Here is a 72,089-nt window from a genome sequence, read left to right as displayed (position 1 = left end):
TGGGGAAAGGATAAAGACAAATGAGTTTATATGGCTAAGAGACTTCAAAGCGAGTCTCAGCAGGATCTCACTGACTGCCATAGTCAATGCTGCTGCAAGTAGCAGAGCTCCTGAGGGTTGTGGAGACATCCAGACAGGCAAGGCAGACAGCTCAGGAGTTTGGAGCCCTGCCAGTGGGCCCTACTTTGGAATTTAAGCTCCCCAATGTGACAGAGTTGGACTCAGTTGTGGTTTCCCTATGCATGGCTCTTCTGTCCTTTCTATTTGAACCTATAGTTAGTATTAGTGTTGATAGGTGTATGTCCAAGAGACTTAAATCTTTGGGTTGTCCATGTACCAATTGGGCCCTGAATCTCAACAGAGTTGCAATACCCACTGGAAAACTCTCCAGTTCATTGTATTTATATAGGACAATTAACAAGGAGATGATGATGTACAGCAACCATCTCAAGGAACAGAGAGAGTCTGTACCTGCAAGCAAAATACTCCCATCCATCTGCCCCATGGCATTAGTGCCCTCTCAACTGGAAGTGGAGTGGGTATCAACGTACCAGAATCTTCAGGACTGGGGAATGAATGATGGACTAGAGTAGACTTACTGTTATTCTACTATAGACTTATTGTTATTCTAGCAATGGAAGAATTTTTATCATTGATGTGGAGGCAGTGGCCACTGGAGGTCCTGAGGGGATGGAGAGAGAAAAATTGGTGTAATTTGGGGGCATTTTGGTACTTGGGAATTTTCCTGAATGACATTACAATGACAGATATAGGCCATTATATATCTTGTCATAACTTACAAAATTGTGTGGGAGAGTCTGTAAACTACAATGTAAACTATAATCCATGCTTAGTGGCAATGCTCCAAAGTATGTTAATCAATTGTAACAAATGTACCACACTAATGAAGGATGTTGTTAATGTGGGAAAATGTGGGAGGGGTAGGGAGTGGGGTATATGAGAATCCCCTATATTTTTTACATAACATTTATGTAATCTAAGTAACTTTAAAAAATTTTTTTAAATATACTTTTTAAAGGAGTGGAAGAATTTATAAATAAGTACACCTATGTTGTATTGGGGAAATTATATATATATATATATATTCCTGGATATGGCCCACTGAGGGGTTGTTAATTTCATATGGCTGTGTGGCTTGCCTGTGGTGTCCAGACATCCCTAGGGCCCTCCAGAGCATTTTTGTTTGAAGTTTTGTTTACTGTGGCAGTTTTTGAAATCTGGCTGAGATCTGTATAAGCATAAACTCTGGAATTACCTCCCAACTCACTTTGATATCTTTTAGCCATAGAAACTCTATTTTATTTACTATTTTCCCCTTTTGATCAAGTTATTTCTCCAAATGCATTGCCAATTAATGCATTCTTAGTGCCAGGCAGGCTCATCCATGGGAGTCATGTCCAACTTATGTGGGAAGGCAGTAAGTTTATTTGTAGAGTTTGGCTTAGAGAGAGGCCACAATGAATAATAAGGAGGTTTTCAAGAACCAATTCTTAAGCATGAATTATATTTAGGCTTAGTTTCAATAGGAATAAGGTTTGTAAATGCAATTCTTAAGATCCAGGGCATGGCTTATTGACCTGTACTCTGTTATTAGACAAGGCTTATATAATCTAGAGCTTTTTGCCATCTTATTTGCAAAAGTAGCAGGAGTTTCCTAGGAGGAAAGTTTAATATTGTGTTAGCTACTATGTTGAAATCTATTTATTTTAAGTTTTTAAATGTTGCTGATGGTCTCTCCATTTTCAGACCCCGCTAATGTTTAATTAGCTTGAGCATGTAGGCAACCAGGTCTTTCTGTGTCACCTCCCTTCTGCAAGGTTTCCCTTCTGCTGAAAAACTTGATTTGATATTAAAAGCTTAGGAACAGGGGAAAAAAGGAACTTAGGTACTGATGCTTAATCTTCTCTTTAACTAGCTGTGTGCCCTGAGATATACTGCATAATCTCTTTTAACATTAGCTTATTCCTCTATAAAATAATAGGGGTCTTTCTTAGTTTCCTAGGGCTGCCATAACAAAGTAAGACAAACTAGATGGTTTAAAACAACAGGAATTTATTTTCATAGTTCTGGGGGCTAGAAGTCCAATATTAAAGTGTCAGTAGGGCCTTTCTCCATGGGAAACCTGTAGGGAAGAGTCCTTCCTTCTCTCTTTTAGCTTTAGCAATCCTTGGCATTTCTTGGCTTGTAAATACAAGTCTGCTTCCTCCATCTTCACATGGTCTACTCCCCAGTATCTATTGTCTCTTCTCCCCTTCTTATAAGGACTCCAGTTATATTGGATTAAGGACCCAACTAACTCTGGTATGATCTCATTTCAATCTAATTGATTCCATCTGAAATAAACCAATTTCCAAGTAAGTTCACATTCTGAGGTAATGGGGGTTAGGGCTTCAACATATCTTTTAGGGAGCGCAATTCAACTCACATCAGGTTTACCAAATGCTTCTTTCTTATTCTAGAATCCCATGACCAAATGCTCTCCATAGAGTTTAAAAGAAACCTAAAGAAGAAGCTTTGCAGGGAAAGAAGGAATATGTATGGAACAGTTCAGTGACTACAAATTCACGTGAGGACAGTCAAAATAAGTACCCAAACTCTATAGGAATCCAGAGTAGGGTGGGATCTCCTGGTATCAGAACGTTTGGGGTAGACTTGATGGTTTAAGCCTAACCAAAAGCTAGGATAGTGATGGTAAAGTTTTGCTGTCAGAGATATTTTTTATTCTTGTTCTTATTTGGTGTTTTTTAATCCTCTCAAGGACAGTGTCAGTGCAAGATATCTGTCTACCACCTTTTGTAATGCCAACTAACTTCTACTTTGTTCTCAGAAACAGGTAAGATAGTGCAAATTATTTCCAAGCACACAGTTTTGATGCAGTTTATAATTTTGATTGGAATTAAATAACATTTAACACATAAGAACTCATGAAACTAGGCAAAGCAATTTAGAGATGGTCTTCTTGCCTCAGCAGCATTTATACTAAGCAATGTTTGAGGGCAGACAACTCAGATAATCACTGCTAAGTGCCTGCTTCTTAATGTTGAACCAATGCTGAGAGAAAAAGCAATGGATTAATAGATGGCATCAATCTAGCTTGTTTTTTTGAGGGATACAATGAAATGTGGTGGTTAGGAATAGAGGCTCTGGAGTTAGACCACCTGGCTTCAAATGTAGGATCCACCCTTCTTAGCTGGGTGAGGTTGGAAAAGTTACTTAACCTTTTTGTACCCAATTCCTTCATCTGTAAAATGGGCATAATAATAAAACTTACAGACATTTTATTAGGATAAAATATGTACCTTATGAAGAGCTTAGAATTGTAGCTGGAGCAAAATAAATGCCCAATAAATATCATTTACTATTATTCTTACTGGTCTTAAAAAATCTTTTTGCATTCTCCCATAAATGCATACAGACATTATTTATAGGAATTAAAGTATGGGAACAGGACATGAAATGGAAAGGAAATTCTGAGTATTTCTAAAGGCATAAATATAATAGGTGGGGTCAGTGCTACTATAAATTCTCCTTAGGAAATCACCCCTCTGACAGTCCTTTTATACCTCTTTACTCTTGCAATAAAAATTATTGAGAAGTTAAAAAAATAGAGTTTTGAGTGCTGTCTCTGGACCTTTGAAATCACCATGTTCCATCCACCGTTTTACATGTGAGTGAACAAAGTTTCAGTCCATTAAGGCACTGTCAGAGAGACACAGGAAGTCCGGCGAGGTGAAAGAGCTCAGAAATGGAGATTAGAATCCTGATTTTCAAGTTCTTTCTCTACCATTCACTAGTTGTGTGGTCTTGACAAGTTATATATCCAGAGTTGTGGCTTCCTCCTCTCTACAATGGGCCCAAAATCTTTCTACTGCAAAGGGCATTGAAGGATTAGGTGAAGGTATGAGTGAAAGCACCTGAGTGCTATACCATCATTAGTTTTTGTTGTTAGAACCCAAAGTATTTGTCTTCTTCTAACATGAACTTTGGACGATCCAGTTATAAACAAAAACGCTCTTCTAAAATTGGGCAGAAATTATGTTGAGGGTGAGGAAAGTACATTGGAAGGGGAGACAAAGACCGGTGGTCAAATGTCATCTGTTTCTAATCTGTGATTCTATCATTTATTTAAGATTAATTTATATAGAGTGCTGTGCTCAGAGCTGATGCTGCTGAAGGGTAGTTCCACCTTCATTGCTTTTCTTTTTCTGTACCATGTAGGATCATTGAGGCTAAATGTATATACAGACAAGTTTATTATGAGTATTGCTTGAAGCTTGATTCATTTTCTCATATGTAAAATGGGGACAACAAAGTACTACCACATGCTGTGAGGAATAGATTAAAACATATAAAGTCTTAGAATAGTACCGGGTACAGAATACTCAATAATTATGAGTTATTTAATGTTATTATTATCATTACAATGTTGTTTATTAAACATGAAGAGTGCAACAAATATCAAAATGCAAGCATTGTTTTGCCTAACCCATGGATTCACTTTAAGTAATAATTGTGTAAAGGATTTAATTACACAATGAAATAAAAATTTTATTGAAAATGGCTTAAATGAATAACTCAAAATAAATGCTGTCCTTTAGGGATTTGGGGCAGAAAAAAGTCATTACTAGCTGTTAAATGGGTATGATAGATATTCCTCTTTCAGGATTTCTGTGACTCTTCTATCTTATTCAAGTGTGGTAATCAATACCCAAAGAATGTGGTAATCAGTACCCAAAGAATGAGTGAGACATTAGATGTAGGAGTGAAAAAAGCATAAAAAAACTTAGGGGACATTGGGTGAGAAACTCATCAGCTGCAGCGGGGCATCAACTAGCTGATTTATATATAAAACACTTCATACATTCTTAATTCTGTAGAATTAAGATCTGTGTCTCCTAATATTTCTAATGCTCTCTCTCTGCCTCTGTCTCTTTCTCCCTCCCACCCTCTTTTTCTCCGTGTCCGTCTCCTTTTCTCTCCCTTTTGCCTTTCCCTCCCTCCCTTGTCATTTGTAATTTTCTTGGGGATATGATGCAATGCTGATGGGGAGCGTAATTAGAACTTAGTCCAATATTCATTTAAAATGTAAATCCCTTGAATGGTATGGAGTCCCTAGGCAGCAAAAGACTCAGTGTTTGATATGTTTAAAATGAATAAACAAGGCACCAGAAAATACCCTTCAAGCAAGAGTGCCGCTTTGTCAAGAAGATGGACTAGATGTCTCGATAGATTTTGCCGATCCTGACAGTCTATTTAGACGGCACAGGGCATTAGTTCATCATACTGTGTGTACAGAATATTGCTTGCTTATGCAAAACGGCTAGATTTGATCAATTAAAAATGTAGCCTATCAAATGAGCTCCTGCTGAACGCAGAGCTTAGTCATTTGGCAGGTAGGGGGTCACCTGGGAATCTACTGAAAAGTGGACAGACTCAACTTTCCTCAAAGAGTTGTATTAAACTGTAGGGAAGACATGCAGAATGACAAATGTCTTTGTCATTCATTTTCTACCTTCGCTGTTTCCTTTGCTCATAAAATACAACATCGCCCTTCCCCTTAAAGCCCATGTTTTTCCTACTTGAAAGAAAGGTCACAGTTGAAAAGACCCACTTGAAATGACCCTTATACACTCTCTGCCCACAAAAGGATTCAAGGTCACTGAGTATTGTGGAAAACGAATTTTTATACTCTTTTCATGTGTTTTCACTTGTAGCATCATTGTGCTGGAGTTCATTTTCACTTCCTGCCATACTACCCATCATCACCTTGACAGGGCGAATGTTTTTCTTTCCTGTGATCTTCTCTCTTAAAAATGAGTCGGAAAAGTAAAGACCACCTGTTGCCATTTAGGAGTACAGTTTTCCTCTAAATCCACTTAGCATTTCAAGGCTTCACATCTGTTACTTTGTGATAATAGTCTCCATTATTGGCCAGGTGGTTTCTAGAATGGTGCCTCATGGGTCAAAGAGATGGTTTTAAAATTCCTAAGCTTCAGGTTCTTTAGAGTTTCAGCCCCAACAGGGGAAGGGTGCTTGATTACACCGTACGCGTGGATAAAAAGTAATGAAATAGTTCTGATCAACGGAAGTGAGTACCTGAACTGATGGATTGAGATGGGCAGTTGATGAACTCAGTCAGTAGGAGTCCTGGCCAATTTTGGACATCTGCCACGCGTAAGGGATTCAGTAGCGTCCTGTACGGCCATTCCTTCTTTAGAGGCTTCTTCTAGAAGAAGCCTCTTGTCACAAACACACTTAAATTCCTGGCGTCTAGAGCAGGATGGCCACAGAAATGTGTCCACCACTTCTACCCAGCTCTTTACTCTTCTGTCTCCTCCACTCTTAGCCTGACAGATATTCAATCCCTGTGAGTTTTCCAAACAAAGAGGAACAATTACTGGCCTCAATTAAAGAGCCCAGGCAATGCTCATCAGGTGTGCTTATCAAGATAAACATTTATCTGCAACCATCCTCTCAGAGCCTGAGGGGGCGTCTTAATCACCAAACACATTCAGGTTGCTGCAGCGTTTGCTCTGGGTATATTTTCAGCGGTCAGGGTAATTCCAGTGCCTGCAAATAAAGATAAGAGGCTGGTTGCAGAACTGGGCAGCAGTTGCCTGCAGATAAGAGCATATTATTCCATGCCAGAGGTTAATGGGAATTGTCAGTGTGGTGGTGATTTTTCCAATCCTTTGTTCCCATTTTGACAGCAGATGGGGCCTGAGCCAAACACGGGATCCTATTTCCAAGAACACCTGTTGCTTCATGGATCATATGTAAGAGATCCTTCTTGGGAACTGCTTCTCTCCTAATAGCTCCCTGTCTGTCTGTCACATTCTGTCTACATTCCTGGCGTAAGTTTTCCTTCGGTTGCGCCTCTGTTTGCCAAATGTCTAATCTTTTCTTTGCTGCATGTTGTTTTCTTGCAAATCCTTAAAAATGTTTCTTTATTTTTAACTCTTTTGTTTCTGGGCAGGGAGTATAAATAACAAAAATAAACTTCAGTTATCACTTAAATTTCTCTGCCAGTTTTAGCAAAGAGTACTGGGAAATAGTCATCCATGAAGGTGTCAAAATTAAGGTTTACTTGTATTTGTACTTAGGATACAGTCAGTGAGACATGCACAAACCCCCCACTCCACACCCAGGGATCCTCTCTCCTTTTGAGCCCAAACCTGGGGAAATCCTGTGTGAATTGTTAATGATGGCACCTAGTAACCAAAAAACTAGCGTTAGTTTTCAACGGCTCATTTTGTTTTTGTTTTTAAATTCTGCTTGTCTGAATCAGTACAAATGGATTCTATCATTTTAAAAGTGAAAATATTTAGAGGACCAGTCTATTATCTGACAGGTACCATTTACCAGCCTAAAGAAAGCAATTTACAATAATCAGGTTATTTCACCTGGAAAAAAATGGACACATCTTGAGAAAACAAAAGGCTTGTTGGCTCTGTTTTGGAGGCTTTTGCCATTGGTTTTTTTTTTTTATTATTATTATACTTTATTATGTGGAAATTTGAAGTTATATTAGCAAGAGTAGTAAATGAAAACAGTCTATATTTTTTGTAGTTTTTGTTTTAAACCTTTAAATCATCTAAGATTTGGGGGAGGCAAAGAAAAGTTCACTAAGCTTTGCCATTTGCCTTTCCCTAGATTTCCATACCTAAGAAAAAGATCCCACTAAAAATGTATGCACAAAATGCACATGCAGGATAAAAGTTGACCCATATTTATATCTATTGAACTTTACCTTGATAATTGTGCTTATATATTTTAATACTAATATCCACATTTTTATATTGAGTCGATTCTGATGTGACAAGATTTAAAGGCTGATGAGATGTTGCCAGATTCGTCTTTCTCTTTTGATTCTGGGTGATGGTACTGACTGTTCTCTGAAACTCAATTTTTTGTTATCTACTGTATTAATACCACATACCACTTATTTTGTGCCTACCATGTACCAAGCATTCAGCTAGTTTACAGTGAAGGATCTCATTTAATCCTTGTGCAAACTTTCTGAGGTAGGAATATATGTCTATTTGGTGGATAAGGATACTGCTTAGAGTGGTGAACAACTTTGCCCCTGCTCACACAGTTAAGAAAATTTGAATTAGAATTTAAACTGAGATCTTGCTGCTTCCAATGTCCATGTTCTTTCCTGCTTCCAGATAAACCAACACTCTTAGGCTTCAAGCAAGTAGAGAGTAAGAAACTCTACCTACTTTCTTAATCAATCAGGTCTTCTTATTTTTCCATACTTGCTTGAGGGCTTAAACGTAAGTGTCCCTAAGGAAAATGAGCCCTTGCTGCCAAGGCCATACTCAAATCTCCTGGCTTCCAACTCAGAACTCTTCCTTTGTGTCACATGTTTGCTATCATATTATGAGATGATAGCAGGAGCTAATACATTAGCATACCATTGTCATAAGCCCTTCCTTCCCTTAACCTCTTCTCTTCTCCATCCAGTCCTTCTTTGCTGCTACACTCATCTTCATAGCCTGAATCGCTTTTTTAAGGCATTTTCATTGAGATATATTTATATACCATACAGTCTATCCAAAATGTATAATCAGTGGCTTTTAGTATAATCACAGTGTTGTATGTTCATCATCAAAAAATTTTAGACCAATTTCATTACTCCAAAAAAGAAAGGCTCCATACTCCTTACCAGTCATCTCTCAGTCCCTCTATCCTTACCCAGCCCTACATAACCACTAATCTAATTTCATCTTTATAAATTGATTTATATTTACATTTTATATAAATGAAATCATCAATATGTAGTGCTTTTTGTCTGGTTTCTTTCACTTAGCATAATGTGTGTTTTGTTTTTTTGGATTTTTTTTTTGCCTGATATTAACATCTTGTTACATTACATACATTTGTTCAGTTTCAAAGAGAAACAATTTTATGTATGAAATATTACCCATATTCATTTTTCGCATGAGGTTTCACTATGCTATACAGTCCCATGTTACATTTTTTAGCTTTCCTTCTAGTAATATACTCAACCTTAGACTTTCCCTTTCAAACGCTGTCCTACTCATATAACAGCACTGCTAGTTAACAAGCACTGTGCAGGCTTTCACCTTTTATATTCATTTACAAAGAGTAACAAACAACCTTTTTACCAGTTCTGCACAGATTAACCCTCAACTTTCCATTCTCTAACCTCATTCTATTTTCTGGTGACCTGTATTCCTCTTAATAATTCCATGAGTTTGCACAATATATATCGTTCATAACAGTATTTGTGAGATCATACAGTATTTGTCCTTTTGTATCTGGCTTGCTTCACTCAACATAATGTCCTCCAGGTTCATCCATATTGCCATATGCTTCACGACTTCATTTCTTCTTATTGCTGCATAATATTCCATCTTGTATATACAGCACAGTTTGTTTATCCATTCATCACTTGATGGACACCTGGATTGTTTCTGTTTTTTTGAAATTGTAAATATTGCTGCTATGAACATAGGTGTGCAGATGTCTGTTCGTGTCATTACTCTCAGGTCTTCTGGGTATATACCTGGTAATGGTATTGCTAGGTAACATGGCAAATCCATATTCAACTTCTTTAGGGACTGCCAAACAGTTCTCCACAGTGGCTGTACCATTCTACATTCCCAGCAATAGTAAATAATTTTTCCTGTCCCTCCACATCCTCTATAACATTTGCAGTTCTGATTAGTGTGAAATGTTATCTCATTGTAGCATTGATTTGCAATTTTCTAATTACTGGTGGTGATGAACATATTTTCATGTGTTTTTTACTCTATTTATATTTCTTCTTTGGACAAATGTCTATTCAAGTCTTTTGCCCATTTTTTAATTGGGTTGTTTGTCTTTTTATTCTTGCATTTTAGCATCTCTTTATATGTCATATATATTAAACCTTTATCAGATATGTGATTTCCAAATATTTTTTCTCATTGAGTCAACTGCCTTTTCACCCTTTTGATGAAGTCCTTTGAAGTTCAAAAGTGTTTACTTTTGAGGAGGTCCCATTTACCTATTTTTTGTTGTTCTCAATTTCATTTATTTCTGCTCTAATCTTTATTATTTCTTTCCTTCTGCTTGCTTTGGGAAGGGTTTGCTGTTCTTTATCTAGTTTCTCCAGTGTTCAGTTAGATCTTTGATTTTAGCTCTTTCTTTTTTTTTTTTTTTTGAAAGTGGAATTTAAGGCTATAAATTTCCTTCTCAGCACTGCCTTCACTGTAGTCCGTAAGTTTGGTAAGTTGTGTTCTTGTTTTCATTCTTCTCAATGTATTTACTAATTTCACTAACTCTTCTTTGACTCACTGATTGTTGAGGAGTGTGCTGTTTAGCCTCCACACATTTGTGAATTTCCTCCTTTCTCACCTATTATTGATTTCCAGCTTCATTCCATTATGATCAGGGAAGGTGCTTTATATAATAATGTAGCCCTTCCTTCACTTAACCCTCCCCTTCTTCTCCATCCAGTCCTCTTTTGCTGCTATACTCATCTTCATAGCCCAAATCACTTTTTATTACATTGATATCCTCTATCTTGCTTATGTTTCTTCATTCTAGAACGTCTGCCCTACCAGAGCAGAAACCTTGTTCCATTCACTGCTGTAGCCTCAGTGCCTAGAGAAGTGTCCAGTTACAGGAGGCCCTTGATAATTTTTTGCGGGATGAATGAGTGCAGACACAGACCTTCACATGGTTTAGTTGGATGAGCAAATACCACTCCCTTCAGCTCACTGGTCTTTGAAATTGAGCACCTTTCTTTCACACAGTGATTCCAAGCAAAAGCAAGTACTTTACTCCTGATGGACCTTTAAAGCTAATTTCTGAGACATGGGGATTTCAAAGAGAGAGTTTATTTGGTTTCGCAAAGGAACACAGAGGCCTAATGGCCCCAAACTGCCCCCAAATCTGCAGAAAGTCTATTATTTTATAACATCCAAGTGCTAATGAATAATTGAGGTGGAGCTGGACACAGATTCCTTCATTAATAAACATTAAGGGACTGAACAGAATAAGGGTGGGCACCAAACCAGGGTTAGTCACAAAGTTACAATCATTATCAGAGATCAAGGTTCTAAAATAAGAAAATACAGACTAGAGTCAGTCCCAAGGTTGTCCATATGGATATTAAACAGGAGTAGAGTGGTTGCCATCACAATAGTAAGCATACACAAGGATGAGCCCAAGTCTAGAGTAACCACAGACAGCAGTGAGACCTGTTTAGAATGACCATCACAATAGCAGGTCCAGGTTAAATCCAGTCAGTTTCAGCAATTTCAGATATTAACGTTTTGTTATTTTATAATGTAAAGACATCTATATAATGATTTTGTAATCATAATTATTTAATTCTTAACCCTCAGATATAATAGCATATAGGGAGAGCTGTGGATACTTTATGTACTCTAGAAGCAGTGGATTTTTTGTTTTATAAAAATGATTTATTACATCATTAGTAATGTTTCATATTCAGGACACATCTATCTCTAAGCTTTGTCCTTTGAAACCTCAAGCCAATTTGTAATTAAATACACTTCAGAAATATTGCTCTAATGTATCACGCAACATCATAGCACTTGAAAACATTTGACATGGTTTTTCTCCATCTCCCTCTCAATATACAAGGGGAAAAATCCGTTTTACTACATATTTGGCTTTTTATAACACCTTCAAATGTTTATTAAATTTAGGCAATGTGTACATGCTACCTCAAATTAATAGGTCCAGATTTCCCAACTCCAAGAGGTACAGTAGGAAACTTAAGCTCCAGTGAGGCTTCCATGCCTTTGGCTGGGAGAGAGGAGAAAAGATTTCCAAGGTTTCCATTGTAGGGTGTATAAAGAGTGGGATTCAGGTTACATTTCAGGCTCTGCTAGGAAGCAGTGTTACAGAGGTGTGAGTGTGGAAGGGTTTAGAAAGAGGATGGGTTTAGTGCTGGGAAGCTAGGAAGAAAATATTTTTATGCTTCTAATGTTAATCTATGAAATGATCTTCTTTACACATAGATAAGGGCAAAAACCTTTCTCCCAATTTCACAGTGCAATGGCATAAAAAGTGATCTTCCTTTCATATATAAATGACTCATTTTGCAAGGGTTTTCTCAGCCTTTTAGCTTAGTGCTGCTATATGCACTTTTACTACAGGCTGCTTTCTCTTTCTTTTCTCACCTCCCCACTGAGAACTTTTGCCTTGTAATTTCTTCTAAAAGGTCCAAATTCCCATTGACTCCTTTTACTTTGTAGTGTTTACTTAACAGTGAATGATCAATGTGGAGCTAAGTAGAGAAGAGATCATCTGTATAGCTACATTTTTTTATATCTCTCTGTACATGTTCACCAATTTTAAATGCTAACATGGCAACCTATGTTGAATAAGCATTCTGGGGTGTCCATGTGTTCATTATTTTGCAACATAAAGTGGAGATAGTCAATCCCTGAAAATTGCTTCCAGAGATTTGTTTCTGCACCGTGTCTCCTAATTCACCATTATTTGTCCATAATAAAAAGGCATTATAGGAGGAATGTTCTTGCTGAATCAACTTTTTATTATGAAAGTGGGTTAAGATATACTGAAATTTATTTTTTGGAGAAAAGCTGTCTGGGTGTGTGTGTGTGCATTTGTTTGTATGTGTGTGCTTGTGTTTGTCCATTTGTGTGTATGTTGTGTCCACTTATGGGTCAGGTTAACTTCTTTACAAGAAAGTCAGGGATTAAGGGAATGACTTCTCCAGTTGCAGTTGGCAGATCTGGATTTATATTTGACTATAGTTTTCCAGCTGTGGGCATGGATATAATCCCTCTCTGCCTCCATTTCCAAAGAGTTATGAGGTACCCATGGGTCTGGCCAAGTACCTTGGTGGATGGATGATGGATGGATGGATGGATGGATGGATGGATGGACCCTCCTGGATTTCAGTCTACGTCATTGGATATTCTTTTTCAGCGTTCTTTGCTGGCTTGTTGTCCTCTGGTCAATTCTAATTGTATTTAGAGTATTTTATTTTATTTTATTTTTTAAAAGATTTATTTATTTATTTAATTTTTCCCCCTCCCCTGGTTGTCTGTTCTTGGTGTCTGTTTGCTGCGTCTTGTTTCTTTGTCCACTTCTGTTGTCGTCAGCGGCACGGGAAGTGTGGGCGGCACCATTCCTGGGCAGGCTGCACTTTCTTTTCACATTGGGTGGCTTTCCTCACGGGCGCACTCCTTGCGCGTGGGGCTTCCCCACGCGGGGGACACCCTTGCGTGGCAAGGCACCCCTTGCGCGCATCAGCACTGCGCATGGCCAGCTCCACACGGGTCAAGGAGGCCCGGGGTTTGAACCGCGGACCTCCCATGTGGTAAACGGATGCCCTAACCACTGGGCCAAAGTCCGTTTCCCTAGAGTATTTTAAATGTGAAAATTAGGAGTACAAATGGCAGGCATACCTGTGCAATTCCAGATCAGGAGAACTGTTTTACTGCTTGGTTACCTCATTCTAGTGTTGGCAGCTTAGAGCTGGAGAAACATGGTCTTTGAGGCCTTGAAATAGATACCATCCCTATGTTGTGCCCGGCACCATTAAAATTCCTCTCTGAAGATGGATGGCTTCTATGAGCTATTGGTTTTAGTACATCAGTCTGCAGTGGAAACAACACACTCCATGCCCACAGGGGCCAGACAGGTTTTATAAACCAGTGAAGCTTGTGGGATGGTGACACTGGCAAACTGGAGACGAGGGCCCTATTCTAGGATCTATCCCCATACAGTTCCTATTGGTTTTGACCCCATGAAGGCCTAATGTTACCAGAGCGTTCAATTTTTCAAGAGGAGTTAGACATCTACATTTTTATGGGAATTCCTTCAACTTAAAAATGTTGTCAACTAATTCAGTCCTTTTAAAAAAAAATATGTGGTCCAGGCCAACAGTTATAATGACTGAATTCAGATAATGGGGAACCTATTTCTACAGTTATGACAGTACAGTCCCACGTGGTTTACTGCCAAGTGGGGAAAAATAAAATAGTGCCATAAATGTGAAAAAGTTATCCCAAAAATATCTGCAAAGCATTGGGGTGCAGTCTATATAAACACAGTCTTTGGAGTCATGTGGATCTAGGTTTGAGTCTTAGCTCTCACTTATTAGCAGTGTGACCTTGGACAAATAACCCAACCTCTCTGAGCTTGTTTCTATTGTTGAGATTCTTGGATATATTGGCAGTTTATTACACAGAGAAGAACATATACTTTGTAAAATGCTCAAATTACTAAATGTACATAGCTAATAAACAAAACCTGAAAGATCAAATTGAACAACTGAAATTAATTACAAGTATAATTAAATTCCCAGAGTTCAAACTATAATTAAAATTATACTGACTGAAACTTTTGAATACTATAAATACCTTAAAGAGTAGATAAAACAACTATAGATACAGTAATTGCTAAACTTATTACTGTAATTATATTATTTAAAATGATCAGAACTGTTTATTCTATATATTGTTTTATTTCTTTAAATATATTTTTTATTTATTTTTAAAAGATAACTAGATTATGTAAAATGTTACATTAAACAATATAAGGGATTCCCATATGCCCCAGTCCCCACATCTTCCACCTTTCCCCACATTAACAACTTCTTTCATTAGTGTAGTAAATTCATTGCAATTGATGAACACATTTTGGAACATTGCCACTAGTCATGGATTGTAGTTTACATTGTAGTTTACACTCTCTCCCACTCAATTCTGTAGGTTATGTCCGTATATATAATGACCCATATCTGTCATTGCAATGTAACTCAGGACAATTCCAAGTCCTGAAATTGCCCCCGTATTATACCTCTCCCTGGTACGTTTTCTTAAATACTTTCATAGGGTTACGTTTCGGTAAAATTTCTATTACTACCATCCCAAGACTAGATGGGTCTTTACCAGTTCAAAAGAAAACAATACCTTCTCAGGTCAATTTAGGTAATAAGATTTGGATTATGAACCAGCTGGTTTCTGATCTGTGTATGGGACTGGTTGTTTATCCTAAATGGATTAAAATCTGAGCCTCTGGTCATATGACCAGTTCCTTTATAAAACTATATTTTACTTGTTTTTTCAGTGAGATGGTCTTAATCCTATGCCTTTCCTACAGGTTTAGATATTTACAACTTGTGTTTTTTCCCCAGAATAAGGTATTACATTTTGCATAACAAGCATTACACAATTATCCTGTCAATTATTTTTGGTTGTCTTGTCCTATCAGCATGATTGACAACTTATATATGCCTTATTCATATTTTATTGTAATCAGTAGGGCCATCTAGCTCTAGGACATTTGGCTAACCAATTATCTCCAAATACACTGTTGAGTCCATTTTCTAGTTGGTCATTGAGTTTGACCACTGATTGTACCTTATTATACCTGGTTATTTCCTATGACCATAACCATTCTGTCCCATTTTGGGGTTGAGTTCCAAAGGGCCTTGGAACTGCTTGGCTGACTCATAGCTCCTTTATCTACTTTTCTCTACATAGACAGAAAGTATTTATTTTCATTTTATGAACAGATGTACCTAGGAATAAATAGAAGAAAGAGCATACCTATGTATAATCTATCCTCTAATTGTTATATCCAATTAAAAAGTAAACATGTATTTATAGTCACTCTTCTTTTGTGTTAGAACTACCTCTTTACTCACTTTATATTAGTTTTCCCTATTTGTTATCATGATGGAATCAGGGGCTTTCACAGACACAACTTGCTCCATTCAGCCATAATTATTATTCTCTTTTGGATGCTCACATTGCCCTAACCTGGTCAGTTGGAGCCTCATTAAGCTGGCTATTTGTTCCAACCTCCTCAAGAGCATCAATGTTCTTTAGCAAATTCCAGATGTTCTGGGCTCTCCTGATATTTCCCAGTTTCCAGGCAGCCTAATAAAAGAAAGAAAAGAAACTCAGCTTTCTTTTCAAGAGAAGCATATTGTAATGTAATATATGGGCCCTAGAGATCCACATAAAGAGTTGATGGGGACAAAGTGCTGCTGATCCCATTGGGTCACCTTTAGTGAAATAACTGGAAAAATATATTTCCTTTTATGAAAATGATTTATTTATTTTGTCTACTTAGCTATTATATTACTCAGTCCTCTAACTTTTGTTCAAACATGATTTTGAAATTAGTTTTCTCCATGTTTTACAAGTATCCCCTCAAACCAACTGGAATTATTCAATCTCTCTTAAAATCTTTATGTAGTCTCATTTTCCACTGAACTGTGGTCAGTTTTGGAGGTTTTCCCTCCTCTCTAGAATGATCACAATAACATGTAACTTGCAGGGTTGTTAGGAGTTGAGAAGACCTAGCACAGTGCACCATATGGAGAACACATTTGGAAAATAGGAGCTAATACGATTAAGCATACATCACCTAGCATACATACATTACCTGCCATGCAAGTAGAATTTATGTATAAGCTGTAGAACATCACCTTAAAATGTACAAGTGATACACAGAAAAAAATTACTTTTCCAAAAATAAATGTCTTCTATCGCTTTTGTATTGCTAATCCTCATGTGGCATTGAAATATTTTTGTATTAACATTGAAATTATCCATCTGGATAGCTTCTGCATCTGCTAGGGTATTAATAGTCTGCTCTGATTTGTCTCCATTAATGAAGAAGCTGTTATATCATAAGAGATTGGTGATATCAGTAGGAAAAAGCAGATCCAAAGGTTAGGTGACTCAGATGAATTTGTGCACCTATGGCCATAATCCTCCACAGTTCTTTTTGTAGCTGTTTTTTAAATCCCCAAATTACCAAGAATGGCACTAGAAAAGATGAATTCCCAACCTCCACTTATTTTGCATTACTGGTGAAGCTTATTTTGAGATAGGCTTCATTTTATTCATTAAGCATCAATCAATCACCCTTTCAATACATGGCAACTACATACCTGCTGTGTGGTCAAAGATGACTTGGGCACAGAGAAGCATGTTTACCAAGGGCACTATATCCAAGAGCTCTTCACTCTTATGGAGAAGAGCACTTAGCTTGGAATTAAAAGTCCTCATTTTAGATTCAGCTCTGCTTTGCTAGCTGTACTTCATGTGATCACTTCTACTTAGGCCTTTGTTTCTCCTCTGTACTTAAGTAAATATAGTACCTACCTAAATGGATTGTAGTAAGGGTTAACTTTAATGAGATATGGGTTTGCCAAAATGCTTTATAAACTGCTAAACATTTTACTAGTGAAAAGAAGAGTATAAGGCACAGTGCTCTTACGACTTAGCCTCGATTACGTTTAACTGCAAGGTAAGTTTCCATTGCAAAATGGAAAGTATCATATTCATTAAGATGCTTTAAGAGATTAAAGGAGAAAGAGAACGTGTTTTAGAAGTGGGGAGATCCGTAAAGGCTTCATATAAGAGTTGACTTAAATTAGATTTTGAGGAATTGCTAGGAATTAAGGAAGAAAACAAAGTTGCAGAGACAAGGAACACCCAGGTGTTCTAGGAAATAGCAAATAGATCCATCCTGCTGGAGTGATAGTTCCTGAGAGGGCAAAGAGATGTAAAATTGGAGACGTAAGCTAAATTTTAGAAGGCCTTAAATGCCGGGCTAAGGATTTCAGACTCTGGTCATTAACAGGGAAACTTTAATGATCCTTGAATAGATTTTAAACTGTAAGTCCCCTGAAAAACAGATTTTTGTCTCATCTTCCATTCACGGATGGGTAACTGCTTTATTCAAGGATGAAGTGAGATTTATCTTGATAATATTTCCAAGTAATTTTTCCATAGTCTTTGAAGTTGATTCTGGGAAATAGTTTCCTTTTCCTTTTCAAAGGCAAAATTCCTGCATGAAATTCAAGCCCAGTTTGTTGGTTCTCTAAGTCCTTCTCTTCATTTCCCTTTTCTTCTTGCAGACCATTATTTCAGTTTGTTCCCCAAACCTTTCTCTCTAAATCTTCTTTTGGTGCCCAGCCTACTGTCCTATCTGGTAGACCCCTTTGCGCCATGAGCATGGAGAGCCTGTGTCTTGTTGATTGCTGTTTCTCCAGAACCTGCCATTATATCAGGCATATAGTAGGCCCTCAGGAGAGAAAATTAGTTGGAGGGAGGGAGGGGGAAAGAAGGAAAGGAAGGAGGAGGGAAGGGAGGATGGAAGGAAATCATGACACAGCAGCAGCATATGAACACAGAAAATTGCAACCTCATGTCTTGAACCATTTACAAGTTCTTCATGATTGGAATATTAGAGAATGAAATCAATAGGAAAGATTTATCTTGCAAAATAATGAACGTTTTGAGAAATGCCTTGCAATAGAAGGCCAGTAGGGAATTTGTAATGGACCATATATTCCTGGCCATTTTTCCCATCCATCGACTTGGTATGACGTAATTTAAAAGGTCTTGAGGAGCTTAAAGCAGATTTAAAGGGATTCTGAGTGGTGATATGACAAAGAAGTGTTGGGTAATAGTTGCTGTGTCAGTTGGTTGCAAATATATTGACAAAACAAGCTTGCTACAAAGTCCCAAGACTATTTTGTTCACTTTGGTTTTCTAAACTTTTCAATTCCATCCAAGAGGAAGACTTTTAGTCTAAAATGTGGTGATATTTTTAGGAGAAAATGAGTACATGAGCACAAGTAATAAGTAGTGCTAATCTATTATTTACAGACGTTAACAAGCTCTCCAGTGCATATATGGCTTTGAACCGGAAAAAAAAATATGGACAGAAAATAGCATCAGAAGGCTAAATTGCAGAGTGACCTTTGAAATATCTTCAATGTATTACCTCTCTCCTATGGGACTAAGTTTATTTGGAAGCAGAGGTTCCATTTATATATATATATGGCAAAGCTACTACCTTTTTTTATTATTTTTTTAAATTTATTATTTTTTTAGGCGGTACCAGGGATTGAATAGGGGACTTCGTATATGGGAAGCAGACATTCAACCATTGAGCTACATCTGCTCCCCTCACCATCTTTTATTTTGCCATTAATATCCTCCAGAACTGCACCATCCATTACAGTAGCCAAAGTCATATGGGGATATTTAAATTTAAATGAATCAAAATTACATGAAATTTAAATTTCAGTTCTTCTGTCACAGCAGCCACATTACAAGTGATAAATATTCACATGTAGCTAGTGGTAATCATACTGGACAGTGCAGTGCAGATATAGAACTTTTCTATCATTGCAGAAAGTTCAGGCAGCACTGCTTTACATCCAGCTTCATCACTTTTCCTGAGAACAACCAGGCTTTGGATATAACTATCTGATCTAAATGTTACAGTGTCTCTAGGTCCTTCACCTGAGATTTTTAAAAAAATTATTTTGTGATATTCTCATTTTTATCACTGGTGTGAGTAGCAGAGATTTTAGTGAGTATACTGGGAAAGTCTAGAGTGGTTTGGTAGAAAACAGTAAAAGCTTTCTGTTAATCATATCTAAGTATTTGTTCCTTGATGCATGAGGGATTGAGAAATAATATGTTTTCTAATACAGCATTTTTTAAAATGTGTGGTGAGGGGTACTCAGAAGAAAGATCTTTAGATGAAATAGGGATCCATGGTCAAATAAGTGTGGGAAATGCTTTAGTGCATGCTTCCCATAGCAGTCAGAGTGATCTTATAAAATTAATAATATTTTACTTCCTGCTTAAAGAAACAACAATCCTTCAGTTACTTCCCTTTGTATTTTTTTTTCCTCTATTTTTAAAGAAGGTTAAGATTACATAAAAGTTACATTGATTCAGGGAATTCCACATACCCTTTCCCCTCCCCCCATCACATTTTCCTTCATTAATGTGGTATCTTTGTAACAATAAATATTGAAGAACTGAACTAACCATGGCCTATAGTTTACATTATGGTTTACACTTTGCACTGCACAATTTTATAGGTTTTGACCAAATGTATAATGGCCTGTATCTATCATTGCAAAATCATGCAGAACAATTCTGCATGTCCCCCAAGTGCCCCGTGTTACACCTATTCTTCCTTCTCCCTTTCTTCAAAACCTCTGGTGACTACTGCCTTTATATCAATGTTACAAGTTCCTCCATTACTAGAATAATAAGTCTACTTTAGTCCCATACGCATTCCCCCCTTTTGTTCATTCAGTTCAAACCCTTAAGGATTTGGGGATGGTAATGCCCACTCTACTTTTGATTAAGAGGGGGCTTAGATCCCATGGAGCAGATGGATAGAAGTGTCTTGCTTGCAGTTGTAGGTACTCTGTTTTCTGGGATGAACATTGTCCATCATCATCATTTTGTTAGTTGTCCTGGGTGAGTGGGTGTTGGCTGCAATTCTACTGAGATTCAGGGATCAACCAGTATGTGAATAGATAGAAGATTTAAGTCTCTGAGACATATATTTATCAAGTATAGTGCTAATTTTAGGTTCAAATAAAAGGGGCATAAGAACCATGTGTAGGAAAATTATAAATGAGTCTAACTCTGTTACATTGGGGAAATGGGTTATCATATATTCTGAGGTAAGACCCACTGATGGGGTGCTGATTTCCTGGGATTGTCTGCCCTGCCTATAGTGTCCAGATGTCTCTAGAGCCTTCAGAAGCACCCCCTGCTTGAGGCATTGTTTACTGTGGCAGTCAGTAAGATCCTCCTGAGACATATGTGAGTATAAACTCTGAAATGATCTCCTGACACTCTTTGAAATCTCTTAGCTGTAAAAACTCATTTTTGTTTAATGTTTCCCCCTTTTGGTCAAGGTCTTTTTCCAAATGCATTGTTAATTGGTGCTTCATAATAATCCCTTTGTACCAGGGAGGCTCATCCCCAGGAGTCATGTCTCATGTGGCAGGGAAGGCAGTGAGTTTATATGAGTTTGGCTTAGAGAAAGGCCACATTTGAGTAACAAGGAAGTTTTTAGGAGATAACTCTTAGACAATGTATATTACTAGGCTAAGTTTCAATTTTACAGGAATATTATTCCTAAGTACAAGCATTAATATCATGGGCCTGGTGTATAGGTCTGTCCTTTTTCACTAGGCACTGCCTTTGTATTCTAGGGATACCTACTAGGGGGTCCAAGGCCTTGCATGGAGGTCCTGCATGCTTTTCCAACCTCATCTCTTGCCATGCTCCCTCCACTCACTCCAGTTCAGATATTGGAACCTTTTTATTTTATTTATTTTTTCATTCATTCATTTTATTTTACTTATTTATGTTTTTAATATACTTCTTAATTTTTAAAAAAGATACTTAGATTTACATAAATGTTACATTAAAAATATAGGGATTTCCATATGCCCCACTCCCTACCCCTCCCACATTTTCCCACACTAACAAATCCTTTGTTAGTGTGGTACATTTGTTACAATTGATAAACACATTTGGAGCATTGCCACTAAATGTGGATTATAGTTTACATTGTAGTTTACACTCTCTCCTGCACAAATTTTAAGTTATGACAAGATATATTATGGCTTGCATCTGTCATTGCAATGTCATTCAGGACAATTCCCAAGTCCTGAAAACATCCCCATATTATATCTGTTTTTCCCTCTCCTTCCACAGGGGCCTTTTCAATCCTTCCAAAGGACCTTATTTTCTCTAGGCTCAAGATTTTGAACATGTTCTTTTGCCTGGAATTCTCTTCCCTTCCCTGATCCCCTGACAGGCTCCTTCTGATGTCTTAGTTCCTAGCTTCTTTGGGGAGGCCTCAGGTGATCCCCTCCTCAGATCTCACTAGTTCTCTATCTCATAAGGTTTGGTTTATTGACCACCCCCTTCTCCACTGATCCTTATATATTGATGTATTCACTTTTTAATTTTCTGTTACCTCCACTAGACTGTAAGACCTGCAAGGCTAGAGAACATAGATGTTTTGTTTGCATTGGTTAACACCTGTACTATGCTGGTGCCAGTTTGAACTGGCTGATGAGAACAGAATGTATGCGTTTCTTGCCTACTAAGTTCAGGGATGATGTCACATTGATAGCTTGAAATCAGCCATGGTAGGAATTTTTAAAATATTCCCTATTTATAATATTAGAAATTGGCAAACCCTACAGATCAGGGTTTTTGTTTTTGTTTCGTTGTTGTTGTTATTTTGTTTTCTTAGTGAGTTGGTTTCTAAATATTTACCAGCACACCTCTTTTAGCAGCTCATGTATTGCCTGTTATATGACAGTCTTAATATTTGTTGAATGAATGAATGAGTGAATGAATAATATAATATTCTTCTCCTGGACAATCAAAATGCTCCAATATGTTAATTCCCTGAGAAGTTCTGCAAATTGAATTCATATACACCCTAATGCTCCCAAATATATAACCCCTATACAATTAAATTCTGTTGATAATACTTAGAACTAGTGCAGAGCACATTTTAGAAAATGCTGCCCTAAAACATTAGGGAAGAGAAGGTATACATGCCATAATTTGACTTCTCTAATGTATAAAGACTCCTAACACAGAAGGTTCCATAAAATCAATTCCAAGAAAACTGAGTATCATAATCATCAGTCATTGCTGTTGTGCCTACTGTATAGAGCACTGTGTTATATATAAGCAGTGATCATACCCAGTTGGGAGCTTCTAGGGGAAGTTATATACAATCTATAAACATGGATTGGCTGTTTATTGCATATAGAAATTATATAGATGCTATGAAGCAACAAAAAATAGTTCTTGCTCACCAAGAAATGATAGTCTCACTGAGAGGACAGAACCATTGCCTAAAGAAGGGCTACATGGCCATGCATCTAACTATAAACCCATTATATGGATCATAACTGAGGCTGGAGCAGAGGGGTAGCACATTCCAGGCAAAGGTAAAGGGGTGAGAAAATGTACCATTTGATCAGCCCATCTGTGAAGGAGCACAGGGTTGACATTGGGAAGTCCAGGGTGATACACTTGAAAGGAAATCAAATTTGGAGGACCTCATATGGCGAACTAAGGAGTTTGGACTTGACCAAGTGGAAGTCTGTAAAATTTGGGGAAATGAGGTTGAAATTCCTTATAGAGGAATCAGTTCTAGTACTGAATACAACCAAGTTCTCAATCTGGCCTACAAAGCCTTCCATGGTCTGGTTCTGCCAACATCTATAGCACCTTGCATGGCTCTCTCATGACCTCCAGTCTGCAGTCTAGACCTCTGAAGCATGATGCTTCACCCTTTACTCCAGGGCCCTGCTATGGGCTCTTCCTCTGGCTGGAATGATCTTCCCCATCCTGACCCCTTTGTCTAGTTAACTCCTATTTACTGTATAGGTCTTAGCACAACCATCATTTCTCTAGGGAAGCCTTTTCTTAGTACTCCCTTGCCTATATCCACATTAGATTACTTGGCTATCATCAGTAATAAGATTGTATTTGTTTCAGAACAGTTATATCAGTTTGTAATTACATGTTCATTAGTCTGATTGATTAGAATCTGACCTTTCCACTAGACCATGTATTTTCTGAGAACCGGGACCAGTATTTGCTGTGTATCCCCAGAACCTGGCCTGGAATCTAAGACCATAAGTGACCCTTAGTAAATATTGTTGAATGAGTGAAATAAATGCAATTGACCAAAAATCACAAATACCGTGAAACAGGGTGAGAGAGCTAACATTTTGCATAGTAGAGAGTTTCCAGAATTATCCTGACAGTTTAATACATTGGGCCAAATGAAACAGGATGAAATTTGAGAGGAAATATGAGAAGCAGCAAGGAGGCAGAGTAGAGGCAAATGGGGAAGGAGGAAGTTTTAATTAACTGGAGGTTTAATGTGGTCTCAGAGTAGTGTGGCAGAAAAGCCGATGTAACCTCTGACTGCAGTAATTGGAATGTAGTACTTTCAACACGAGAGATAATTGTTTCCCTCTCTCCATTCATCCAATTACTTGTGGAGGATCATGCTCAGTTCTGGAGGAAGACTGCAGATAAAAAAGAAGTCTGTCCAAAGGAGGATGGCAGAATACTATGAGAGACTCAAAACATTGTGAGCCCAAACGTAAGGAATTAGCAATATTCATTCTGGAGAAAGAAAGCTTGGTTAGATGGATGCAGGATCTGTGATAGTTCATGTCAGTTGTCTGAAAGTCTCCAATTGTTATGAATATTTTAAGAGAATAAATTTCAAAAGTCATTAAAAAATAAGTCAGTACAATCATTTTTTTTCTTTAAACAACAGAACAAACACTGAGTTTTTAATTTAAAAAAAATCCTTTTACAATGTACATGGAAAAGAAACTAGACCTAATGTGAGAAAGAATAGAAACAAGATATACTGCCCATTGTTTAATAATTAGAGATAACTTGTAGTGAAAATACTGCCTTGTGGAAATAGTTAATTCCTTGTTAGAGGAGGAAGCAAACAAAGGCAACCTGTCAACCTGCTGGGTTATTGTTGAGGGGAATTCATACATCAGTTAAGAGTTTGGTTGGATCACTTCTGAAATTCAATGATGAAATAAAGAGCAATTAATCTCAGGTGGCCTTTCCTTAGAAATGGCTTGTAAAAATAAATTGTTGCAATCAATTCACTGTAGTGTGAATCTGTCATCTTTTATTTTATTTTTTCATTTTAAGGCCTAGAACTTTTCCTTTCAAAATTTGACCATGTCGCGCCTTTTTTTTTTTTTTACCAAGTATTAAATAAGAGTTTTCTTGTGTTTTACAGAAAAAATAGAAACACTTTCCTTGAGTAGTGGTACTAAAATCTCTTAAGCCTCTTTCCCAAGTATCAGTTATACCTAAATCTAAACTTAATCAAAATACATTTCAGATTTATCTGACAGTGTATGCATAATCTTGTTCTGAGGATACAATGCTATGCTAGTCAGAAAAATGCGAGAGAAAAATAGAATGCAAAACCTAAGCATGTTTTTCTTCTTTTTTTAATAAATGGAAATTGAGAATCAGACCCTACTGAATAAGAAAAGGGTTAGTACTTTAGGCCATGGAGAGGTCCATGAAGAAGGCTTGATTACTGATGTAATTCAGATTCCAGAGCACTGATTTACAAACTGAAAAGGGGTATTTGCCTTTTTTTTTTTTTTAAAGATTTATTTATTTATTTAATTCCACCCCCCTCCCCCGGTTGTCTGTTCTCGGTGTCTATTTGCTGCGTCTTGTTTCTTTGTCCGCTTCTGTTGTCGTCAGCGGCATGGGAAGTGTGTGCGGCACCATTCTTGGGCAGGCTGCTCTTTCTTTCGCGCTGGGCGACTCTCCTTACGGGCGCACTCCTTGCGCATGGGGCTCCCCCATGCCGGGGACACCCCTGCGTAGCAGGGCACTCCTTGCGCGCATCAGCACTGCGCATGGGCCAGCTCCACACGGGTCAAGGAGGCCTGGGGCTTGAACCACGGACCTCCCATGTGGTAGACGGACGCCCTAACCACTGGGCCAAGTCCGTTTCCCTACCCTTGCTTTTGGTTTTCATTGTTTTTGAAATCCATCTTCTCCCTGAACTGTGGCCTGAATCTAAATAAGTAGGGCTGTTGGATTCCTGAGGTGTGGCTTGATAATAGAACTATACCTGTAGCCTGGACTACATGGAAGAAGTCACTGCTTTGATTTTTATTAACTAAGTATCTCAAACCTTAAAAGTTCAAAACTAGAAACACTAATGGGAAATCTGAAGACTTTGCTATCGAGTTTTAATTCAAGTCCACCCTGGGTCAGCAATTTCATTATCTGTGCTACTTTGATGTTTATCTAGTAGTTGTTCATAGAGAAAAGAGAAGATGTTATCAGGTCCCTCACTTAAGGTCAACATTTTGGCTCAAACTGTAAAGAGCTCCCGATTGGGAAATTAATTCAGTGTTCATTTTAACCTAAAGCCGGAGTTTTCTAACAGTTGGTAAAGAAATGGACTCAGAAGTGAACATTTTCTTTAATAGAGCTGGGAAGTAGAGTGTGCAAGAGGGGAAACTCTTGGCTCAGAGCACCGGAAGGCCCTGTTCTGACACTTGGGGGACAGGCCTTTCTGATGCTAGGTAGGTCAACCTTGAACCCCCAGAATCCACAAGTAGCTTGGTCGCTAGGAGCTGGCAGTGATTGCACCTCACAGGACCTATCAGCCTGGTGCTTCCCAGCCAGTCCCTGTTCCCTGAGGGGGACTCACATTTTTTTCTCACCAAGAAACCTCCTCGTTTTTCTTCTTCAGGTAAAAGCATTCAGATTTTTCTGGTGTCTTCTACTGAAGAACTGAAATGCGCCTTAATTCCTCCCACTTGGCCCTCATCTTTTTTCTTTCTTTCCTAGTTCTCCATGCTTACTCCTTGGAGTGGAAGTAATTGATTGATTATAGACTTCTGAATCTCCATGAGGGTGTTAGGTAGAGGTTCCCCTTGCGTTTGAAAAAAGGGGACAGGCAAAGCTAGGGAAGGAAAATGTGGGAAGTCCCTCCTGGCACACAATACTCTTCATGACCCTACTCTTTAGCCTCACTCCCCCATTCTCTTCCTGTCTTATGCTCAGTGCTCCTTGACTCGCCAAGCCATTTCTCACTTATGCGCATGCCTTGGGTTATGTAGGACATCTGGGGCTTCTGGCATCTTTGGCTGGGTATCTCTTATATCTTTCTTTGAGAATCTTCCCTGGCTTCCTCTAAGCTGGTTTGGTGCTGTGGTAACATTCATGCATAATTCTCCTTCCTTTTTCCATATTTCCTTATAATGACCTGTTAAAACATCTGTCTCTCCCACTGGACAGTGAGTCCCATAGGTATAGAGACTATGTCTGATTTATCTTTCTATCCCCAGTGCTTAACAGTTGCCTGGAATATAGTTGATGATAAGGAAATGTTTCAGAAAGGGAAGGGGAGGGGAGGGAGGGAAGGAAAGGAAGGAAGGAAGATTTCTCCTGCTATGCCTTTACTTGAGCTTGGGTCTCTCCTTAAATTCAGTCCTGTACACATACCTTTATTGAGCATGTACTCTAGGATTGATGATGACATCAGACATTTATGTTCTCTTTTCACTTGTATTTCATCCATAAAGTCTCTTCACTCAAACAGAAGTACCTCTTACACATTACTTATAATAAATGGTTAGATGGATTGTAGGGCTTAAGCTAGGAAAGCCCTACCATTATTGATTAATTCCCAGTTGAATGCAGTGTTGGATGGGATTTACATTTCTTTACAGAGTGCATGCTGATGATTTTCAAACTAGCCCTACTGGAGCACTAGGGAATCTTTGGAGGGCTCAGGGGTAGAGCCAGGGAACTAGGGGAGGGGGTTTAGACTAGGAGGCTTCATATCCCCAGATGGTACCCTGCTTTCCCAACTCCATTTTTCTATTATTATTTTCCCATGACACTTCCTCTGAAGAATGGAATTGCTGCTCCAAAAAAAAGTTTGAAAACCACTGGTATTTTTTTGAAAAATGAGGAGGCTAAAGAATGGAAATAATTTGCCATGCCCATATATATATTATTTTTAAGCATATATTCTTTTTTTAAAAAAAAGATTTATTTTTTTCTCCCCTCCTCCTTGTTGTTTTTTTTGTTGTTGTTTTTTTTTTTAAAGATTTATTTATTTTATTTAATTTCCCCCCCTCCCCTGGTTGTCTGTTCTTGGTGTCTGATTGCTGCGTCTTGTTTCTTTGTCCGCTTCTGTTGTCATCAGCGGCACGGGAAGTGTGGGTGGCGCCATTCCTGGGCAGGCTGCTCTTTCTTTTCACGCTGGGCGGCTCTCCTCACGGGCGCACTCCTTGCGCGTGGGGCTCCCCCACACGGGGGACACCCTTGCGTGGCACGGCACTCCTTGCGCGCATCAGCACCGCGCATGGCCAGCTCCACACGGGTCAAGGAGGCCCGGGGTTTGAACCGCGGACCTCCCATATGGTAGACGGACGCCCTAACCACTGGGCCAAAGTCCGTTTCCCTCCTCCTTGTTGTTTTGCACTTGTTGTGTCTGTTCATCTTCCTTGTTTCTTTAGAAGGCACCAAGAACTGAACCTGGGAGCTCTAATGTGGGAAGGAGGTACCTAATTGCTTGAGCCTGCTTTCTTCCCTGCTTTGTTGTTATCTCTCATTATATTCTTCTTCTTGTGTCTCTCATTGCATCATCTTGTTGCATCAACTTGCTGTGCCTGCCATCGTGTCACCTAGCTGTCTTGATCGTCTTCTTTAGGAGGCACTGGGATACTCTGTTCCCTGCTTTGTTGTGTCTCTCGTTATGTTTTTCTTCTTGTGTCTCTTGTTGTGTGATCTTGTTGTGTCAGCTTGCTGTGCCTGCCCATTGTGCCAGCTTGCTGTTGTCTTTAGGAGGCACTGGGTACCAAACCATAGACCTCCCACGTGGTAGGCAGGAGCCCGTTTACTTGAGCCACATCACTTCCCAGTCATGCCTTTATTCTTCTATAACAGTAGATTTGACTATAGATAGAACAGTGGCATTTTGCTATTAATTGCTCATTTCAGCCTGTCTTTCAATCTATACCAATCCCCTCTGGCATACTTATGCTAGCATAATAAAAGTTATTTGTTTCCCCCTTCTATTTTTTTTTTTTTTTTCACAAGAGGAGGAAATACTGGCATGGTAACCTATGATCATGCAGTTCTCAAATATCATGTCTTGATTTGTTTATACAGTGGAAGTTTCAAGCCCTTAAAAATTGGAGTTTAATATAGATCATCTCGTTCAAACACCTTATGTGACAGGAGAAAATTGGTCCAAAGAAACGAAGTGACTAGCTCCCAGTCACGAAACTATGTAATAGTAGCATATAGACTAGTTTTCTTGTCTCCTGGTCTAACGTCTTTCACCTACTTAATTAACTGAATTTCAAAATCAAGTGCTGGTGAATTTCTGCAGTCTTTTACATTGAGGCCCTGTCATATGCACACTCAAATTCTTTCTGCAAGTATTGCTGGTGGGACGGGAAACGGACTTTGGCCCAGTGGTTAGGGCGTCCGTCTACCATATGGGAGGTCCGCGGTTCAAACCCCGGTCCTCCTTGAGCCGTGTGGAGCTGGCCATGCGCAGTGCTGATGCTCGCAAGGAGTGCCGTGCCACGCAAGGGTGTCCCCCGCGTGGGGGAGCCCCACGCACAAGGAGTGCGCCCGTGAGGAAAGCCGCCCAGCGTGAAAAGAAAGAGCAGCCTTCCCAGGAATGGCGCCGCCCACACTTCCCGTGCCGCTGACGACAACAGAAGCGACAAAGAAACAAGACGCAGCAAATAGACACCAAGAACAGACAACCAGGGGAGGGGGGGAAATTAAATAAATAAATAAATCTTTAAAAAAAAAAAAAAAAAAAAAAAAAAGTATTGCTGGTGGGGAAGGAAAAGAATATTAGTGATGGGCTGAGTCTAACTGCTGCTGTTTATGCCATGCACTATTCTTGGTGCTTTACTTACGCTGTCTCACGTTTGAGGGAGTATTATTATCCTCATTTCACAGTTGAGGAAACCGAGACTGAAAAAAGTTAAATAACTTGCTGCTGGTCACAGAACCAAAGGTGGTAGAGTTGGAGTTGAACCCAGATATACTTGAATCTAAAAGTCATGCTTTTTCTAGTGCGTGAGGCTGCCTCCCAAAATCTGTGTCAGCATGGGTGGGTGGGGAGTGAGGAGAGTGAAAGTCCCTAATATTGCATTTTAGAGCCTTTATTTCTTTCATTTTAGAGATGACCTAGAAGGAGCATTTCCAAACTTTTTGTTGAAATTGATGAAGTTTTTAACCTTTAAGTTTGTTTACTATCTGGGAATAAGGTATTTATTCTAAGTGATTTTATCATAGTATGAGTATATGGTAATATTCAAATATGTTTTTTTCAAACATGCAGTTCCTTGGTAAAGTACAAGACGTAAAAATCAACTTACACTGTTAAGAAAAATCATTCTGCCCTTTAGAGTTAGGAAAAAATACCCACGTGGGCTTCTCCTCTATGAAGCAAATCAAAGCAAAGCAAAGCTTTAAGGATCTATCTCCCCAGGTTCATGAAAATACTAATAGCCAACATTTATTGCCTCCCTTCTATGTACCAGGCATTTTGTCAAGCATTTCACATACGTTATCTCATTAAATCCTCTTCGCAACCCTGAGATACTGCTTTATCCTCATTCCAGGGGAAGTGAGGTTAAGAGAGGGTAGGTAACTTACCAAGCTCAAGCCATTAGCTAGTGATGGAGCTGATATTTGAACCCAGGAAGAGCTCAGTCAATGGTATCTGCTACTATTATTTATAACATTATTAGAAGTAATAATTAATATTGTTATTATTAAGAATAAAACTCAGGGCTATTATTGTTTCCTTTCTCCAAAGCCTGTGCTATTATCCATCCACTGTGCTACAGTTGGATCTTCCTCGTCATGATTCAAAAACCCATCAATCTCACTCCAAACTGAATAAGAAATCAGTTCTCTGTACACTAGCAGCTTGGCAAGTTCAAATACCAGAGTTGCCATTTAATGGAAATGTACTCTTAACAGCCTGTGTGAGGCATCTGTGAAACTTTGTGAGAGAGTATTAGTGAAATGATCATTAAATATAGATGCTGTACACAATTCCTACCCAAACCTGAAGCCCTAATTCCTGAGCAAGTGAAGAGAACAGATGGTTGAAGTCCTGTGCTTTGATGAGGTTCTATGTTGAGAGGATTATTATAACTCTCAATTCTGCACTAGTGCCTAGCATCTGAACCTGCAGCCACTGGAACATAATTCAACTTCTTAATTTTCCAGACCTGCAGATAATTGGTTCCATAGAGACACACAGACTCACTCTCTCAACATGCATATCATGTTGCTTACCAATAATCAGAAGATCAGCTTCCTTTGAAGTTAGAAAAAAGGATGCGTGTGGGGGGAGGGAGTATAAAGGGAAGGGAGAGGTGGTACGGTAGGCAGAGAATCATTTCTGAGTTCTTCATTAAAATTATAGTAGATAATGATTTTTTAAAGGTGAAACAAATTTAGCAGGACCAAACTGAATTCTTCAGCCTTTCCCTCCTCTGTACTTCTGTCGAAGTCTCCTGAGGTTTGCCATGCTGAATAGTACACTGGAATTAGTGGGAAACAAAGCAAGCAATTTCTCTATTTCACAACTTATCCCCATCCTTATTGTCTTTAGGGAAATTATGAAGAGTTAAGTGAAGGCAAATCTGGCCCTGTGGATAAAGCCACAGTCAGGAAACTAGGAAATGTGCTTTCTAATTTGGGTTCTGTTGCTGACTTCCTTTGGTCTTTTAGTAAGTTGCATGGCTCCCATGACCTTGGTTGGATTATTTTTGAAATACCAGGCACACGCAGCCCTGAGCAGAACCAAGAAGTTGCTGGAAGCATTCCTGTGAAGGACTCTGTAGACATGGTAGTCTTCAAAAGGGAAGGGCACTGTAATGGAACACTTTATCTACTTTGAATTGGGCTGCTTGCCTTAGTGTATCCAATTCTTAGAATAGTTGGAGAGTAGAGTATTGCAGCCAATATTAGGTGACAATTTATACCTCCTTTCCCACTTAGACTTTTATCATAGCTTTGGCATCAAAATAATTCCACAAATCTCAATACATTCCACTTATGCTAAGTGAGTCCGATTGTGTGAAGGGGTGAAAGAGTCAGGGCAGAGCAGTTATAAACAGCTAGCCCCAGCCATCTCAAACACAGGCTCTGTCTTAGAGTTGAGAACCATTCCTTACCCCAACCTCAACTCCAGCTCTTAACTATTTTTCCCTAAAATTCATTGCCATGAATATAAGGTTATACTGCTTAAATCCTTCTTGTTGGGCATTTAATAATAGGTCAATTACCCTACTAACTTGGAATCCCACCACTGGCATTAGACAAGGAGGTCTCAAACAAGATGGCAAATACACGGTATAATCAAGTATTAGATTATACTCAGTGTTAGAGAAAGTCAGAGAAAGGAAGAGCATAGAACTGGTGAAGGGAACAACTTGAGCAATTGCATCCTAAATTCTACACTGTTTTCAGGTGAATCTTAAAGCCTGCTATGTACCCTTCTCTCTTCCAAAGATTTTAAATAACTTCCCAATTGTATCAGCTAGCTTTCACTGCATAACAAGCCACCTGAAAACTTAGAGTCCAAAACAATAAACATTACTGTGTTTTGCCTGGGAAGTTCTCCTGGTCTGGGTTGGCTGTGGTGGATGGTCTAGGATATCCTCAGTCATATGTCTGGAGGTGGGTAGGCTGTTTGATCTGTGACTTTTATATAGGATAGTTTGTCACTGGTGCACTTGGTCTCTTATCCTCCAGTAGGCTAGCCTTGGCTTCATGTGTGATCTCAGAATTCCTAGGAAAAGTAAGAGAGGACAAGCTTCAATGTGCAAATGCCTCTCAAGCCTTTGCTTGCTTCACATCTACTAATGTCCCATTGGCCAAGCTGAGAATCAAAATGCATCCTGGAATGATTGTTGCAAGAGATTCTCACTACAATCTCCCACACTTTTGAAAAAGATCCAAACCTTTTAACATGGTATTAATTCATCCCAACTGCAATCTATCATTCCAGGATTATACCCCAGTATACACTACCAGCACGCACCTACACTATAGCCAAACTGCACTCCTTGCTGTTTCTAGTGGATGACATACTTTCTATTCTCCATGCTATTATTCATGCTCTTCCATAATGCCATTCCTCCACTTGCCACTTGGCCAAATGAATCACAGAGCAAAAATTTATTGAGCTCTTGCTATGTGCTAAGCAGTATGCTAGGTGCTAGAGATACAAGGACCATGCCCATGCCTTCCAGAAGATTCCTTAAAGACTCCGTTCAGTTGCTACCTCTTCTTTAAAACCTTCATGACACTTTCCAGATAAAAGTAGACTTGATCTCCTTTTAACCTCCCTTACTAATTTAATTGCCTCTTTTATGGTTACTAGCTATCAGATATTATAGTTATCAATATCTGTATTTATTTCTCCCTTTCATTCATTATTTATTGTACACCAACCATGTGTTAGGCATTGTGCTAAGGGCTGGGGATAGACAGCTGTTCCAGACACTGCAGGTGGACATTCACTGGGGCAGTACTTGCTACTGGTGTCCTATGCAATTCCCTGTGACTCTCTGTGTGAGGGCTTTCCCTCAGGCACACAGGGAAGGTGGAAGTGCTGGGGAGCTAATGCCCGGAAGCAACCCTCACTCAGTGGCAGAAAAACACCAACTTCCTCAATCCCTTGGCACTCACTTTCCCAAGATGGACAGGAGTTGGTGGATAAGCACTGTTATCTTTCTTGCCCCACTGGTGGGACAAGTCGGAGGCATGACCTCCCGGAGGTCCCTATTGGGATTGAGCCCAGTTGCCCACAGCAGTATTCAGCTAGATAACACATTATTTATTGGCTTTCTGCCCCTTTCCTGACTGACTTCCCCACTCTCCTACTGGCACTTTCTGTGGTCAGCTCCATAAACTACAAACTCTCAAATCCTTGTCTCAGGGTCGACTTCTGATGCGACGCCACCTAAGTCAAAAAACGGGTGTGAGATCTTGGTTTTTATCCTGATATAACTTATTCTCCAGTAGGCGATATGAAAGAGAACCTAGGGAATTAAACACTATAATAGCTAATATCAGCAATTCTGATTAAAAATAGGATATATTATATTATTTATATTAATAATAATGGCTATTATTGTTCCTCTTCTTCATATAAGGAAACCAAGGCTTAGGGAAGTCAAGAAGTGGTCAAGGGGCCACACAAACGGATAGCTCTTTGGGATTTAAGCTCAAGTCTATAAGACTACAGAGCTTTTAGCTACCTGCCTCTCATTTAGTTGTTCTTCCATTGGCAGGTGGATTTAGAAGTGTCAGACTTATTAAAAAACTTAACAGGGATTGTAGACATGGGCCATAAACATCGCCCAGGTATCTAATTAATGTACAGTCTATCCCATGGAACCCTGGCATGGGGCAGTAAGGCAGTGGGCTGAGAGCTACTTCGGACCCTGAGATGCGCTCATTTGTACCTCATCCCTCTAAGCTGGCTGCTTACTTACAGCAAACAACCCTTCTCCAAATGCCAGTCAGGCCCTGGGAACACATGGCTTGCTTCTTTCAGCAGAGCCCTCTGATTCCCCAGCTTGCTGCCTGCCTGGCATCTCAGGTTACAGCAGCTGCTAGGACTGTCAACTCGCAAGTGTTAAAAGCACCTCCATGCCTTCCTGCTGGGCTCGCCTCCTCTCTGCTGTGGTGAGCATGGGGCAGGGTGCTCTCTTCAATTACCAGGTCACCGATGACAGTGGCCCATCATGGGCAGCTAATTGCTCCATTCTTCAAGTGACCCATTGCCTATGCTAGGCCAAGGGGCACTCTTTCCCACGGGAAGCCAGAGAGGTCACTCTGTTACTGAGGGCTGGCCTGGTGGGGAGCGCAGCAGCTGGTGCCGGGGATTGCTGGGAAACAGTCTCAGGGTCAATGAGCCGTGCGACTGCTGTTTAGCAGGGGTGTTGCAGTCAGGTTCAGCACTTAGAAGGCCAGCAACATGTTTCTTTCTCCTCAGATGAAAAACAAGCAATCAAGCAAATAACAAGGCAGACCAAAACAATGGCAACCATGATCCCGTAAATTATTCTCTTCATGTTGGCCAATTGCTATAAATAGAAAACCTGGATTTGAACTTCTGCTCCACTGGTCCCTGGCCGTGCTTTTGACATGTGGGCTCGCCTCTCCCAGTGCCAACTTTCCCAGCAGTCAGATGGGGAGACTTGGAAAGCCACATGGCTAACAAGGCACAGCTGGAATTCTAGCCCATGCCTTCATTGGTATCAAGACACATGTTGCTTCCTTTTAGAAGGGTGTCTGGCACAGAGTAAGGACTTACTGAATAAGTTTTGCTCTAGGATACTTCACTGTCACTAAAGTAAATTGTGAAGAAGATAACTCTTGTGCATGAAGCTTCACCTTTTCTGTCCTCCTAAACTTCAGGCACCCAGAATCCTTCACTTCTCTCTCCTTTCCTCTATTATAGTCCACTCATTAGGAAAATCCTAGAATTTGGACTTAGAAATCCTGGGATTTGACTTCCAGCTCTGCTTCTTACTGGCTGCATAACTGCAGATAAGTCACTTCTGCTTTCAACTTGATTTTTCCATTTTTAAAAAGTAGGGGCTGTTTTAGATGATCTCTAATTTTAAAATATAGTTTCTGAGTCAGATAGTGTGATGGTGTGATCTTGGGCAAACCCCTTGCCTTCCCTAAGTCTGAGTTTCCTCCCTTGTAAATGGGAGGAAATAAATGATATCTTGACCTCACAGGTTCTCATAAGGATGGGTCAATGCTTATAGAACACTTTTTAGGACAGTACGTGGCATGTCCTTGTAGCTGTAATATTCCTAATCTAAAATTCTGTGCTCTAGGATCAAGTAGGTCATTTTCACCTTAGCTTCAATTTCTATTATGGTATTTCCTTCTCCAGGGACAGTTGTTTTATTAAGGCATTTTTAGCTATTAAAGAAATTTCAGTCAAAAGGAAATACCAGAGGGGCTTTCTGAACTCCCTGGAAATCATACTACTTGGGCAGCTGTCTGCTCCAACAATCTATAAAATGTGTTCCATGTAGAACAATCAGGTAGTTAGGCCAAGAGGTTGGATTGTTTCTCCAGATTCTTGTGAATCCCAGGAAGCACACAGAAGACGTCAGCGAATGTAGTTTTGGAGAACAGGAGTAGAGGGGTGGTGATTGATGGTGCCAACCCAGCCTCAGCCTAACATTTTCTTTTTAGATTTAGAAAGACTTTCATATTCCTCTGCTTTTCCTTGGCTCTGCCTGCATGGCAATCTTATTCAAATCAGACACCAATCAGAAGGGAGTACACAGCAGTCAGTCAGACTTACTTGCTCGCGTGGGCTTTAATTACCCTGTGCCTTCCGACCTTTCACACCCAAAGGAAACCACTGCGGCAAAGGATCTGGACTATATTCTCAAAGGAAGCATTCAGTGAATAGAAAGTGCAAAACCTGTGAAATGCAATGGAAATTGGTATGCAGACAGGGAAGGAGGCAGGTCATGTAAACTTAGGGTGAATGTTAGGACAGAACAGAGAACTTCCAAGCCCTCAACTACTGAAAAAACACTATCTTTTCCCAGGGGTCTCTGATTAAATATTTTTGCTGTGATCTACAAACTTCTCCAACAAAAGTCCTTCCTTTTTTTTCTTTTTAAAGATTTATTTCTCTTCTCTTCTCTTCCTCTCCCCCCCCCCACATTGTCTGCTCCCTGTGTCCATTCTCTCTGTGTTCTTCTGTGTCCATTTGCATTCCCAGTGGCACCAGGAATCTGTATCTCTTTTTGTTGTGCCATCTTGCTGCATCAGCTCTCCATGTGTGTGATTCCATTGGGCAGGCTGCACTTTTTTCACGCAGGGCTGCTCAATGTGGGGCACACTCCTTGCACTTGGGGCTCCCCTACATGGGGGACACCCCTGTGTGGCATGGCACTCCTTGCGCGCAGCAGCACCGGGCATGGGCCAGCTCACCACATGGGCCAGGAGGCCCTGGGTTTGAACCCTGTACCTCCCATATGGCTGGTGAACACTCTTATCAGTTGAGCCATGTCTGCTTCCCCAGAAGTCCTTCTAATCATAGACAGATAGCCTCATGTGATTCAAAGGTACCTTAACTCACATACAGTGTAGTCATCCATCTGATGCCTGAATTTCCACTGTCTTCGTTTGCCAGGGCTGTTATGACAGATATCACAGAATAGATTGACTGAAACCACAGAAATTTACTGTCTCATGGTTTTGGTGGCTAGGTGTCCAAAATCAAGCTCTTGACAGGCCGTGCTTTTTTCCCAAGGTTTATACCATTCTGGGGCTGCCTTGCTACAATCCTTGGGATTCCTTGGCTTGCATCTCTGCCTCTGGCAGAGACGTCTTCTTTTTCAGGCTTGTACGTCTCTTACTAGATCATCAGTGTGCAATTTCCTTTTCTTATGAGGACACTCATAATGTGGGTTACTGTCTACCCTGATTCACTTTATCCCCTTCTTAATGGGATCTTGAAAGATCCTATTCACAAATGAGTTGACAATCTGACTCACTTTAACATATTTGAGATACTATTTACAAATGGGTTCAAACTAGTAGAAATGGGGATTACGACTTGAATATATCTTTTGTAGAGATCATGATTCAGCTCCCAACAACCACAAGGCCATTTCTGCAAAAGAGTCTCCTAATCTCTGCTTGAATGTCTCCAGCAGGAGAATTCTTAGCTGGTCCATTCCATCTTTGTTCTTGTCTTAAAACTTCTTCCATGGGAAAGTGTTCTTTTTGTAGCTTCCATCTTTTGCATTTAGAACCATTCAGAAAAATGTCCATATTCAACAAACTTGGGGGCAGGTATTTGCTCATAAAGTTTCAATGTTTGCCAAAATTCAGTCATTCATGTATTACCTTTACAATATTTTTTGTATGGTTTCCTTACACATAAATTTTTCAACTTAATATTTTCCTTTTAACTGACTTGGTATTTTATTTATTAATAATTTTTTGTTGGGAAAGTTGTAGGTTTACATAAATATCACATATAAAATAAATAAAATGTAGAGTTTCCATATGTTACCTTATTATTAACACCTTGCATTAATGTGGCATTTTTGTTATAATTCATGAATAAATAGTTTTATAATTGTACTATTAATTATAGTGCATCATTTTTCAGTAGGGTTCATTGTGTTACACAGTTTTGTGTTATTCTTTTAATTTTTCTTCTGGTAACATACATATGACCTAAAATTTCCCCTTTTAACCACATTCACATACATAATTCAGTGTTATTAATTATATTCACAATATCATGCCGCCATCACCATTCTTTATCAAAACTTACAATCAACCCCAGTAGAAATTTTGTAAGCATTAATACTTCATTCCCTACACCCACCCAGGCCTTTGTAACCTAAATTCTAGATTCTGATTCTATGAGTTTGCTTATTCTAATTATTTCATATTAGAGAGCCCACAAAACATTTGTCCTTTTGTATCTGGCTTATTTCATCCAACATGATGTCTTCATTGTTCATTCATGTTCTCACATGAATCAGAACTTCATTTCTTTTTAATGCTCAATAGTATTCCATTGTATCACATTTTGTTTATCCATTCATTGGGTGATAGACACTTAGGTTGCTTCTATCTGTTGGCATGTATGAGTAATGCCCCTTGACATCTGTGTGCAAATATCTGTTTGAATTCTTTTCAGTATATGCCTACTAGTGAGATAGCCAGATCACAGGGCAATTCTATACTTAGATTTCTGAGGAACAGCCAATGTGCCTTCACAATGATGCACCACTTTACCATTTTACCTTAACACCAGCAATGAATGAGTGTATCCTATTTCTCCATATACTCTCCAACACTTTTCTGTTTTTTGTTGTTGTTTTTTTTAAAAAATATATTAGCCATTCTAGTGGGTATGAAATGCTCTCTCATTGTATTTGCTTGTTTAGGAGGTACGAAAGATTAATCTTGGGACCTTGTACATGAGAAGCAGGCACTCGACACTGAGTTATACCTGTTCCTTCTCATGGTGGTTTTGACAGGGATTTCCCTGATAGTTAGTTATGTTGGGCATATTTTCATGTGCTTTTTAGCCATTTTTGTATTCTTTTTGGAGAAATGTCTGTTCAAATGTTTTGCCCATTTTAAAATTAGGTTGTCTGTCTTAGTTTTGAGTTGTAGGATTTCTTTATATACTCTGGATATTAAGCCCTTACTGGATATGTGGTTTCCAAATATTTTATCCCATTGAATAGGTTGTCTTTTCACTTTTGTGATAATCCTTGTGATGCACAGAGATTTTTAATTTTGATTAGGTTCCATATATCTATTTTTTTTCTTTTGTTGCTTGTGTTTTGGTTGTAAAGTCTGAGAAACTACTGCCTAACACAAGATCCTGAAGATGCTTGCCTTTTTTCTTATAGGAGTTTTATTATCCTAGTCTTATATTTATATCTTTTATCCATTGTGAGCTAATTTTTTTACTTGATGTGAGATAGAGGTCCTCCTTCATTATGTTGCATATGGATATCCAGTTCTCCCAGCACCATTTGTTGAAGAGATTGTTCTTCCCCGATTGAAATTGGCAGCCTTGTCAAACATCAATTGGCCATAGATGTGAGAGTCTTTTCCTGAACTCTCAATTTGATTCCATAGATTTACATAGCTACCCTTGTGCCAGTACTGTGCTGTATGACTGTTATAGCTTTGTAATAAGTTTTAAAGTCACAAAGTGTGAGTCCTCCAACTTTGTTCTTCTTTTTCAAGATGGTTTTGGCTATTCACAGCCCCTTACCATTCCAAATAAATTTGATGATTGACTTTTCCATTTCTGCTAATTAGGCAATTGGAATTTTATTGGGATCACATTGAATCTGTAAATCATTTTGGGAAGAATAGATATCTTAATAATATTTACTCTTTTAATCCATGAACGTGGAATGTCCTTCAATTCATTTGGATCTTCTTTGATTAGTTATTGTAACATTTTGTAGTTTTCCATGTACAATTTCTTTACATCCTTGATAAAATTTATTCCTATATATTTGATTCTTTCAGTTACTACTGTAAATGGAATTTTTTTCTTGATTTCCTTTTTACATTGCTCATAATTAGTGGATAGAAGCACTGTTGTTTTTCGCATGCTGATCTTGCAAAGTTATTAGTGATAGTACCTTTATTGTAGATTTTTTGTAACATTCTCTATATACGATCATGTCATCTGCAAATAGCGAAAGTTTTACTTCTTCCTTTCTAATTTGGATGCTTTTTATTTCTTTCTTTTTTTTTTTTTGCCTAACTGCTTTGGCTTGAATGTCCAGTACAATGTTGAATAACAGTGATGATAGTGGGTATCTCTGTCCTTTTCCAGATTTTAGAGAGACAGCTTTTGGTCTTTCACCATTGACTATGATGTTAGCTGTGAATTTTTCATATATGACCTTTTTTAAAATTATTTTTTATTTTTTTTAAAAGATACAGAGCTCACACAAAACATATATGCCCTTTATCATGTTGAGAAATTTTTCTTCTATTTTTCTAAGTGTTTTTATCAAGAAAGGATACTAGAGTTTATTAAATGTCTTTTTCTGTGTCAAGTGAGATGATCATGCGGGTTTTTCCCTTCATTTTGTTGATGTGCTATAATGCCTTAATTGATTTTCTTATGTTGACCCACCCTTGCATAGTTGGGACAAATCCCACTTGACTGTGCTGTATACTTCTTTTAATATGCTATTGAATTTGATTTGCTAATACTTTATTGAGGATTTTTATAACTATATTCATAAGAGAAATTGGTCTGTAAACTTCTCTTGTATATCTTTATCTGGCTTTGTTATTAGGATTCTGTTGACCTAATAGTATGAGTTAGATAGTATTCCCTACTCTTCAATTTTTTGGAAGACTTTGAGCAGGGTTGGTATTAATTGTTCTTGGACTGCTTGGTAGAATTAACCTGGGAGGCCATCTGTTTCTGTACTTTTCTTTGTTGGGAAGATTTGATGACTGATTTAATATCTTTACCTGTAATTGGCCTATTGAGATTTTCCATTTCTTCTAGTCAGTGTAGGTGGTTCATGGGTTTCTAGGAATTTGTCCATTTCATCAGGTTGTCTAATTTGTTGGCAGACAGTTCATAGTATCCTTCTATGAACCTTTTTCTTTCTGTTGGGTCAGTAGCAATGTCCCCTCTTCTCATTTCTGACTTTATTTATCTGTCTTCTTTCTCTTTTGCTTTGTCAGTCTAGTTAAAGGTTTGTTAATTTTATTGATTTTTTTTTTAAAGAACAATCTTTTGGTTTTGTTATTGTTCTCTATTGTTTTTATTTTCTATTTCATGTACTTCTACTCTAATCTTTCTTATTTCTTTCCTTCTACTTGGTTTGGGTTTAGTTTGCTGTTCTTTTTCTAAATCTTGTAGATATGTAGTTAGGTCTTTGATTTTAGTCTTCTTTTTTAGTGCAAGCATTTTAGGACTATACATTTCCCTCTCAGCACTGCCTTTGCTGCATCCCATAAATTTTGATATGTTGTCTTCTCATTTTCATTTGTCTCAATATATTTATTGATCTCCTTTGTAATTTCTTCTTTGACCCATTGATTGTTTAAGAATATGTTATTTAATGTCCATGTATTTGTTGATTTTCCATATCTCTGCTTGTTGTTGATTTCCAGCTTCATTCCATTGTGGTCAGAGAAGATGCTTTGTATAATTTCAATCTTTTAAAATGTATTGAGACTTGTTTTGTGATTCAACATGTGATGTATCCTGGAGAACAATCTATGTGCACATGAGAAGAATGTACATCCTGCTGTTTGGGGTGCAATGTCTATATATGTCTGTTTGAGCTAGTCCATTTATTATATTATTCAAATTCTCTGTTGTCTTGTTGATATTCTGCCTAGATGTTCTATCTATTGATGAGAATGGTGTATTGAAGTGTCAGCTATTACTGTAGAGGTATCTATTTCTCTTTTCAGTTTTGCCACTGTTTGCCTCATGTATTTTGGGCCACCATGGCTAGGTGCATAAATAATTATGATTACTATTTCCTCTAGGTGAAGAGATTCTTTTTATAAATATATAGTGTCTTTCATTGTCTTTTATAACAGCTTTTGACTTAAAGTCTGTTTTGTCCAGTATTAGTATAGATACCCCAGTTCTGTTTTGGTTACTATTTGCATGGATTATCTTTTCTCAACCTTTTACTTTCAAACCCTTTGTGTCTTTGGGCCTAAGGTGAGTCTCTTGTAAACCACATATAGTTGGATCATGTTTTTTATCCATTCTGCCAATCTTTCTTTGATTGGGGAGTATCTTAATTTGCCAAGGGCTGCTGATGCAACGTACCAGAAATGGGTTGGCTTTTATAATGGGAATTTCATTTAGGATAAAAACTTACAGTTCCACGGCCATGAGCTCAGCTGTGGGTGACCAAGAACAGGGCTTGTCTCTTTCAGGCCCTCCTCTCTCAGTCTCAGCTACTCTGCTTTCTTCCCAAGTTCAGCTGTGGTCTATCAGGCATATGGCTTATCTCTTTAACATTGAGCTGCTCCATGGGCCCAACCTCTTGGGGGCTTTGTGTACAATTTGGCTGCTAGTGAGTCTCAAATCCTCTCTCACGTGGCACGGTCAAAAATGGCAGAGCCCCCTTTGCCAGTGTCTCTCTCTCTGTGTCTCTGTGCTCCAGTAAGAGAGTGGAAACTTAACCTGTGTCATGCCTTACTGACGTAGTCCAATCAAGAGGGTCTCACACACACAGGAATAGATTAGTTCAAGAATATAATCTTTTTCTTTTTGAGATTCACAGAAGAACTGCAAGGGAAGTTGATGTGGCTGAGGTGATAGTGCCTCCACCTACCATATGGGAGGGTCCAAGTTCCATCCCTGGGGCCTCCTGGTGAAGAAGAAGAAGAGAAAGCATGCCTGCATGGTGAGCCAGTGCCCGTGTGGTGAGCCAAGAGCCTGTGCGGCGAGCCGAGTGCCCATGCAGTGAGCTGAGTGCCCATGTGGTGAGCCCAGTGTCCACACAGGTGACTGTGCAGCGAGCCGAGTGCCCACATGGTAAGCCAAGTGCCCATGCAAGTGCCCAGGTGAGCCCAGTGCCTGTGTGGTAAGCCAAGTGTCCTCACAGCAGGAAGAGTGCCCTCACGGTGAGCCAAGTGACCGCAAGAGTGCCCATACAGCGAGCCAGTGCCTGCATGGTGAGCCGAGTGCCCACGCAGCAAGCCAAGTGCCTGCACAAGTGAGTCATGCAGCAAGATGATGATGCAACCGAAGAGAGATGAAAGGGAGAATGAAGGTGAAGCACAGCAGAGGCCAGGAACTGAGATGGCATAATTGACAAGGAATCTCTCTCCACATCAGAGGTCCTAGGATCAAATCCCAGTGAATCCTAGAGGAAAAAGATGAGAAGACCAAAATGAGAGAGAAGTAGATACAGAAGATCACACAGCAAATGGATACAAACAGCAAAAACAGCAGGGCGGGAGAGGGGGAAGGGAAGGAAAAAAAGATTGATTCAAGTAAGCATTTTCATGATGAAAAAATAACTATTATGATTACCTATCCCTGCTGAAAGTGTTATGCTGAAAATAAAACAAATTTTTAAAAAAGCAAACTTCAAATTGTTACAGGGAGGGAAGCAGACTTGACTCAACAGGTAGAATGTCTGCCTGCCACATGGGAGGTCCACAGTTCAAACCCAGGGCCTCCTGACCCGTGTGGAGCTGGCCCATGCACAGTGCTGATGTGCGCAAGGAGTGCCTGTGCCACGCAGGGGTGTCCCCCACGTTGGGGAGCCCCACACGCAAGGAGTGCGCCTCGTAAGGAGAGTTACCCAGTGTGAAGGAAAGTCCAGCTTGCCCAGGAGTGATGCCACACACACGGAAAACTGACGCAGCAAGATGACGTAGCAAAAAGAGACACTGATTTCCAGTGCCACTGACAAGAATAGAAGTAGACACAGAAGAACACATAGCGAATAGACACAGAAAGCAGACAAACTGGGGCAGGGGGGAAGGGGAGAGAAATAAATAAAAATAAATCTTAAAAAAAAATTGCCACAGGGAGTTTACTCCATTAATATTCTGTGTTGTTATTGTAAAGGCAGTGCTTATTTCAGTCATTTTGTCCTTTGGTTTTTATATGTTATATCTTTTTGTCTCTTTTTCTTTATTGAAGCCTCCTTTTCTGCATAGTTAATCTTTTGTGATGTATGTGGCTGGTACCTTTCTCATTTCTGTTTCTTTATATTTTTCACATACTTTCTTTGTGGTCATCCTGGGGTTTGTATTATACAACCTATGTCTATTAACTACTAATTTGAAAAGATAACAATGTAGCTTCAATAGCATACTGGTTCTCTGTTCCCATATCCCTGTCTTCCCCTCTTTATGTTGTTTTTGCCTCAGATTACTACCTGTTGCATTTTTGTTGCATTTTTTACAAATCAGGAAATACTGCTTTTCCTTGTTCAACTGTATTTTGACTCTTATAGGAACTGAAGAGTAGAGTTATATTTATCTTTTATCCGGGGTATTTTTGTATGCGGCTGGACTTGGCTCCCTGTGCCTGGATGTATGTGGGGTTCTAACTCGCTGCTGGCAGTGGCTCTATGGTCTGCATCTGCAGCAGGAGGGTCCCTGGCCATGCTGCCTCGATGTGACTCCCAAGCTGTGCAGGAGCAAGTGGGGCAGGGGAGGTTCTGGACTGCGGGTCCAGGACTTAAATCTCCTTCCTGATTTTGGTGTTTCTTTTCCTTTTCTTGGATTTAACACTTGTGGAGTCCTTCTCCAGGCTCTATAATCTTCCAGAGATCCAAGGAAGTGGAATTTGCCCTTTTACTAATGATTCTGAGGGGAGACTTTTCCGAGGAATTTCTTACATCACCATGTTGATGAGGTCACTCCCAACTTGTTTTTTAATGTATATACTTAACTTTAGTTTTCTCCTAAGCAGATACATATGTGAAACCATGGGTTTGAATAGCTAGTATTATTTTATAATACATAAAAAATAAATATATATTTTATATTTGTATATACAATGTAAAATCATCTTGTATACCATCAGTGGTAGCACACCTTACCTACACACTCTAAGTTATACTGCTTTATATTGTTTAATTAAATGAAATAATTTGAGGGGAGCATTTGTATTTATTGAGCACCTATTATATGCCAAACAAATGGCAGATACTTCAATATATGTTATCTCAGTTAAAAGCCTAGTGCTCACAATAACACTTCTGAGCTCAGTGTTAATTTTATACTTATTTTTATAGAATAAGAAGTGTGACTTCAGAAAGGAGAAACACTTGCTTAAAGTTACACAATTAGTAAATGCAACAAGTCAGGAAGTGAACTCATGACTTCTGATTTAAAATGCCAAGCTTTGTGCCATGAAATGACCAAAATTCCGTTTGCCTCACAAAGGAGACACTTCTAGTGGCTTGGTGCCTTTGTTTTATCTTCTGAGCTAGGGTGGAAGAAGATATCTCTGTCTCCAAACAGCTTACTGCTGTTTAGAACAGTTGTTCATTCTTCAGTAAGTGGTCTTAAATGTTCCAAATAGAAAGCCAAATTGACAGATATAAATGTGACAGGTGTATCTTAGCCACAATTCCTTTCTCCTGAGCAATGTCTCAGTCAGTAATCCAGCCCAAGGAATGCTAGACAGATGTAACAGAAGTACATATGAAATTTGGGGATGGGGTGGGGGAAGGAACAAGAGTAGTTTCTCCCCAGCATCCCTGATCTAGTCCTTCCAATCCTTTTGTATGTTACTTTGTGTAGAGTAGTGGTGTTAGGAGAGGGTGAGAATAAAAGAAAAGACCAAGTTGAAGGACTCCTGTAGGAGTTGCCCATTCATGACTGGGGAAGTACCTAAGCCACCAAGATCCTCTGGCATGGGGAGCAATATCCTCCTGCCCTTGCCTTCTATTATCTCTAGGTATTTAAAGTACCAGAATTCAGGGTTTCCCACAAAGAACTCTGCAGACTATTAATGTCTTGAGCACCTTAGAAAGAATTCCATGGAAAAGGACCAATGGCCAAATAAATTTGGGAAATAGTCCATTATGTCTTCCCTTCTTACTGATTTTAAAAAGTACATTACCCATTAAAAAGCTCAGAGAACAGGGAAGTGACTGTGGCTCAATCAGTTGGGCTCCAATCTACCATGTGGGAGGCCCTGGGTTCATATCCCGAGGCCTCCTTGTGAAGGCAGGTTCACCTGCACGCTGCAGAGAGCCGCTGGCCTGGGTGCTGCAGAGTACCGCCCAGCCCGCAAGTGCCACAGTAAAGCCGACTTAGCAAGGTGACACAACAAAAAGGGAAACAAGCAACAACACAGAAGAGTGTGCACCGAATGCACAGAGAGCAGGCAGCAAGCAAGGCACTGGGGGGGTTGGGAAGGAGGAATAAATACAGACACAGAAGGACTCACAGCGAATGGACACAGAGAGCAGGCAGCACACAAAAAAGCTGTGGCGGGGAGGGGAGTGAAAAAAAAAAAAAGCTCTGAGAACAGGTAACTGATAACTTTGTTTAACTCAATATTAGTCAAGATGATCTGGCCACTGTCTGGCAAAGTAGAAAGACTGAAATGGCCAAAAGAGATTTCTGGGTCCTTTTTAATGGAATGCTGGATGCTAACTACCTCATCCTTTCTGAGTTATCTGATATTGTAAGGGTCATGTCCTTTTATTGTCTTTTAATGAGCTATTTTACAGCTATTGGTTATAATGTCAGTATTTTTTTCTTGGAGAGACAAATGCATTTTTGCCCAATGGTATAGCATAGATCCATCAATTAGCAAATTTAATCAGCATTCACAGTTGCATATATATGTCTATATATATTTTTTAATTCCTTTATGAGTCACTTTTTTAACATCTAATGAGCTGAACAAAATACTTGACACATTTTTTAAAAATTTTATAATTGTAGGAGAGGCATGGTTTTTCTTTTTCAAAAAATTATCTTTTAATATCTAGATCCTCATTTTGTTTTTAGTCTTTTATTAATTTGGTCTCTTCATGTAACTGTGCATCTAGACCCTGTGACTCACCAATCCTGGATCATGATTCTCTCTACATTCTAGCTCAGTACACTTAATATTGACTTTTTTCAGGGTCTCAGGACTCCTTCTGCAAGGTCTGTGGGTCAGGTAACCAAGGGAAGCTCAGCATCCAACATGGTATCCCTGCTTGCTCATCCCATAATATACATTTTATTTTTCCACCTTAATTTCTAGCATCATCTTCTTCTTTCCCTGAGCTGCCATTCCTCAATATTCACTTATCCAACTCCATCCTAGTTTTCAAGCCCAATCCTGCCCTCCAAGGAGCATCCATGGTTATCCCAACCTGATACACACTCTTCTAGCACAGAGATGCTTTAACATTTCTTATTAATTTTTTAAAAAGATTTTTATTTATTTATTTCTCTCCCCTTCCCCACCCCCCGCCCCAGTTGTCTGTTCTCTGTGTCTATTTGCTGATCGTCATCTTCTTTTGTCCGCTTCTGTTGTTGTCAGCGGCATGGGAATCTGTGTTTCTTTTTGCTGCATCATCTTGTTGTGTCAGCTCTCTGTGTTTGGCGCCATTCCTGGGCAGGCTGCACTTTCTTTGGTGCTGGGCGGCTCTCCTTATGGGGCACACTACTTGTGCGTGGGGCTCCCCTATGCGGGGACACCCCTGCATAGCACGGCACTCCTTGCACACATCAGTACTGTGCATGGGCCAGCTCATACAGGTCAAGGAGGCCTGGAGTTTAAACCATGGACCTCCCATGTGGTAGACGGGTACCCTAACCACTGGGCCAAGTTCACTTCCCATTTCTTCATTTCTTATTAATTGTATGACTCTTTTCATATACTTCCCAATGCACTATTTTTAAAATATACATTTTGAATGAAGAGTCACATGGTTCTGTCCTGATACAAGAATTTGTTCTCATCAAAAGACTAAGTTCAAAAGGAGAACCATTATGTTTTTAAGCAAATGTCAAAACTACTTTTAAAATAGTGCCACACCTCTCTTTAAGCCAAACTCAGCATATAAATTTACTACCTTTCCCCCTTCATGGGACATGACTCCCAGGAAAGAGCCTCCCAGGCACCAAGGATTATTACCAAGTGAAAACTAGTGATGCATTTGGGAAAAGACCATAATCAAAGGGGGAAATATTAATTAAAAATGAGTTTTTATGGTTAAGAGATTTCAAAGTGAGTCAGGAGGTCATTCCAGAGGTTATGCTTATGTACATCTTATGATAACACTGCCTGCTGCAGTAAATAGTGCCTCAAGCAGAGAAGCTCCTGAGGGCTCTAGAGACATCTGAACACTATAGACAGGGTAGGCAACCCCAGGAAATTGGCATGCTGTCAGTGAGCCTTACCTTGTAATATATGATAACCTACCCCCCCCAATGTATCAGAGTTGTACTCATTTATAATTTTCCTACACATGGTTCTTATGCACCTTTTATTTGAACCTATAATTAGCACTATGCCCATTAAATATGTGTCCTGAGACTTAACTCTTCCATGCAGTTCATTTGGTGGTTGAGCCCTGAATCTCTGCAGAATTGCAGCCAACACTTACCCTCTAGGTCATCAGACTTACCCAGGACAACTAACAAAATGTTGATGATGGATAATGCCCATCCCAAAAAACAGAGAGTGTCTACAACGCAAGCTAGACAGTTCCACCCATCTGACCCATAGGCTCTAAGCTCCCTCTTAACCAGCGGCAGAATGGGCATTTCAACCCCAAAATCCTCAACATTGAGGAATGAACAAATATAAAGCAGGAATGCAACTATAGACTAAAGTAGACTTATTATTCTAGTAATGGAAGAACTTGTAACATTGATATAAAGACAATGGTCACCAGAGGTTCTAAGGGGAAGGAGAGGGAAGAATAGGTATAACATGGAGATCTTGGGACATCGGAATTGTTCTGCATGACATTGCAATGATGGATGCAGGCCATTATACCTTTTGTCAAAACCTATAAAATTGTGTGGTACAAAGTATAAGCCATAATGTAAACTATAGACCATGGTTAGTAGCAATGCTTCAGTATGTGTTCATCAATTGTAACAAATGTTCTACTCTAATGAAAGATGTTAATGGGGGAGAGTGTACAAGGGGGAAAAGGTGGGATATATGGGAATCCTCTATATTTTCAATGTAACATTTATGTAAACTAAAGCTTCTTTAGAAATAATAATAACAAAAAAAGAAAAGGAATAAAGGGGTACAATCCAAAAAAGAAAAAAAAAACAAGAAAAAAAAAGATAGTGCCACAAAATCTGTACCATCACAGAAATGCCCTCACCAGTCTTCTCTTATTCTTATTGGTCACTAGAGATCACTGTCTCTCCTGACAGCAATTTCAAATAACAGATCCAGAATGGACTCAAGAGTACCCTGATTTACCTGGAGCTGTGTGACACCCAATCCTGGTGGCAAGAGCAAATCACCTTGGTGTCTCTTAAAATACAGATTCCAAGGTGCCACCCAAGACCTATCACTCAGAATCTCCCAGGCTGGGAATTTGTGTTCTTTTAAGAAAGCTCTCCATGTGAATTGTATATAACCAAGAAAGCGCTTTGAGAATCATCAATTTTGAGTAGCAGGTTCAGTCTGGCTTTAAACCTCCCTTTGAATGGTATTTCTTGCAGGACCCTATTTTCTAAAATAGAGAAAAGCAGAGCTATTCTTAATGATTGGGAAAAGAGAGGCCTCTGGACTCAATTACATCTCAACTTCCTCTGCAATTCCTGTTTTCCCACCTCAGAGACCTAAGGCTTTCTGGAAAGAGTTTGAAAACTTATAATCTAAAGAAAGTATGGAAAACTGGCTTTCTTTTACCCATGTGTGGCAGATGGAAGAATAGCTCCCTCAAAAGATATCCATGCCAAATCCCAGAAATCTATGAATGTTACCTTATATGGAGAAAAGGTCTCTGCAGAAGTAATTAAATTAAGGATTTAGAGTTGAGGACTCGAAAGGCCTTCACAAGGTCCTCATAAAGTAGAGGCAGAGGCAGACTTTGGACAGAAGAGGAGAAGACACAAACACAGAGGACAAGGTAATGTGAAGATGGAGGCGGGGCTTGGGGTGACGTGGCCACAAGCACAGGTTTGCTGGGACAGCCACCAGGAGCTGCAAGAGGCAACAGGTCCTCCCCTAGAGCTGCCAGGGGCATGTGGCCCTGCAGGACCTCAGACTTGTAGCCTCCAGAACTGCGAGAGAACAAATGACTGTTTTGAGCCACCGAACTTGTTGCATTTTGTTATGAGCAGCCACAGGAAATTAATATGCCATGTAATTAAAAAATAATTTTCAAAGGTGTGAAGAATTTTTATAGCTATTTTCTATGAAAATAATTGTTGACAATTGTCATCAGCCTCCCATGGCAGAAGATGGGCCAAACACTAACATTTTTGGATAATCATCCAAATAGAATCAGAAACCTTCCTCAGGGGAAATAATGAATTGCTATCATTTCAGCTAGTTTGATTTTCAAGTGTTCCTCTATTAACTGAGGGTTTGGAGAAATTCTATGAGTGAAATGTCCAGCTAGTTTCAGAGTACAAGCCCTTTTTTCTATCAAATTTTTATCTGGTGGGAAAATGTGGGAGGGGTAGAGAGTGGGGCATATGAGAATCCCTTATATTTTTTATGTAACATTTATATAAGCTAAGTATCTTTAAAAAATTAGTATATTGAAAAATTTTTCATCTGCAAGGACTTTATTTTGTTTCTGTGCTACTAATCCTTTTATATAAATTCTGTCTTAGGAAGATGGAAATGTAAATGGCTTGGTAAAGAAGTCTGTCTGCAATAAGATATTATGTACCTTTTTTGTGTGGAGATTAAGCTATTACTGAGTACACATAATATAAATATTTAAGCCATTAAGTGGCAATTTATGCAAATCAATGAATAGGAAGGAAACAGCATATGTAGAAGAATAAATTGATTTTTATAAAAATAGTGGCAAGGCCACTTCTAGTTAGATCCTGTGAACAAAATAATCAATAGGATGACCCATAAGCTATATGTCTCCAAAACTGAACTCCACTAGGTCTAAATTCTAATAATTCCTTGTGTTTGTGCAGTAATTTATGGTTTGGAAAATGCTTTTGTAGCCATTCTCTCACCTCAACTTGGCAATTAGATAAAATGAAGATTACCTGTAAAATGCAGGTGACCTTGGCTCAAGAGACTATTGCCAAAATCATGTGAGTGGATCCAGGATTAAAACCCAGATCTTCTCATTCCTAGTACAGTGATGTGAAAATTTCAGTTTCTCTTGATTCCAGGTGCCAGATCTGGGCCAAAGGAATTGAGCTGCTTGGGAATGAAGAGCATCAGTGAAGTAGAAAATCTCCTTCTTCTAGAGTTGAAAGGTGGAGGATCCAAGTAGAAAGGATATAGACAAATTCATGGACTTTGAATCACAGGTATGTGTTCAAACTAATAAAGAGCAATTGGTTAAAGGGTCAGGTCCTGTAGTTAATGACTAAAGAGGTAATAGGTGTGATGGGTTAAAGTTAAACCCACCTTCCTGCAGCGTAAGAATTTTCTCAGAATGGGGAGGAGTCATCAAGTTACGGGGACCCCTGTGGTCTGAGGCAGCTCAGGATATTCCCTGATGATTCTTTCTAGAGATTGTTCCTTGGGTCTTAGTGGACCACAGTCTCAAAACCAGGGGTTTTCTGGTGAGTCTTTCCTTTCTGGTGCTTGCTTTGTTGTGGAGACGTGATAGGAAATAGTGGTTCCGAAGGAGGTATGCATGCCAGTGGGCGTTCTCTGATGGTTTTGTGATAGGAACCAGGTATAAGCTCACAGTTGAGGACAGTTGCATAGTTCCTTGCTGCCATTGTGAGGTATATGTATATGTGTGATTGACAGAGAAGGGCAGGTGTGACCAGCTGTTCCCTGCAAGTCAGTTGTGTATATGAGAAAGATGAAATGTCCAGTCCAGCGGGAAGTACATGATGTAGGTTCTTTTGGTTGCAGGGAAGAGAGACTCTTATCAGGCTACCTTATGGATCAAGGGGTCACACATTGTCTTCTTATTTTGGATTCATGGAAGAATAAAGAAGACAAGAATGATGGCCATGCACTTGGACCTTTCAGAAGCTTGGTTATGGTATGAATAATGGACAGCTACAGCATCTCCCTGATAAACTGCGTGTCACATTGCCCATGTGCAGAGCAAGCTCTCTGATTCCTCCTTCTCTCTGCTTCTATGATTCTTGCACAATCAGTGAAAGTTCTAGGGCAGGGAAAAGTGCATCTCCTCAAGAGCAAGGTGTGGGAATGTAGACACCGAGCCAACTGATCTTTGAATAATAGCAAAAACATTTTCTATGAGGAATTTGAGAAAACAAAAATGGGCAAGCTACAGATTCAGATCACGTTTGCTGAGATCTTACTATTGGGCTAGGCATTGTTTGGCGCTTTTACCTGTATTATTCATTTTAAAACTGAAAACAGAATTCCTTGTAAGGAGAGGATTATTTCAGTTTAGGGAAATGCATTCAAAAACCAGATAAGGAAAGATCTGAAGCTCTCTGCAATGAAGCTGATGCAAGATGAAGGGGTCGTAGCATCCTGTAATTTCATGCTCACAATGATTCTGTGAGAGAAATACCTATCTCTACCTTGCAAATTAGGAGACTGTGCACAGCAAGGTTTTGCCCAAGGCCACACAGTTAACTAGTGACAGAGATGAGGTTTGAACACATTCTATTTAACAGCAAAACCTTCACACTTACCTATTAGACTAAACCACTTAGAGGAATTTACCTGTTAATGTGTATTTAATGCAGTAGTGGAAAATAAATCTTTAATGTCTCCAAATAACTTTCCATTTGGCTTTAAAAATCCAGCTCCCTTTTCATATTTATAAGTGGTTAGTCTGTTCTGTGTAAAGAGAACCTGCACAATGTTCTTGTAGAAGGTCATCATGAGGGAGATGAGAGCATCTGCTTTCTTCCTAAAGAATGTGTATACCAACAACAGAAGGGAAAAAAAGCGGCATTCCAACAGAGCTGTTTCCAGACAGGCTTATGTTTTTGGCTTAGACATGACTTTGTAATAATTTATGGCTGAGAATGGGAGGCTGTTTTTGAGGTAATGCAATAACCTGGAATCATTCAGGGATCTGAAGGGAAATTATAAACAACAACAGCAAAAAAAAGAAAAGAAAAGAAAAGAGATTCTGTTTAGAAAACATAGGCAACTGGATGTGCAGTTGGATTGGACAGCCCATTGCTTGGGTGGTCTTAGCTAACAAAGCTTGTTAACAGACTTATAAACCTCAGGTCAGCAGTAGGGATGGATTTGAGTGTCGATTCTGTTTGTGGTGGAGACCATGTATTGGACTGAGAAAGGCACACAAAAAAATAGCTTTTAATTTGCTTTCCCTGTAAGTGGATTATATAGAATTTGATTTTCACGTTCTGAAGCTCTTGCTTCTAACTGAGTCACTGTCACTAGAGCTATCAGAGGAAATGTTCGTGTTCTGCAAAACCAAGCAATTGTGTTTCCTTTGAATTTAATAGCAGCGGTGGACAGCAGCACTTTTTGTAGATATACTTTACTTCAAATCTGGGAAAACCCACAGATATTACACACCTACCAGACTTGGAAAACAGAGGATTCCTGTGGGGTATTTATTTCTTTCATAACCACAAGATGAATTGATAATGTGTGTACTGAGCTGGAGGAAACAAACCATTTTCAAATGCTTTGCAATGAATATAACTAAGCTGTCTTAAAAAGCCAGATTAGTCAAACTAAGTGCAATTATTTTTAGAAATAAGTCATAATTTATGGGAGAAGCAGTCTGGAAATGTAAGCTGGAAACAGTAGAATGTATTTGAGTGTGTGTGTGTGTGTGTATTGTTGGGTGTCAGTCTTCAGAGGCTGCAATTATCAGACAGTGCTTGCTTAAATTTTTAAAAGGATTTTCCAGCAGGGTGTATAGCAAATAAAGGAGGAGAATAAAATGTAGTCAACCACTGTGCAATTCAGGATGCAGTCTGGACAGTGGACCCAGGTGTCTCATGATGAAAAACATGAATTTCCCTTAGTTCCTAAAAGGATTTTTGGAACTTAGTCCTAGCTTCTAGTCCCAGCTCTGTGCAAATATGTCTCCATTTATTTTATTCATAATAACCACTTGGTCCTATTTAACCTCAGGATGCATTATATTTTCAAAATATACAGGATTAATAACTATTTAAAAATCCCACAGAAGCCTAAAATTTCCCAGGGTATGTGGATCCTTAGAAAATAAAATGCAGGTAGGTGGAATGGAAGGAAAGACAGACAGAAAAATGGACAACAGATTGACCTAGCCAATACATTAGCTTGAGTGCTGAACTCCTCTTTTCCTCACTTCATAAATGACTTGTGCCGCACAGTAATATCCTTGGAACACAGTGGCTGGTCATTAAATATTTGTCTTTCTTTGCAACAGTTGGAAGAGACAACTTGCAAATTGAGTAATAATGACCATAACATTAAGCATCATTTATAGATAGTACTTTAGAGATTGCAAGGCAAATATTACACCATTACACTCTAGTTACTTTTGGGGATTCGTCAGATAATATGTGACCAGAGACTGGGGTTGGGATGGAATGGCAGGGGAAGGGCCTGGCTCTTCACTTGTAATTACTCCTAGTATATTCCTTGGTTTCAATCCTGGCTCCTTTATAATTGGTTCTTAACTTTTGGGGGGAGGCCTTTTGAGAATTGAATAAAAGTTGTGAACCCATTCAATACAAAAATAGACACATAAATAACCAAAACTCTCTCTGTGCCTTCGTGAGGTTAGTGAATGCCGTGTAGGCCATCTGTGTACCTGTCAGGTGTCTTTGGATACAGGTTAATAAACCCTGCCTTAGAAAATCTGACCACTCAGTTCAGGCTGGAAAGTGCATAGCAGGCAGCTAAGAGATGGCAGTGCTTTTCTTTTCCACTGTATGCCTGGTGCCTAGCATTTTAGGTAGCTCATAGCAGGTGTTCAGTAGCTACTTGCTTGATGAATGGAGGAAAATGAGACTTTTCAATTTCTATAACATGTCTTTCAGCCAAGTATCTCAAAGTATTAATGTGGTCATGTCTTGATTTTTCCAGGCTAGTTTGGGTTTTGAGGAATATCAATGGGGAATATTCAGTGTGGGTCAGTAATTTTTCTTGCTGTTCTTACTACTAACCATCCGAGTACTTCTGGATGGGAAACTGTGTCTGATAGCTATAAGTAAGTATGGGACCTTGAACAAGTCTCGTCATCACTGAAGTAGGGATGCTAATGTAACACTTTCCTACTCCCACTGAGATGTTGGAGAAAGCAAGTGGAATGATATATGTGTGAATTTTCTTTAGAAAGGGGCAAGTATTTTCCAAAGCCTTCTAGCCTAGGATTGGTGTTGGACCAGGGATAAGAATTAACTCTGCTTATCACAGTAGGAGTGAGGTACATATGCCATTAAATATTAAGTGGCCAAATTTGACCTGCCACTTAGGTGACCTTTTGGGGGCAGTGTTTTGTAATGGGAGTTTGGGTGGCAAAGTGAAAAATAAAAACGATGAATTGGAAGAGCTACTTGTCTGCTTAATATTGAAAAATGCCCCCTTCCTTCCTTTCTTACATCAGCATCCCCCATCACTTCTTCATCATTGTCATTATCATGATCAGCATCATCATTCCTAAAAGATTCATCTAGGCTTCCTCATAGGAATATGATGTTGGAAGTTGTCTTGCTCAAGATATTAAAAAAATTTCTTTTGTATCATCTTTATTGCTGATTGGAAGTTTAAGTTCTTTCCTGCTTCAGAGATGTCATTTATATAATGCAATTGTTGTTCTTAAAATCACCTGCAGAGCACCACACCCATGAAGACTCCCCTTCTCCCACCATTTTTCTGTCTTGTGGTTAAACACATTTACTCCATTGAAGTCAGACCTGGGTCTAAATCCGAGCTCAAGAACAAACTAACTGTTTAGAAGTTTTTAACCTGAAAGTCTTGTTTGTGATATGGGGCTGATGTAGAGCGTTAATAAGATAAAGTCTATAAAGCACATAGTACAGCAGCTGATCATGAGGCAGAAAGAGCTTTATGAATGTTAGTTTCTGCTGCAATTGTCCTTGATGGTAGGCATGTTGGTTTGTTGAAGAAACTGTCCAGAGAGTGTTAGTCTGGCTCTGAGTCCAGAAAAAGCATTGTGGCCTGACCCCAATGGGCTTTCTTCCAGAGGACTCCTGCTGGGCCTTCAAGGAAGAAGAGGACCTAGCTCTCTTCTGACACTTATACTCTGATCTTCTAAGACTTATTTTGACCAGCTTCAGTGCTCTTCCTTCTCCCTGGTTCAGGTTGAACAGAAGTTTCATCAGGAGCTGCGTTTCTCAATACTTAAAGAGCTGAGGAAGTGATGTTTCTTAAAAAGGAACTTAGAAAGACCCCCAAAGATGGCTAGAACTCTTACCCTCCATGTGGCTCCATCTTTGTTTTCTCCTCTTTGCACACCCTCTGACAGCAATCCGTAGAATTGCATCTCTAAAGAACAAGGTTTCTTTTGGTCCACACTAATACTACTGGCCTCAGAAACTCTATTTGCTAGTATTTAGGGTCTCTCTGTTAGACAAGTTGCTGATTGAGAAATTCTTACCAATCTCCTCTTAACCATCAGATCACTTAGGGCTTTCCATCTCTTCTTTAAAGCATATTGACTGATGCCCAAAGAATGCTGATTGCTCACAACTATATGCTGCTCTGTTTCATCCTTATCCTTCTCTTCCCAGCAGTGCAGTTGTGTATTTGTCAAGAATCAGTGAATCAGTTATGTTCTGCTCATATCTATTTATGCCAGTTGTATTTGTTGTGCAATTACATATTGCAATTAAATATTTCATAAACTGGTTTAATTTAAGTGTAAAAGAAGATTCTTTGAAACCCAGGTTAATATTTTGGGAAGAATTAATAAAATTGAATTATTACCAAAAAAAAAAAAATGCTGTTGTATTAGACATGGGTGAGGTGACTCTAGAAGAGTTGGGGATGAAATGAATGAAAATCTAACAGTCTACAGTCAGATCTTTCACAAGGGTCTTTAAATTCTCACTCTGCTTTAAAGATATCAAAGCTGGAAATCCTGGTAGATGAGGCATTGTTTGATTTGTTTATGCAAAAGCAATAATAGGAACTCTCATCAGTGAACAAACAATGTCAACAACAGCAAAAGCAAAACCTTGGCCTTATGTCAAAAGATTAGGGAATTAATACAATTTACACATTTTAAGTTACAATAAAAATTTGAGGTATGTATACACCATTTTCAATGATTTCCAAATGTAACCCATATTTTTTATTAACTGACCAAATGCTGCTCTGGTCACACTGGATGAAAGGGTTATCACTGCCCAAGGACACTCAGCTTAAAAGAAGTTAAAAAACTTGGACCCAGTCGGTTACATGCCAATTGGAGCTATCGCTAAGGTGGGTTCCAAACTCCAAATCCTATGACTTAGCTATCTAGACTGACTTGCAGGTTGATTGGGATCATAGCATTAACTGATCCATTCAGTACTGAAATCTAGCAGTACTGATATTACCACTGAGCTTTAACCAGATTCACCTAAGTGAGGTTCTCACCTTCATAAGATTCTGATCAATTGGCCTAGTTACAGGTGAGGAACTTAATGTAGCCTGTGCCCTGAGCTTCCCAGGCAGGGACTTTGTCAAGGTAGTACGACTCTTGATGAAACCCCAATTTCCCCGCTACTCTCTTGCTGTGGGTGCACTGCAGATGTTTTGGGACCAAATGGATACCCTAAAATATTCACAGTGAGCCACTAGAACAAGAGGAGAATGCTCTTGGCAGCACGTCATTTGCATTGTTGCAACACCTGCTCATTTTGTTGTAAGGTAAGGGTCTGTCAAAATTTCCATTATTCATCCTATTCAATGGAATAGTCATTTGGCAAGCTTTCATCCCTCTGGTCTACAATTTTGGACATGGTATGTCAGCTCAGCTAGCATTGCTTTATCATTAAATCATTATGGACCATTTTGAGTTAGTATTGAAACAAATGCACATGCTTGGTTTTTTTTGTTTGTGGGTTAACATCTGAAAAAATACAGGAGAAAGAGCCTGACTTTTGATGAAGTAAGGGAAAAACAACATACCTTGAAAGTTTAGATCTGTGTTTTGTAAAATTTTGTTTGTTATCCACAATATTAGAAATACTCACCTTATTAACCACACACTTTTCTGGCATTACCTCAGAGTTACTTAATTAGGCTGTATATAGGTAGAACCTGGGATCACAAGTTTTCCATATTATTCTTATACTGAAATCTGAGAACCACTGTTTTAAATGAATTACATGCAACATTAAACACGCATACACATTTTATGACAGGGCATTTATGGCAAAGGAAATGAATACATATGAATGAAATTTAGAACTTCTGAGAAATAAGGATTCAACTCAAGATAGAGTTTTCTTGTTTTGTTTTTATTTCATGACAGTCACTTCAAATTCTGATAGGAATAGAAAGAAGCTTTCTTAACATGATAGAGGGCATATATGAAATACTCATATTGTACTCAATGGTGAAAGACTGAAAACTTTCCCGTTAAGATCGGACAAGGATAACCACTGTCACCACAGTAGTAGAGGTTCTAGCTACAGCATTCAGGCAGGAGGAAGGGAGAAAGGGAGGAAGGGAGGAAGGGAGGAAGGGAGGAAGGGAGGGAGTCTAAATTGGAAAGGAAGAAAAAAAACCTTTCTTCACAGATGATCTGATCCTTACTGAGAAAGTTCTGAAAATTCTATAAGAAGGCTACTAGAACTAATAACCAGTTCAGCAGAGTTGCAGGATACAAAATTAATAGGCAAAAATCAGTCATGTTTCTATACATCAGTAATGAGCACTCTGAGAAGGAAGTCAAGAAAGAAAATTTCATTTACAAAAGTGACTAAAAGAATCAAATATTTAGGAATTAACTTAACCAATGATGTGTTCAGAAAACTACAACACATTGGTAAAGACCTAAATAAATGGACTTTCCATGTTCATGGACTAGAAGACTAAGTATTGTTAAGATGTCATTTCTACCCAAATTGATTTACAAAATCAATGTAATACCAATAAAAATTCCAACAGCCTTTTCTAAAGAAATATAAAAGCCTATTATGAAATTTATTTGAAAGGGTAAGGTGTCCCAAATAGCCAGATACATCCTATAAAGGAAGATTAAAGTTGGAGGGCTCTCACTTCTTCATTTTAAGTCATATTACTTAGCTACAGTGGTAAAAACAGCATGGTGTGGGCACAAAGATAGACATATAGACCAATGGAACCAAATTGTTCAGATACAGACCCTTACATTTGTGATCATGTGATTTTTTTGATATGTGTGTATATATATATTTAAAAGATATTTAGATTACATAAATGTTAGATAAAAATATAGGGGATTCGCATATGCCCCACACCCTACAACTCCCACATGTTCCCACATTAACAATATCTTTCCTCAGTGTGGTTAACTTGTTACAACTGATGAAAACATTTTGTAGCATTGCCACTAAGCATGGATTATATTTTACATAATACTTCTTACGCACATTTTTGCAGGTTATGGCAAGATATGTCATCTGTTGTTGTAATGTCATTCAGGACAATCCCCAAGTCCTGAAAATATCCCTATATTTCAACTGCTCTTCCCTCTCCCTGCCCTCAGAACCTCCAGTGGCCACTTCCTCCACATCAATGATGTAATTTCTTCCATTGCTAGAATCACAATAAGTCTATAGTAAAATACCAATAAGTCTACTCTAGGCTATGGTTTATTCCCCAATCCTGAGGATTCTGAGATGGTGATGCCCACTCCACCTCTAATTGAGAGGGGGCTTTGATCCCATGGGGCAGATAGATGGGACTTTCTTACTTGCAGATGTAGACTTTCTTGGTTCCTTGGGATGGTTGTTGTCCATCATCATCTCCTTGTTAGCTGTCTTGGGTAAGTCCAAAGAACTGGAAAATAGGTGTTGCAACTCCATTGAGATTCAGGGTCCAACTGGCACATGAACAGCCCTGTGATTTTAGTCTCTTGGATGTACACCTCTTAGTCCTAGGACTAATTATAGTTTCAGATAGAAGGGTCAGAAGAGCCATGCTTAGGGAAATCACAACTGAGTCCAACTCTGTCACATGGGAGAGCATAAATTCCAAAGTAGGGCCCACTGGCAAGGCATCAAACACCCAAGCAATCTGTTCTGACTATAGTGCCTGAATATTTCCAGAGACCTCGTAAGCCCCACTGTTTGAGGTAGTATTTACTTTGGCAGTCAATGGGATCCTGCAGAAACATGCATAAGTGCAACCTCTGGAATGACCTTTCAACTCACTCTGAAGTCTCTTAGCCAAATGAGCCAGTAAACTCATTTGTCTTTACCTTTTCACCCTTTTGGTCAAGGTCTTTTCCCAGTTGCTAACTGGTGCTTGGTAGTAATCCCTTGGTGTCAGGGAGGCTCATCTCTGGGAATCATGTCCCAAGCTGCGTGAAAGGTAATGCATTTATATGCTGAGTTCAGTTTAAGGAGAGGCCATGATCATGTGATTTTTGACAAGGCTGTCAAACCCACCCAGGTGGGGCCAAACAGTCTATTCAACAAATGTTGCTGGGAGAACTGGATATCCATATCCAAAAGAAAGAGGACCCCTATCTTAAACCTTATTTTAAAATTAACTTGGAAAGCGGACTTGGCCCAGTGGTTAGGGTGTCTGTCTACCACATGGAAGGTCCACAGTTCAAACCCCGGGTCTCCCTGACCCATGTGGAGCTGGCCCACGTGCAGTGCTGATGTGCACAAGGAGTGCCATGCCATGCAGGGGTTTCCGCATGTAGGGGAGCCCCATGCACAAGGAGTGCGCCCTGTAAGGAGAGCCGCCCAGCGTGAAAGAAACTTCAGCTTGCCCAGCAATGGCGCCACACACACACAGAACTGACACAACAAGATGACACAACAAAAAGAAACATAGATTCCTGTGCCATTGACAACAACAGAAGCAGACAAAAGAATAACATGCAGCAAATAGACACAGAGAACGGACAACAGGGCAGAAGGGGAGAGAAATAAAAAAAAAAAAAAGCTGAAGGAGTCTGTCAGTACAAGATCTGCCTGTCAAGAAATGATAAAGGGAGTTCTGCAGCCTGAATGGAAAGGACATATGAAGAAATAAAGACCTCTGGTAAAAGTAATTAAACAAGTAAATACAAAAAAAAAAAAATTAACTCAAACTAGATCAAGGACCTAACTATAAAAGCTGGCACCATAAAACTTCTAGAAGAAAATGTAGGGAAACATTTTCAAGACTTGCTGGTGGGTGATGGTTTCTTAAACATTAAACCTAAAGCACAAGCAATGAAAATAAAGGACAAATGGGACCTCCTCAAACTTAATCACTTTTGTGCTTCAAAGGACTTTGTCAAGAAAGTGAAAAGGCAGCCTACTCAATGGGACAAAATATTTGGAAACCATATATCCAATAAGGGTTTGATTTCCATGCTATATAAAGAGAACATACAACTCAACTATAAAAGAGCAAGCAATCTAATTTAAAAATGGGCAAAAGAGACATTTTTCCAAAGAGGAAACATAGATGGTAGAAAAGCACATGAAAAAATGTTCAATATCACTAGCTATTACAGAACTGCAAATCAAAACTACAATGAGATATCATCTCGCACCTCATAGAATGGCTGTTATTATTATTTTTTAACCAGAAAATTACAATTGCTGGAGAAAATGTTGAGAAATAGGAACAATGCTTCACTGTTGGTGGGAATGTAGAATGGTGCAGTCTCTCTGGAAGACCGATTGGTACTTCCTCAGGATGCTAAATATAGAACTGTTGTATGAGCTGGTAGTCCCTCTACTAGGAATATGTCCAGAAGAAATAAAAACAGGGACATGAACAGAAATTTGCGCACTGCTGTTCATAGCAGCATTATCCACAATTTCCAAAAGATGGAAACAACCCAAGTGTCTTTCAAATGATAAATGGATAAACAAATGTGGTAAATATATATGATGGAATACTATTCTGTGATAAGAAGAAATGAAATCAGGGCACATAGGACAACATGGAAGAAACTTGAAGACCTTATGCTGAATGAAATAAGCCAGATATGAAAGGACAAATATTATATGGTCTCTCACCAATATGAGCTAAATACTAAGAGCAAACACATGGAGTTAACATGTAAGAGATAGGATGAGGGCTGAGAATGTATGTAGAATTTTTAATTAGCTTTGACTGTAAAAGTGTAGAAATGGATAGAGTTGATGGTACTATTATAATGAGTATAACTAACATGGCTGATGTATAAATGTAAATGTGAACTGAAAGGGGTAGTCTAGGGACATAAACTTCAATTGAAAGAAAGCTAGAGAATAACCTAGGGACTGAATAACAAAGTGACCATGGTGGTGGAAGAAGATTGTGGCTAATAATACAAATATAAGAAAGTTCTTCTATGAACTAGAACAAATGTACGTCACTATTACAGAGTGGTATGAATATGGTGATGCAAGGGAAAAATACAATTAATGCAACTTATGGACTATAGGTGATAGCATCATTGTAATATTCATGCATCAATGTCAAAGAAGCTACTATATCTACATTAATTACAAATAATAGGAGATGTGACATTTTGAGATTATTTTATGAATCCCAAAAAAGAAAGAAAGATTATTCTTCTATGTGTGATACACTTTGATTATATTGGATTCAGTTGAGGGGCTCTTGATTAAATTACCTGTTAAGATTAGAGCTTTGATTGACCAAGTCAGTGAGACATGACTCAGGCTGAGTCCCCACACCCTTGGTGGGCCAATATAAACGGACACTCACTCAAGAGACACATGGGAAGAGAGAGAGCTCTGTCATGTTCGATCCTGCAGCCCTGGGGAGAGATGAGCCATTTGCCTGATAGCTTACAGCTGTCTTAGGAAGAGAGCCTAGACTGATATAGAAAGCCCGGAAATAAACAAGCCCCATGCCAGGAGAGAGAAGAAGAAGGCCTGAGAGACAAGCTCTATGCTACCCTGCAGCTGAGAGAGAGGAAACCCAGAGGGGAAGACTGAACACTTGCAGAGATCAGCGACCATTTTGTTTCAACATGTGGCAATTGACTTTGGTGAGGACGTAACCTTGAGTTGGAATCTCTAGGGCCTTGTAATGCTAAGTTTTTACCTCAAATAAATCCCCTTTATAAAAATTGACACATTTCTGTTACTTTGTATCAGCACACCTTTGGCAGGCTAACAAAGGAAGGTATGACATTTTTTTCTTTTGACTAAGGAAAATGTTAAAAAATTTACTAAGATAAAGACTGCACAGCTCTGTGATGAAAGTGAAAGTCACCGAGTGTACACTTTAGATAAATGGTACTAGGCATGGGACTCTATAACACTGTGAACCATGTGGTGGAAGATGGATTGTGGTTAATACTACAAATATGAGAGTACTCTTTCATGAACTGTAAAAAATGTACAGTACTAATACATGGTCTTAATAATAATAGGGGGATGTATGGAAAAATATACCAAATGTAAGCTATAGACCATAGTTAGTAGGTACATTTTGATGGCATTCTTTCATAAATTGTAATAAAATCTCACAGCAATACAAGGTGTTGGTGGAGGGGTAATGTATGGGAATTCTACATGTTATGCATGATGGTTTTGTAAACTGGCAACTTCTCTAATAAAAAAAATTTATAAAACATTTAAAATTTTGGTGGAAACATCTTTGTATTTTTTTTTTTCAAGCATTCAAGGGATTTTTTTCTTTTCAAATTTGAAATACATACTTTCCTGGGTTAAGAGGAGCAGTTACACAAAGTCTTTACTCGAGAATTCTGCATCCTCACTGTAAAATCAATTTTTTAAAAGGTGTAAAATATATATATATATATATATATATATATATAACTAAGATATCTGGAAATCCTCTAGGAGTTTGTTAAAGTTGAGCAAAAGAACTGGTGATCTGGTGATGGGAGATGGGAGGGTTGGCAGCATCTGTGTTTGTTGAGTGATCTGCCCACTTCTTTCTCCAGAAGAGAGTTTCATAAAGGTTGAATGCTTTTCAATGTAAAAACTGATTTAAAAAAATAAAGCTTTCTTTTTTCTGGGTAAAGTGCTTTCTGAGTACTGTGCATCACTTCATATTTCTTTCTTATGAAGTCACTATGTTCTTTCACTGTTAAAGTTCCAAAGTATCCTGTAGAAAGAACATTCATTTTCCTTGGATTTGCCAAACTTCTTTGACAATGAAACCCCTTTGTGGAACTATGAAATGAAGTATTTCCTGGGCTTGCATGAAATGGCCTGCGGGGACAGGACTGCAGCAGCCCAAGGGAAGAGGGATCACTGATAACCTCAGTAGGGACTCCCTGAGAGGCATTAAGAAACAATCCCTAACAATCAAGTGGGAAGTTTTGCAAGCTTGCTGCTCCAGTTAAGAAAGGAAGCACGAGCAGGAAAAACACAAAAGAAAATTGTACTGAGGGGTGTTAAAGATCCTGAGGTTAAGATGCCTTTTTTGATAAATAAAATTTTAACTTAATAACAAATCATTGTAAAGGTAATTTGTATTTGGTAATATATTAGTGTAAATGTTTAGTAAAAATGCTTAAGATATTACAGAACTATGTAAAGTATGAATCATTTTATGCAATTTTGGAGGAGCTACATACAGGGAAATGAAATCCTAACTGATTCAAAGGGAGTACACATTGAACATTTAAAAAATAATATCCAAAGATCCTCCAGAGGTATTGTACCAGTATGGACTCCCATCAGCAGTGAATGACATTGTCTAGAAAACTCATTAGAAATGATGTGGCCTTTATAATTTTTATTCAACAGAATTTTAAGAGTTTTCAGACCTTTTGTTCTAAGCCTCCAAACATCCTTAAATCAACAGCATTCAGTAGAGAAAAGTAGAATCATACACACATTTAATAAAATCATGACCACTTAACAGCTGTGTGACTGTGACCGTGGCGTAGTTTATAACCTTTTAGAATCTCAGACTCATAATTTATAAAATAGGTGTAATATCTCACTGGATTATTATGAGGAGTAAATAAGATAATACTTAGCCCGGAATCTGGTGTACGACACTCAACAAATGTTAGCCAATATTATTATTCAGTAAACAAATTGAATATCTGCTTTTGTGAGCCATTGCATGGATAAAAGATCACCTGGAATCAAGCAGCTCAACAGACTAGACACAAATATGCTAACCATCACAGTGAAGAAAGTGGGAATTCCAAAATAAGAAAAAGTACAAATTCTCAGGAATTCAGGAAGGGAGACGTTACTTCTGGTTAGGGGTAAGGTGTAAAGGATGGCATCAGAGTCTTTGTAGGATGGAGAAAATTCCAAGTGGCAGAAATACCAGAAGACTTCAGTCAAAACCATCTAGAATGGCAGCAGCAAATATCGTGCTGGAAAGGCAGGGGCCAGCTAGGAAGCCAGGTGGCTGAGGAACATCAGGGCAAGCACAGAGAGAAAGAATCAGATCCTAAAGAGCTTGGTGAATAGCTTGAATGGTTCCTTAAGCAATAGGGAGTCATTGAAGGCTTCAGAGTGTGGATGAGGGCAGACAAACGATCAGCACTGGTGTGCAGCAAGGATTGAATGGAAGTAAGACAGGAAGTGGGGGGCGGTAACTACTGCCCAGTGGGGTGTTGTCACAATGGGAATGAAGAGGAACACACCCATGCACAGAGCATCCATCACTATAACTTTTTCCAATTACCATTTGGGGAACCCAAAGGCAGAGCAGCGGTCTGTCTTCTGAGATTGGTAAATGAGTCAGTAATGAAACCATTAGCAAGTTGCCTTTGATTCCTGCTCCTTATCCACAGGGCAGGTTTGTCTCTTAGCAACACATTTTGAACTTGGCAGCGCTCAAAGCTCTCTATGAATGAAGAAAGCAAAATGGAGGGAAATGTGGAAGTTACTTTGATGTGAGGAAATTGTATGCTGGGCATGTGCCGGATCCCTAAATTATGGGGAGCCAGGAAAATGTACAATAGGGAATCGAGGGTCAGCAAATTGAAAGTCCCTTCTCCCTGTAGTGGGAAATAGGACATGGTTTAAAAAATTTAATTAAGCACTCACAAAGAATTCCCTGTTTTTTAACATTTTTAAAGAAAAGAAGGAACAAATTTTCAAAGAATGCAAAGAATAACTGTAAAGTTATAATTCAAGCAGAATAATCACTAGCTCAATCTTATCACTTGCCTTCGAATACAGACTTGATGCTTCTTGAGGGCCTGCACTGTCTCTTTTTAAGTTGATTAGATCATCATTTGGTATTATACTATATAAGGGTAATTCCTTAATACTTTGATATTTTTATTCATTTAACACACCTACCATGTTCTGGGTTTTATTTTTAGGCTTCTGGTTTACAAAGATGAATAAGATTCAGTGCTTGCCCTTTAGGCAAGAGGCTCATAAAGTTGTGGGAAATCAAAGCTGTGTTTTGTGTGGAGTCTCAACTGCAGAAGAATCTGGTTCCAAGCTCATGCTATGTTATTGGCAGAATTTATTAATTTTGTTGCTGTAGTGATGTGGGCTATGGGTGGAAGGCTCTTTGTCTCTTCAGAGATAACTTAAGTTGTTTGACTTGTGGGTGTGAAACGGTAAGAGGCTGCAGTCCTGCTCTTAGGGACCAGCAGGCTCCAGTCCCAGGAAATGTTTAACAAAGCAAGGGCTATAAACTTTAAGTATTTAGGGGAAATGCAAAAACCAAGGCTTATCTAAAATGTCTGGAGTCCTTGCTAAAAGCTTACCTAAGATGTGGAAGAGATATATGCTAATTGAAGCCTATTGAGAACTGAAACAAAGGGACGATTTGGCCTTTCCTCTCTGTATAAAAGACGTTTGAAAATCTTGTTCCGGGCTCGGGATTCAAACAGAAAACTCCCGAGTCCGGCTGGCCGTCAATAAACCATTTTTCCTTCTCAAAATCATTCCTGAGTCCTGGCCTCTCTATTCTCAAATAATTGAACTTCTCTTAAATTCCACAACATTAATGGCGACCACGAAGGGACAATAAATGAAGGCCAGAGACGGTAGCATTTTGCTGCCCCTTCCAAATCCCCGAGGAAGCCGGGAGGACTCGGGTGAACCCCAAATCTGGGCGCCCCTGGATTAAATTTAATCCAGAAAAGATGTGGGCTCCACCAGAATCTTCCCGACAAAATCGAGGGGCAATGGAAGGTCTGAAGAGAAAGATTCTGGGAACGAAAAAGAACTCCGAACATGGAAGAAGGTAAGACTCCCCGGGTGAGCACAGTCTGGAAGGCCCTAGCTTTAATTGCTAGGAAGGGGAGGCTGATCACCTCCCGAGAGAACCCTAGTAGCCCCAGAAGGCTGGGGGGAAGCCGTTCTCTCTAGGCTTGGGAAAAGGAGGAAAACCGGGGAAAAGCCCTGGTGTTTTGGGTTTGTCTAACTGCATGTTAGAATCTGGTACTGGTCTTATATCCACTAAAGGAGTGGAGTCTCGATTTTAATAGGAAGGGTATTTATAGGTTCGAGTCCTAATGTCCTGGAAATTGGTCTAGATTAAGGAAAACAAAACTTGGTTACAGGAAAATGGATCGGCTTTTCTGGTGGAGCTTGGTCTGGGTGTAAAGTTTAAACAGTGGAAAAGTCTAGCTGAAATCTTTTGTTATGGTGCTAATTTGTGAATGAATTTGCTTTATACCAAATGTTAAGTGTTCTGAGGTTTGTGATGGCTGTGGGGGCAGCCGTGGTGAAAATAAATATATAAACTTGTGAGTCAGATTAGTGACCTTTGTGCTTCTGTCTGTGTCAGCTCAAGGCTAGTGTTGGAGTTGTGTCCTTATGTAGAGTGGAATTACAGCTGAGCTGGAGCCCTCCCTTGCCATTGGCAAGGGGGTGAAATGATTCTGGGGCAAAAGCTGAGGAGTCTGGATGTTTGCGGACTCTAGATGTTTGTGCATGCTCTGCTGTCTTGTCTCTGGTCTGGCCCTTTGCCGGGGCTTGGAGGCCATCTGTGTCCGCGCCACGCACCCAAGTTTTTTGGGGATGTCCCAGTCAGGGTGGCTGGGTCCCTGGGAGAGTTGCCAAATTTGAGTAGGTTCTGTCTGCCCATTTTGGCTGAAAGCTGGAAAGGGGGGAGCGGCTTGCCCCTTTCCAGTGAGTCCACCCTTCTATTCATAAGCCGCATTCCTGTTTGTTGTGCACCCGACTGCCTGGAAGGGGGGGAGTGAAGGAGGTGAAAAGCAGAATCAGAATAAATGCAGTAAAGTTCCCTCCTTAGGGTGTCAAAGCCAAAATACGTTTGCATTCTGCTCAGGTTCTTAGAAGGTATTGTAGTAACCTTAAGTAAGAGAATATTCTGTGAAGGTAAAATTTGTGTTAAGGGTATAAATATAAAAGTTTTACAAAGCATTGTTTAAGGTATTTAAGTGGCTAATTGCAGAAAGTCATTATTTAACAAAACTGAATTGATAATAATAATAATAAAAGGCAATTTTATAACAAACTTATTCGGCAGCCAATCTCCCCTGCCAACTTACTTCCAAAAAAACTGTTTCTGGTATTACATGCTACTAAGTATTTAAAGTGAAGAAAAGTTCATTATTTTAACAAACTTGTTTAGTATTAATGGCAATTATATGTTGTAAGAAGTTTGCCTGGTAACTCAGTATGTGGGATATATGGAATGTGTTTTTATTGTTAAGGAAACAGAAGATGATTTTGTCCTAAGATAAAATGATTGATTATTGGAAAGAGTAGAGTGTGGGACAGAACCTGAATGAATACTGAAAGTGTAGAAGGTTTGTGGAAGGGAAATTTTTATGATTAAATTGAGTAAGATCAATATATAAAGAAAATCATTTATCAATAGCTTCTTGTGCTTTAACCTCATCATATCCTCAATGTTTGAAGAAGAGTCTTACCTCTTTTAAAAGAACATTTTATGTTCTAGAAATCAAATCCTGAAAAGTAGCCTTTTATTTCAAACTAACTGCAAGAGATTTATTCTTTCACTTTAAAGGAAAAATTAAAGTAATGGTTAAGTTCATTTAATATGTTATAAGTTGAATGAAAGGTATTTAAAGGTGTTATAAAATTAATAGGTTTTAAAAAATTAATAAAAACTGTAACTAAGAGTTAAAATCATTTATAAATGCATTTATATTGTAAAACAATGGAAAGACAATAACTGAGATTATAGCTGGGTGAATTTAGCCTGAAACTATTATTTAAGTGTAAATTCTACACTAACCTTTCCTTTGTTTATGGTTGCTTCAGGCCTAACTTCGCCCTTTGCCTTTGCCTGTGGTTATTTCATAATTGAGAAGAGCTGGGACATCACTGTCTCCTCTTCTGGTATTAGTAACCCTTTCTCTCATGAATTCAAGTGTAAACTAAATAAATTGCTGCCTGATAGAATAAGGTTAAATGGCCACTGGAGTTTTATTATCTCCAAAATCAAAAAGGGGGGTGGAGGGGGAGAAGTCTCCTGCCTTGACGGTCAGTGTTCCTAAGAGTGGCAATTCATGAGAGAAAGCAGTCTGTCTCCCTGAGGCTTCAAATAGCCTCAGTAAATATATATAAAGTTAATCTTGTGGCTTATCCAAAATTCTGCTAATTTCAAAGTAAAATATAAAGTTCTAAAACAAAATGGTGCTAAGGCATTGAGAACATTTTGGTTATTACAATCCATTAAGTAAGAAAGAAAGTTCTTGTGGTAAACTGCATGGTCATAGTGCAAATTAAGAAGAGTTTCAAAAGTCTTTGAAAAGTTTAAAGTAACTAAAGTCATGTTGTTGTGTCAAACTATTCATGTCTGCCTATTTGCTCAAATTGTTGAGGTTAAATATGCAGTTATATAAGTAATATGTATTTCTGGACCCCTAATTAATTAAGTTAAACAGTATATAAAATAATGCAAATTACAAGTAATATCAATGAGTTGTGTTTGTGTCTAACTCTTTGTGTCTGCCCATTTTTTAAAAAAAAGCTCAATGTATGTCTTCATACATCAGGATAATATCAAATTAACAAATAAAAATTCTTAAAAGAGGTCTATTCAAATTGTTAAAAATTAAATATGCAGTTATATTTATAAATATTCTTAAAGCCCAAATTGAACTAAGCAGGATGAAAAAGTCATAGAAATCTGATTATGGAAACAATTGGGAAAGGGCCTCCTCTTTGCAAGAGCTTTTAAGGCAAGACTAGGTGTGGCAGATTAAACCTATCTACTAGGCTAGGGAATTAAGAATCAGTTTGCCTGGTAATTTCCCAGTTTAAACCTTTGTCAGCCATAATTGGAAAAAAAAAAACAAAACAAAACAAAGATTAGGTTAATTTTCACAGAAGAAAAATGTTGATGTAACCCGGCGGCCTACTGCCTCAGTCTCCCACTCCCGGGTTGGACAGCAGTGGAGGAGACCAGTTTAGGCCAGTCCTATGGGCAGTGGAAGGATGCCCAAGAAGGAGCTAACTAAGTCGGTGCCATTTCAGCACTAAATTCTATTCCTTATTTGACAAAGGGGGGGAGCAGGTAAAAACTAAAATGGTTGGAATGTGATAGAAGAAGCAGTTAAATCAAACTTTTGCGTGGGAAAGTTAAATCTCAGATAAGTTGTAATTTCTGAAGTATCCAATCTATGGAAAAACAGGAAGAGCTTGCATGCTAGGCTTAGGGGTATAAATTGTGTCATTTTTCTTTGTTCGGGGCACCAGCCATATCTGGCTCTGCGCCCCTTCTTGCAAGATTGAGAATAAAGTATTTTCTTCTCCACAATCTGGTGAGCCTTATTTTCTTCCAGAAGATTTCTTTCCAACAAAATAAGGTAATTAGTGGCTCTATTAACAAATTTCAGTAAGTAAAGGAAAGTCCATAAAAACTATGGAGAGATCTTTCCTGGGTTATGATTTTAAAAAATTAAGTAATTGTGTAATGTGTTTTGAAACCTGGAAGTCAGTATGCATGTGTTTTAAAACCTGGTAGTCAGTTATGCTTTTAAATTAATAATTTTCATAACTTAAAGAAAAGAAGTTTTTTAGCTTCCTGTAAGGGAAAAAGAGAACATTCCTTGCATAAACTATTATGGTTTCAATTTTATTTAACTTGAGTGTAATCTCCCATAGTTAATTTATAAACTAAATTAACATTATGTACGAAATCTTTAGTGAGTGAAATTAGGCTGAAGGAAAAAGATTGTAGATATGCTCTCTTAAATAAAGAGTAAATTTCTTTCATTGGTAATTGTAATTTAGTAAGTTTATTTAAACATGAGGTGGCTAGTCAATGTGGTTATAGTCAATTATAAAGAGTTTGTAAAACATCTTCCAAACTGAAAATGTTTAAATAGTTCTAGTTGTAGAAGTTATTGTTAACTAAAGAAACTTAGATTGGTATTGGTAGCAGAAATAACTTCATAATAATAAACCTGTCTGAAGGCCACTGCAAAATACACATTTAAGTAAATGGTAATAAAAAGTTGTCTTGATTCTATTGGAAAAATTGTTTTCATTCTAACAATGAAAAATAATATTTTTCCTCTATTACTAAAGTAAAGCACCTACTGTTATCTTCATAGTAAAATTGTGTAAGTAAATAGTCATTTGATATATGTATTGCGTTAAGTTGTTTAAAATATATATAAAACAAGGAATAAACTTTAACATTGTCAAACTCTTGTGCATTCGAACCAGGCCTTGTATACATTACAGGTGGCCTCTCCATGTGAGTTATTGGCTAGGCTGGTCACTGACCCCTCAATTAAAAATATGTGCTATATCAGTCTCTGGTTCTGCTCCTGAAGTCGATGGAAACTATATTGCAGTTTCAAGCTCCTGCAGCCAATAATGACTCGGTACAAGTGTACAATGGATATCGCCTCCAGACTGGCACTGTTCCATGGTGCCAGAGAGCACTATGCACCAGGCTAGTAGAATACTGGAAAATCTCTGGAATACTGGAAGGATGCTGCAACTTGCTCACTGCGTTGAAGAACATGCTAAGTGGAGCCATGATACCAGGAGACTGTAAGTAAAACTTAAACACAATTGGCATTATGGCCTGCTTTCATGGAGAGATAACATGTAAAGTATTACAAACCTGAAACTCAAAACTAATAATGGCAACTCTGAATCCTTATGCATTAAGTAATACATTAGTTAATATTAAGTGCTGTACTTTTATCCTGTACTAAATATATGCCTAATAATTGTAATGTTATCTTTTCTATTTTGGATCAAGTGCAGAAGTATATTAGACATGTTAAATTCCTGGTAAAATCATTTTCTAAACAGTTAATAACATGTCTATAGAATAAGGTGGCAGTCTCAGCCAGTCTCAAGTTAGCAAAAGTGAGGCTTGCTTGCTGATGGTGAGTCACCTATTGAACAAGTCAAAATTGCTAGAAATTGTACAATGAAAACCAAGGTGTAAAAATCTTTATTCTGTAGTTCTGATCACTCCCACAGGTGAAAACTAAGAGTATTTCCAAATTA

This window comes from Dasypus novemcinctus, chromosome 26 (genome assembly GCF_030445035.2).
Source record: "Dasypus novemcinctus isolate mDasNov1 chromosome 26, mDasNov1.1.hap2, whole genome shotgun sequence".
Taxonomy (NCBI): domain Eukaryota; kingdom Metazoa; phylum Chordata; class Mammalia; order Cingulata; family Dasypodidae; genus Dasypus; species Dasypus novemcinctus.
Note: the sequence above shows the minus strand (reverse complement) of the source record.